At 39.3% G+C, this 72,089-nt stretch overlaps 1 protein-coding gene across 1 annotated transcript; it reads right to left on the bottom strand.

Annotated features, from left to right (window-relative positions):
* Window positions 1–12,312: 12,312 nt before the first annotated feature.
* On the bottom strand, window positions 12,313–66,674 carry LOC128648646 (survival of motor neuron protein). The gene is made up of 9 exons (XM_053701443.1): window positions 66,532–66,674; window positions 59,845–59,916; window positions 59,151–59,276; window positions 53,887–54,087; window positions 30,753–30,908; window positions 30,056–30,124; window positions 22,386–22,496; window positions 22,009–22,087; window positions 12,313–13,757 (listed from the first exon to the last, which is right to left on the bottom strand). Exons 1-8 carry the CDS (start codon window positions 66,583–66,585, stop codon window positions 22,031–22,033), a joined length of 846 nt encoding a protein of 281 aa, XP_053557418.1. The 5' UTR covers window positions 66,586–66,674; the 3' UTR covers window positions 12,313–13,757; window positions 22,009–22,030.
* Between the last annotated feature and the right edge of the window lie 5,415 nt (window positions 66,675–72,089).

Raw genomic sequence — 72,089 nt, 5'->3', positions numbered from 1 at the left:
ATTCCTTTCTCCTGTAGTGTAGTCAGTCCACGGGTCATCATTACTTATGGGATATTAACTCCTCCCCAACAGGAAGTGCAAGAGGATCACCCAAGCAGAGCTGCTATATAGCTCCTCCCCTCTACGTCACACCCAGTCATTCGACCGAGAACCAAACGAGAAAGGAGAAACTATAGGGTGCAGTGGTGACTGGAGTATAATTTAAAAATTTAGACCTGCCTTAAAAAACAGGGCGGGCCGTGGACTGACTACACTACAGGAGAAAGGAATTTATCAGGTAAGCATAAATTATGTTTTCTCCTGTTAAGTGTAGTCAGTCCACGGGTCATCATTACTTATGAGATACCAATACCAAAGCTAAGTACACGGATGACGGGAGGGACAGGCAGGATCTCTATACGGAAGGAATCACTGCCTGAAGAACCTTTCTCCCAAAAACAGCCTCCGAAGAAGCAAAAGTGTCAAATTTGTAAAATTTGGAAAAAATATGAAGAGAAGACCAAGTTGCAGCCTTGCAAATCTGTTCAACAGAGGCCTCGTTCTTAAAGGCCCAAGTGGAAGCCACAGCTCTAGTAGAATGAGCTGTAATCCTTTCAGGAGGTTGCTGTCCAGCAGTCTCATAGGCTAAGCATATTATGCTACGAAGCCAAAAGGATAGAGAGGTAGCAGATGCTTTTTGACCTCTCCTCTGTCCAGAATAAACGACAAACAGGGAAGAAGTTTGGCGAAAATCTTTAGTTGCCTGTAAATAAAATTTCAGGGCACGGACTACATCTAGATTGTGCAGAAGTTGTTCCTTCTTTGAAGAAGGGTTAGGACACAATGATGGAACAACAATCTCTTGATTGATATTCTTGTTAGTGACTACCTTAGGTAAGAACCCAGGTTTAGTACGCAGAACTACCTTATCTGAATGAAAAATCAGATACGGAGAATCACAATGTAAGGCTGATAACTCAGAGACTCTACGAGCCGAGGAAATAGCCATTAAAAACAGAACTTTCCAAGATAACAGCTTGATATCAATGGAATGAAGGGGTTCAAACGGAACACCCTGTAAAACATTAAGAACTAAGTTTAAGCTCCACGGTGGAGCTACAGTCTTAAACACAGGCTTAATTCTAGCCAAAGCCTGACAAAAAGCCTGAACGTCTGGAACTTCTGACAGACGTTTGTGTAGAAGGATGGACAGAGCTGAGATCTGTCCCTTTAAAGAACTTGCAGATAAACCCTTTTCTAAACCTTCTTGTAGAAAAGACAATATCCTAGGAATCCTAACCTTACTCCATGAGTAACCCTTGGATTCGCACCAGTGTAAGTATTTACGCCATATCTTATGGTAAATCTTCCTGGTAACAGGTTTCCTAGCCTGTATTAAGGTATCAATTACTGGCTCCGAAAATCCACGCTTTGATAAAATTAAGCGTTCAATTTCCATGCAGTCAGCTTAAGAGAAATTAGATTTTGATGTTTGAAAGGACCCTGAATTAGAAGGTCCTGTCTCAGAGGCAGAGACCAAGGTGGACAGGATGACATGTCCACTAGATCTGCATACCAGGTCCTGTGTGGCCACGCAGGCGCTATTAGAATCACTGATGCTTTCTCCTGTTTGATCCTGGCAATCAAACGAGGAAGCATCGGGAAGGGTGGAAACACATAAGCCATCCTGAAGGTCCAAGGTGCTGTCAAGGCATCTATCAGGACCGCTCCCGGGTCCCTGGACCTGGACCAGTAACGAGGAAGCTTGGCGTTCTGGCGAGACGCCATGAGATCCATATCTGGTTTGCCCCAACGTCGAAGTATTTGGGCAAAGACCTCCGGATGAAGTTCCCACTCCCCCGGATGAAAAGTCTGGCGACTTAGGAAATCCGCCTCCCAGTTCTCCACTCCTGGGATGTGGATCGCTGACAGGTGGCAAGAGTGAGACTCTGCCCAGCGAATTATCTTTGATACTTCCATCATCGCTAAGGAACTTCTTGTCCCCCCCTGATGGTTGATGTAAGCCACAGTCGTGATGTTGTCCGACTGAAACCTGATGAACCTCAGAGTTGCTAACTGAGGCCAAGCCAGAAGGGCATTGAGAACTGCTCTCAATTCCAGAATGTTTATTGGAAGGAGGCTCTCCTCTTGAGTCCATGATCCCTGAGCCTTCAGGGAATTCCAGACAGCGCCCCAACCTAGTAGGCTGGCGTCTGTAGTTACAATTGTCCAGTCTGGCCTGCTGAAGGGCATCCCCCTGGACAAATGTGGCCGAGAAAGCCACCATAGAAGAGAATCTCTGGTCTCTTGATCCAGATTCAGCGTAGGGGACAAATCTGAGTAATCCCCATTCCACTGACTTAGCATGCACAATTGCAGCGGTCTGAGGTGCAGGCGTGCAAAAGGAACTATGTCCATTGCCGCTACCATTAAGCCGATTACCTCCATGCATTGAGCCACTGACGGGTGTTGAATGGAATGAAGGGCACGGCAAGCATTTAGAAGCTTTGTTAACCTGTCCTCTGTCAGGTAAATTTTCATTTCTACAGAATCTATAAGAGTCCCCAAGAAGGGAACTCTTGTGAGTGGTAAGAGAGAACTCTTCTCCTCGTTTACTTTCCACCCATGCGACCTTAGAAATGCCAGTACTAACTCTGTATGAGACTTGGCAGTTTGAAAGCTTGACGCTTGTATCAGAATGTCGTCTAGGTACGGAGCTACCGAAATTCCTCGCGGTCTTAGTACCACCAGAAGAGAGCCCAGAACCTTTGTAAAGATTCTTGGAGCCGTAGCCAACCCGAAGGGAAGAGCTACAAACTGGTAATGCCTGTCTAGGAAGGCAAACCTTAGATACCGGTAATGCTCTCTGTGAATCGGTATGTGAAGGTAAGCATCCTTTAAATCCACTGTGGTCATGTACTGACCTCTTTGGATCATGGGTAAGATTGTCCGAATAGTTTCCATCTTGAATGATGGAACTCTTAGGAATTTGTTTAGGATCTTTAAATCTAATATTGGTCTGAAGGTTCCCTCTTTTTTGGGAACCACAAACAGATTTGAGTAAAACCCTTGTCCGTGTTCCGACCGCGGAACTGGGTGGATCACTCCCATTAGTAAAAGGTCTTGTACACAGCGTAGAAACGCCTCTTTCTTTATCTGGTTTGTTGACAACCTTGAAAGGTGAAATCTCCCTTGTGGAGGAGAAGCTTTGAAGTCCAGAAGATATCCCTGAGATATGATCTCCAACGCCCAGGGATCCTGGACATCTCTTGCCCAAGCCTGGGCGAAGAGAGAGAGTCTGCCCCCCACTAGATCCGTTTCCGGATCGGGGGCCCTCACTTCATGCTGTCTTAGGGGCAGCAGCAGGTTTTCTGGCCTGCTTGCCCTTGTTCCAGGCCTGGTTAGGTTTCCAGCCCTGTCTGTAGCGAGCAACAGCTCCTTCCTGTTTTGGAGCAGAGGAAGTTGAAGCTGCTCCTGCCTTGAAGTTACGAAAGGCACGAAAATTAGACTGTCTAGCCCTGGGTTTGGCTCTGTCTTGAGGCAGGGCATGGCCTTTACCTCCCGTAATATCAGCGATAATTTCTTTCAAACCGGGCCCGAATAAAGTCTGCCCCTTGAAAGGTATGTTAAGTAATTTTGATTTAGAAGTTACATCAGCTGACCAGGATTTTAGCCACAGCGCTCTGCGTGCCTGAATGGCGAATCCGGAATTCTTAGCCGTAAGTTTAGTTAAATGTACTACGGCATCAGAAATAAATGAATTAGCTAGCTTAAGGGTTTTAAGCTTGTGTGAAATCTCATCTAATGTCGCTGAGTCAAGGGTCTCTTCCAGAGACTCAAACCAAAATGCTGCCGCAGCCGTGACAGGCGCAATGCATGCAAGGGGTTGTAATATAAAACCTTGTTGAACAAACATTTTCTTAAGGTAACCCTCTAACTTTTTATCCATTGGATCTGAAAAGGCACAGCTATCCTCCACCGGGATAGTGGTACGCTTAGCTAAAGTAGAAACTGCTCCCTCCACCTTAGGGACCGTTTGCCATAAGTCCCGTGTGGTGGCGTCTATTGGAAACATTTTTCTGAATATAGGAGGGGGTGAGAAAGGCACACCGGGTCTATCCCACTCCTTAGTAATAATTTCAGTAAGTCTCTTAGGTATAGGAAAAACGTCAGTACTCGTCGGTACCGCAAAATATTTATCCAACCTACACATTTTCTCTGGGATTGCAACTGTGTTACAATCATTCAGAGCCGCTAACACCTCCCCTAACAATACACGGAGGTTTTCCAGCTTAAACTTAAAATTTGAAATGTCTGAATCCAGTTTATTTGGATCAGATCCGTCACCCGCAGAATGAAGCTCTCCGTCCTCATGCTCTGCCAATTGTGACGCAGTATCAGACATGGCCCTAGCATTATCAGTATACTCTGTTCTCATCCCAGAGTGATCTCGTTTACCTCTAAGTTCTGGCAATTTAGACAAAACTTCAGTCATAACATTAGCCATGTCTTGTAGAGTGATTTGTAATGGCCGCCCTGATGTACTTGGCGTTACAATATCACGCACCTCCTGAGCGGGAGATGCAGGTACTGACACGTGAGGCAAGTTAGTCGGCATAACTTCCCCCTCGTTGTCTGGTGAATGTTGCTTAACATGTACAGATTGACTTTTATTTAAAGTAGCATCAATGCAATTAGTACATAAATTTCTATTGGGCTCCACCTTGGCTTTTGAACATATAGCACAAAGAGATTCCTCTGTGTCAGACATGTTTAAACAAACTAGCAATTAGACTAGCAAGCTTGGAAATACTTTTCAACTAAATTTACAAGCAATATGTAAAAACGTTACTGTGCCTTTAAGAAGCACACAAAAACTCACAGTTGAATAACAATGAACCGGATTAGTTATAGAAACCAAATTTAGCAAGGATTGCACTCATTAGCAATGGATGATTAACCCTTAATATCAGAAAAAAACGTATAACAATTGAAAATATAAGCGTTTTTATCACAGTCAAGCACAGTCTCACAGGTCTGCTGTGAGTGATTACCTCCCTCAAAACTAGTTTTGAAGACCCCTGAGCTCTGTGGAGACGTCCTGGATCATGCAGGGAGAAAAAGACAGACTGTGACTGAATTTCTGATGCGTAGTAAAAGCGCCAAAATAGGCCCCTCCCACTCACACTACCACAGTGAGGGAAGCTCAGTAAACTGTTTTAATTTAAAACAAACGACAGCCATGTGGAAAATAAAGCCCAAAACAATTTTCACCAAGTACCTCAGATAATTAAACGATTTAACATGCCAGTAAACGTTTAAAATCTAATATATGAAATGTCATTAAAAAGCCTGCTGCTAGTCGCTCACACTGCAAGTTAGGCTAAAAATTATATGCATACAGTATTTTCCCAGTGAAGTGCCATTCCCCAGAAATACTTAAGTGTAAACATACATACATACATATCAGCCTGATACCAGTGCTACTACTGCATTTAAGGCTGTACTTACATTATATCGGTATTAGCAGTATTTTCTCAGTCAATTCCATTCCTTAGAAAATAATATACTGCAACATACCTCTTTGCAGGTGAACCTGCCCGCTGTCCCCTGATCTGAAGTTACCTTACTCCTCAGAATGGCCGAGAACAGCAAACGGATCTTAGTTACGTCCGCTAAGATCATATACAAAAACTCAGGTAGATTCTTCTTCAAATTCTGCCTGAGAAAGAAACAACACACTCCGGTGCCGTTTAAAATAACAAACTCTTGATTGAAGATATAAAAAACTAAGTTTAATCACCACAGTCCTCTCACACATCCTATCTATTAGTTGGGTGCAAGAGAATGACTGGGTGTGACGTAGAGGGGAGGAGCTATATAGCAGCTCTGCTTGGGTGATCCTCTTGCACTTCCTGTTGGGGAGGATTTAATATCCCATAAGTAATGATGACCCGTGGACTGACTACACTTAACAGGAGAAATATAATTTATGCTTACCTGATAAATTAATTTCTTTCATGGTGGTGAAACCCACGAGCCCCCTCAGAATTTTTTTCTATTGTGACTGTTTTTTTTCAGGTGGCTGTTTAAGTATCCACCTCTCTCTTTCCTATCGCTCTCAAGTTTTTTCCCCCTACTTTCTACTTTTCTAGCTTCTCTATATGCCAGACTAGTTTCCAGTACGGTGAGCGAGTTTTAAGGGCTTTGTGAGTTTGGGATCTTTGCCTGCCCCTAGTGGCCAGGAGTATAATTCCCAGGAGTAATGGTGTGATCACCACCATGAAATAAATTAATATATCAGGTAAGCATAAATTATATTTTTTGTTTCTTTTATAAATGTCATATTTCTGGAGAATTGCATTTGTATGTTGGGACTGCGTACTGATTTCAATGCCCTCGCTATAAATGACCTAGCAAAGTTAATCGTAATTTGGGAAAGTTTAATTCTTATTTTTCATTAATTATTTGGATTGAGGTTTAGCGCAGCCTGGGTTGGAAGTAATATAAATATGATCCATAAAGATCACAGTGTGGAGTCCGACTCTTGTTTTACCAACAGACATGTGCCATATGACCCCTCTCCACACTCTGTCCTTTTTTTATCCCACGTACAGGATGTTGTTATATTACCTATAATTCCACACAGATAGGATTGTCACCCAACCAGGTTTCACCTCGGTGGTTCCAGAATCTGAAGGTATGTCCTGGAGCATCCTCCCAATGTATGTGGCCTTTATAATTATGGCGCCGATATGATATTTAACTGGCTAGTGGAACCCTGTCCACACCAAATATGTGGTAACCGACAAAGGAACAACCTGTGCCTCCTTGACTATAACTACGGTAAGCTCCGGGTAAAGAAAGGGCTTTTTGCAGAGGCGGCTCCACAGTACAGAGGAGAAATAGTGCCGGTCCCCATCTTGGATGTTCGGTGACGCAGCAAAGACATCGGAGTGCTGGCTTTACCTTTCAGAGTGTGGAACTGCACACAATGACACCCTATGGCATTCTTTAGGGGGATCGGTTGTCACACAATATGGGCAGATTTGAGATCCATGCGGGCTATAGAAATGGAGGAGCCCAGTATCATCGAGAATGCTGCAGACGGAACAATCGTATCTCACAGGGTACTCAGAACATCACTACTGCAGACCAGCTATTCCTCTCATGTCAACACCAGTGACCAATTTATGGGGTCCTAAAGAGAAGCTTTTCACAACTAAGAGACGCAGTCTGCTAAAGTGTGGAATAGGCTGAAGGATATCAACATGGTGAGGATCCTAGCTTTGTTTAGAAGCATCGATTACAGAGACTGATAATATATTAACTCTCAAACCCAAGATAACAAGTTATATGTTTGCGTGATTTCCCTCCCCACATTTCAGTTATGTGTTTTTTCTGCTCCTTTTGGATCCAGGTCGCAAGGCTATGCAGTTCGTATTGAGAGCACTTTAGTCTTATTTGTGCTTTGTTCAGTTACTCCCTAAAAGAAATGGGCTACATTATATTTTTGCCCAGGACCTGCTTCCCTATTATATCTTATACAAGTAAATCTGCAGACTTCGTTGCTGACACATAATGTCAATTAAACTAGACTCTAGGAAGGTCATTAATGTTTTATGTTTAATAAGTACTTACATGTTTTATGTATTGATGTATAAACAGATACCAGTTTCATAGTCCAGTTGTGTATATGCAGATGTACTTCTGAGTTTCTTCCTACAATTTCCCACAACCTATTCAGCTATGTACCACTTGTATAAATGCACTCATTTTATATGTGATAGAATGCCAACAATATTCAACATGCTCCATATAGAGTTATGCAATCACAAAGGTGATTCTCACATTCAATGCCGAAATATCCTATAGTGTGTTTTGATAAATGGGATATTAGGCTACTCAGACTAAGAATTGCAGCAGATCTTCAGGCAATAGTATTTTATTCTACCTACACATACATTAGCATTAGTTCTTAATTTACATACAACATTCGCTCTACAGCACGGTATTAAATGTTCTGCTGTCAGCGGCCGAGACAGCGGGACTGAGTTTTACGAAGATAGTGGCTCTTAATGTCTAATTGCATAGATAGATAAGCATTTGTATTTGAATGCAGACATGCCTTATTACATACCTCAATGAACACACTCAAATCTTTAATATTGAATCATGTGTGCTAGGTACTATGTGTGCTAGGTATAACGTGTACTAGGCAAAGTGGGTACAATGTGTGCTAGGCAGGGCGGGTGCCGGGCGCAGCGTGTGCTAGGTACCATGTGTGCTAGGTGTCATGTGTGCTAGGTGTCATGTGTGCTAGGCATAATGCGGGCTAGGCATAATGCGGGCTAGGTTCAATGCGGGCTAGGTTCAATGCGGGCTAGGTTCAATGCAGGCTAGGTTCAATGCAGGCTAGGTTCAATGCAGGCTAGGTTCAATGCGGGCTAGGTTCAATGCGGGCTAGGTTCAATGCGGGCTAGGTTCAATGCGGGCTAGGTTCAATGCGGGCTAGGTTCAATGCGGGCTAGGTACAATGCGGGCTAGGTTTAATGTGCGCTAGGTACAGCGTGTGCTCAGCAAGGCGGGTGCTGGGTAAGGCGGGTGCTGGGTACGGCGTGTGCTAGGTACAGCGTGAGCTAGGTATAATGTGTGCCAGGTATGATTTGTGCTGAATACAGCATGTGCTAGGCACTGCATGTGATGGGTACAGTGTGTGCTAGATTCAGGGTGTGCTAGGCAAGGTGGGTGCTAGGTACGGCGTGTGCTAAGTATGAAGTGTGCTAGGTACTGTGGGAGCTAAGTATCGTGCGTGCCAGGTATAATGTGTGCTAAGCACAGCGTGTGCTAGGTACCATGCCTGCTAAGTTCCATGCCTGCTAGGTTTAATACGTGCTAGGTACAATGCATGCTAGGCACAATATGTGCTAGGTGCTCAGCAAGGCGGGTGCTGGGTACGGCGTGTGCTAGGTACAGCGTGTGCTAGGTATAATGTGTGCCAGGTATAATTTGTGCTAGGTGCAGTATGTGCTAGGTACTGCGTGTTTTGGGTAAAGTGGGTGCTAAATTTAGTGTGTAATAGGTATCGTGTGCTAGGTGCAATGTGAGCTTGGTACAGTGTGTGCTAGGTAAGGTGGGTGCTGGGTACGGCGTGTGCTGGATACAACGGGAGCTAGGTGTCATGTGTGCCAGGTATAATGTGCGTTAGTTACAGTGTGTGCTAAGCACTGCATGTGTTAGGTACATTGTGTGCTAGGTATAATGTGTGCTTGGTATCATGTGTACTAGGGACAGTATGTGTTGGGTATAATGTGTACTTGGCACAATGAGTGCTAGATACAATGTGAGCTGGGTACAATGAGTGCTAGACCCAGTGGGTGCTAGGTATGGTGGGTGCTAGATACAGTATGTGCTAGGTACAGAGTGTGCTGGGTACGGTGTGTGTTAGGTATAATGTGTGTTAAGTACAGTGTGCGCTAGATATAATGAACGTGCTGTGTGTGTGCTGGGCACGGCGTGGGTTAGGTACAATGAGTGTTAAGTGCAGCAAGGGTTAGGTATAAGGTGTGCTGAGTACGGTGTGTGCTAGGTGCAATGAGTGCTAGATATAGTGTGTGCTAGGTACAGTGGGTGTTACGTACAGTCTGTACTGGGTATTTTGTTGACTAGTATGTTGGCAGAACCTGCTCCTCAATTTATATGGTCAAACCCATTAACACATATTACAGCTATTTATCCTGACTAGCTCTTTGGAACATTAAATTTAATCTATAGGCACCCCCCCCCCCCATATTCAGAGCCCACGTCTGGGTTCAATCTTGGTGAACTATTTTCACCACAAATCCTTGCAATTTATTTATGATGTATCAATGTTTTGACAGCTATTGCAACCGGACCTGCGTGTCCGATCCTTTTGTTTGTGTATGTTTGAACAGGGGTCCTGTGTGTCCCCAAGTGTTACCTTTCATTCTAAAATCAAATAAAAATTAATTTAAAAAAAAATAAAAAAAATCAAAGTTGTTTAAAATTGCATGTTCTGAATCATTAAAAAAATGTGCGTTTCATATTCCTTTAAGGTTGCATGATTTAGCAACACATGTATGTGCAAAAGCAAAAAGAAACAGATTAATCCTGACAAAAGTAGCACTGACTTTAATTCGGGTTAACAGGAGCAACCCCTTGTGCCATGTTACAAAACACTGCATTCAAATTTATGCCACTGACACCCTTTACTTTGCGCTGCAGGCTTGGCCTGATATAACCCAGTGAGGATTACACAAATACATTTCAATAGCGCACCATGCAGACCATTTCTTACCGGGTCAACACGCTCATTTGCCAGACGTCAATCAGACTTGTTCCTTTAGCACAGCAGCCTCCGCATTTACTTTTTCTATCTATTGACGTTTACCCTCCTAACTAGACTATACCGCCATATCTATTGGGAGACTACTCACTCAACCATGCTTTTGATAGGCCAATTGTGTTGTCGTTCAAAATCTACATTGACTGATTGAAACTGATATCCCTCAAGATCCAATACTGTAGCACTTTTCGTGTCCGACCATCAGACTGTTTAATGACCTGCCCCTTCACACACTGCAGTAGATAAAGCGGTATCCCTAGCAACCATACTCTACTCATGCCCCAGTGTTAAGATCGCGTAACTTGACCACATCAGCCGCAATCTACCAACATCGCTTTCGGGATCTACTGGTAGATCCCAAGCTACCTATTGGGCAACCCTGATTTACAGGTTCAAGGAGCTCAAGATTTGTGCATGAAGATTTTAGTTCCTTCTGATAGGCTATTGAGAGACCAAGGTTCCCCAAAATCGCCCAATCTACAAGGCATCGAGAGCCAAGTTGAATTTGTTCAAGAGGGAGGTCTTGTGGATTGGTGAGAAGGTGAGGTAACCGAGGAAGAATAGTGATTAAAGGTCATGTCTAGAAAGGATGGGTACAACAGTTGGGCTGGAGTGATTATCAGGATTGATAGATATAAAAAAAGTCCTTGGAATCATAGAGAAAGGTGGAAATGCATAAGCTATGTGTTGAGCCCAAGTTTGGTAACATGAACAATCACTACTTTAATAAGAGTGAATTTCAGTGTTCAGTCTGGAAGCAAAAAGTCTAAAAACAGATCTCAGAGGGAGATCTGGTGCTTTGCCAAAAGGAAAGAGATCTGGTTCTCCTGTTCCAGGTCTTGATATGAGAAAGACAGCAGATTTCCTCTTTAGTTTCAGATGATATAGGTATAGTGTGATAATAGGAAAGAACTTGTAAATGAGAATTGTTGTTAAAGCTCCTGATAATGTAGAGGGGCAGAGAAAATAGCCTGAGTAGAGGATATTAACCCTACTCGAACAACGCACCTTTATCACCTGGATCGTGTGCAGGTACAAGCCTGGGCCTCATGAACTTTCTATAGTTAGAAAATGTAATAAAGGTATTGAAGATTGATCAATAAACACATGTAATAAACCTAAATGGCACTCCTGGGCTTAAAGTGGCACTTTGCAATGTAGAGCAATGATGTTTATGCTCAGGAATGGCAGAAGAAAACTTAAAGGACCACTCAATGCAGTAGAATTACATCATTAACAAGTACATAATAAAAAGACAATGATTTTACACCTACTCTGAATTTCAAATAAGCAGTAGATTTTTTTTTCTGACAAATTTATTTTTCTCTCATTTTCCGGCCCCTTGTATCATGTGACAGACATCAGCCAATCACAGACTGGTATACGTACACCCTGTGAGCTTGTGCACATGCTCAGTAGGATATTGTTACCCAGAAAGTGTGTTTATAAAAAGACTGTGCAACATTTGATAAGGAAAGTAAATTGGAAAGGGTCTTAAAACGGCATAAATGTTTATTTTCCCTTTAAGTTTCAAAAATGTTCCACTCATCACACTGGGGCCAGGGATACAGTGAGAAACTAAGTGATAATTTTTATAGAGAGAACTGGAAGTTTTATGACAAAGTTAGATAAGCTTCCTGCAGAGACCACAGCCGCTTTTCCTTGTAGGGCTGTCACAGGTAGCAATGGACATTGCACAAATGAAGTTTAAAAAAAATAAATAAAAAGGTAAATTCAATAGATGAACAATACATATTGCAATCGGTATAAGCCACTGCTTAGTGCTCTTTTATCACAACAATTTAACAGACTGTTTAATATCATTTTAAGTTCTAACATTTTAGCTAATTATACTAACGCATAGTTTTACAACTGTTATGAAATTATTGTTTTTAATACAGTATACAGTGTTGCTCTTTAACCAGAGTCACTAACTCTTGTTTCCATTAAATACATAAGACTTGGAGTTCTGAAGAAAATGCTAATTTTATTGTTCCTTATAAAAAAAGGCATACTAACAAACAAAATGAGAAACATGATGTTAACAATGTTGTAACATAACCTTTACGTTTGAAAGGTTATAATTGTGTAGGTTTTACCATTACTATTCCTTATCTAGAAAGTTCAAAACATGAGTCACACCAGAAAACATCAAAAATCCTATTTAAAAAAGAAAAAGAAAAAAAGAAGTCAGTTTTAGATGACTAGAAGCAAAAGTTACTAAAATCTTTTGGCCAAAACTAAAGAATAATACTTTGTTTCTAAAGTTATTTCACGCTGAAACAATTTTCTACATTTGCATGCAGAATGAATTGTTCCTGTTGCACAGTAATTGCTGTACAATATTTCCTTCATTCCCTTGTGAAATATACAACCATGCTATCCCCTCAGTGTAAGATCTATATGCTTAAAGAGACAGAGACATTCTAGTGCTAAAATAAAAATGTTACGTAAGTCCTGCAAACACAACACAGAACGTTGCAGCTCCTAAGCAGGACATAACTGGTGATTGGTGACTACATCCATATGCCACTCCTACTTTGTTTATCAACTGCATCCTGCATAGGAGCTGCAATGTATTGTGGCTCTTAATGAATTTAGCTGTGTGTTTAAACCTTTTGTCTAAGTTAAAAATATAGTTAGAAAGGGACAATAATACAAACAATTATGCTCTAACAAATTAAACCATTAATTTGCATTAAAATGTCCCTTCAACAGAAAAAAAACTACCACTATACCATAATAAGAGAGAAACCAGAATCTGGGAATTTGAAAGAAACCTACAAACCGATGACCATCCCTGTGGTACAATTACTATAGGTAGTCAATGTCTGAACTACACACTGCATTCACTTGATGCAAAGATTAGCAACTGTTTGGTGCTAGAAATGCCTCACAAACTGGCCAAATTTAGTTCTCCAGCATCACCAGTGCCTTTGTTAATCTATGCCGTCAAGTCAAGCAAGAGTGCAGTAAGGAGTGACTTTACCGAAACCAGGAATGGATGGAGATAGGACTTTTCATACATTTTGCTTGCTATGGTTTCTTGATTATGGGAGTGGTTTACACATCATATATATGGAGTACACAATAATAACTTTGCAAACCAGATATTTCAGTAGGACAAAGTAATGTGGCAGAGAGCTCAGATGTTGCTCCTTGAACAAAAAGATCACTTATCTTACAATAGTTGTCAGAGTACAGCATTTTAAATACATATTTTGTTTTATAGAGCAAACAATTCTATGATAGGAGTATCATAGTATTAAAGCTCAAAATATCAAAACTGATATATATTACTAAACAGTGACCAAATTCAAAACAGAATGGCAGACGAGGTTCAGAAGCTTTTAGTCTTCACTGTTCTGTGTTAACGGTCTGGAAAGACATGTCCTCTCCGTAGGAGAGATGCCTGTATAATGGGATAAAAAAAACACCCGATTAAATCATAAAAAAAATACTAAACACTCAAGTGAGCATCATCTTTATATAGATTCTAAAAGTGCATACAGAAAGCACACCCTACTGCTGTGTGTGGCTTTACAAACATACATCTTTTGGAAATTAATCAAAACTAAAATTTGAAGTTGCATCATACCATATGACAGTGGGAAATTCAGCTGCTACATTAATTTGGTGCAAATGGCCAGGAGTCAGGACCATATTTCTACACAATTACATGGTTTATGTCTTTGTGTAGCTTTCTTAAAGGGACACTGTACCCAATTTTTTTATTTTGTGATTCAGATAGAGCATGACATTTTAAGCAACTTTCTAATTTACTCCTATTAAATTTTCGTCATTCTCTTGGTATCTTTATTTGAAATGCAAGAAAGTTTAGATGCCGGCCCATTTTTGGTGATCAACCTGGGTTGTTCTTGCTGATTGGTGGATAAACTCATCCTCCAATAAAAAAGTGCTGTCCAGAGTTCTAAATAAAAAAAAAATCTTCTACTGGGAGTCTCTCTCCCACACCCTGAGAGAGACGACACACTCTACCCCGCCCGGCGCCCCGTAGGGAACAATGCCTCCGACCAGACCCCCCCCCCCTCCCCTCCCCTCTCCTCCCCCCCCTCCCCCCCCCCTCTTCTTTCACCTTTCCCCTCCCTCTTTCCCCTTCACTATACATTACTCTTATGTTACATAGGCAGGTAAGGCGATACTAAAGGACAGAAAGGCATTTGTTATTTGTTTATAACTGTTTACAACTGTTAATAACTGTTTACAGCCATGTACGTTGCAGCTGAAACGCACGGACTCACTTATCTTCCAATTGCGTTACATTCTTAACAAACTGGGAACTTGCCACAACTAAGAGGACTGTCATTGAATCCCCTCACTCAATATGCCCCAATGCAAGGACCACTTAGACTTTAAACCCCATGGACTCTTGCATAGAGTGAGGCCACAGGTACCCACCTACCAACTGTACAATTGTTTCTAGAATCTGCATTGTATTGTATCGCAATTATATTTCAATAAAAGTTTTATAAAACCAAAAAAAAAAAAAAAATCTTAGATGTCTTCTTTTTAAAATAAAGATAGCAAGAGAAAAATTGATAATAGGAATAAATTAGAAAGTGGCTTAAAATTACATGCTCTATCTGAATCATGAAAGAAATAATTTGGGTTCAGTGTCCTTTTAAGCTCCAAGAATGACATCTTGTTTTAAAATTAAGTTTTGTTGCTATAAGAAATGGTTATTTATTGAAGAGATCATTTAAGAAATTAAAAATTGTTTGGCAGACAAATCTTTCAATACACATGGAAACTTCTAAGAATCTGGTCTTATCTGCATTACTTTTATGAATGGACTTAAATGAATTTGTGAATGCTTTACCTATTTAAATAGAAATTGCAAAATGAAGCAAGTACTTTTAAACTTTAGATATATTAATAAAAAAAAACCTTGACTAACATTTAAAACATGTGTGATAGAAATGTGACCTTTTATTTATAAGTAAAGAAAATACTATTTACTACCAGGTATAGGTTTTAGTTAAGAATGCCTTTATGTTTAACATGAATTTCTGTATCCTTAAATTTATTACATTGCAGAATAAATATTTAAATTTTGCAGAAATGTAATATTTACATATAAAATGATGGTAAACTCTCCCCTTTATAAAAACAGATCCATAATGTTAGTGATAATTTAGATGGAGTTTAATTCATCAGTTGTAATGAAGTTGCGCTATAACTTACACACACACATATATATATATACACAACATAATTTATGTAAGAACTTACCTGATAAATTCATTTCTTTCATATTAGCAAGAGTCCATGAGCTAGTGACGTATGGGATATACAATCCTACCAGGAGGGGCAAAGTTTCCCAAACCTTAAAATGCCTATAAATACACCCCTCACCACACCCACAATTCAGTTTAACGAATAGCCAAGAAGTGGGGTGATAAGAAAAAAGTGCGAAAGCATATAAAATAAGGAATTGGAATAATTGTGCTTTATACAAAAAAATCAAAACCACCACAAAAAAGGGCGGGCCTCATGGACTCTTGCTAATATGAAAGAAATGAATTTATCAGGTAAGTTCTTACATAAATTATGTTTTCTTTCATGTAATTAGCAAGAGTCCATGAGCTAGTGACGTATGGGATAATGATTACCCAAGATGTGGATCTTTCCACACAAGAGTCACTAGAGAGGGAGGGATAAAATAAAGACAGCCAATTCCTGCTGAAAATAATCCACACCCAGAATAAAATTTTAATGAAAAAACATAAGCAGAAGATTCAAACTGAAACCACTGCCTGAAGTACGTTTCTACCAAAAACTGCTTCAGAAGAAGAAAACACATCAAAATGGTAGAATTTAGTAAAAGTATGCAAAGAGGACCAAGTTGCTGTTTTGCAAATCTGATCAACCGAAGCTTCATTCTTAAACGCCCAGGAAGTAGAAACTAACCTAGTAGAATGAGCTGTAATCCTTTGAGGCGGAGTGTTACCCGACTCAACATAGGCATGATGAAATAAAGATTTCAATCAAGATGCCAAAGAAATGGCAGAAGCTTTCTGGTCTTTTCTAGAACCGGAAAAGATGACAAATAGACTAGAAGTCTTTCGGAAAGACTTAATAGCTTCAACATAATATTACAAAGCTCTAACAGCATCCAAAGAATGCAATGATTTCTCCTTAGAATTCATAGGATTAGGACATAATGAAGAAACCACAATTTCTCTACTAATGTTGTTAGAATTCACAACCTTAGGTAAAAAATTCAAAAGAAGTTCGCAGCACCGCCTTATCCTGATGCAAAATCAGAAAAGGAGACTCACAAAAAAGAGTAGATAATTCAGAGACTCTTCTGGCAGAAGAGATGGCCAAAAGAAACAAAACTTTCCAAGAAAGTAATATATACCGACCAAAGAATGCATGGGTTCAAAAGGAGGAGCTTGAAGAGCCTCCAGAACCAAATTCAAACTCCAAGGAGGAGAAATTGACTTAATGACAGGTTTTATACGAACCAAAGCTTGTACAAAACAATGAATATCAGGAAGATTAGCAATCCTTCTGTGAAAAAGAACAGAAAAAGCAGAGATTTGTCTTTCAAGAAACTTGCGGACAAACCTTTATCTAAACCATCCTGAAGAAATATAAGTCTTCCAGACTCTATAATATATCTCTCTAGATACAGATTTACGAGCCCGTCACATAGTATCAATCACAGAGTCAGAGAAACCTCTTTGACCAAGAATCAAGCGTTCAAACTCCACACCTTAAAATTAAGGTTTTGAGATCCTGATGGAAAAAAGAACCTTGAGACAGAAAGACTGGTCTTAACGGAAGAGTCCACAGCTGGCAAGAGGCCATCCGGACAAGATCCGCATACCAAAACCTGTGAGGCCATGCTGGAGCTACCAGCAGGACAAACAAGCATTCCTTTAGAATATTGGAGAATACCCTTGGAAGAAGAACTAGAGGCGGAAAGATATAGGCAGGATGACACTTGTAAGGAAGAGATAATGCATCCACTGCCTCCGCCCGAGGATCCCTGGATCCGGACAGATACCAGGGAAGTTTCTTGTTTAGATGAGAAGCCATCAGATCTATTTCTGGGAGTTCCCACATTTGAACAATCTGAGGAAATACCTCTGGGTGAAGACCATTCGCCAAGGTGCAACGTTTGGCGACTGAGATAATCCGCTTTCCAATTGTCCATACCTGGGATATGAACCGCAGAGATTAGACAGGAGCTGGATTCCGCCCAAACCAAAATTCTAGATACTTCTTTCATAGCCAGAGGACTATGAGTCCCTCCTTGATGATTGATGTATGCCACAGTTGTGACATTGTCTATCTGAATACAAATGAACAACTCTCTGTTCAGAAGAGGCCAAGACTGAAGAGCTCTGAAATTGCACGGAGTTCCAAAATATTGATCGGAAATCTCACCTCCTGAGATTCCCAAAACCCCTTGTGCCGTCAGATACCCCCACACAGCTCCCCAACCTGTAAGACTTGCATCTGTAGAGATTATAGTCCAGGTCGGAAGAACAAAGAAGCCCCCTGAACTAAACGATGGTGATCTGTCCACCATGTCAGAGAGTGTCGTATAATCGGTTTAAAGATATTAATTGAGATATCTTTGAGTAATCCCTGCACCATTGGTTCAGCATACAGAGCTGAAGAGGTCGCATGTGAAAACGAGCAAAGGAGATCGCATCTGATGCGGCAGTCCTAAGACCTAAAATTTCCATGCATAAGGCTACCAAAGGGAATGATTGTGACTGAAGGTTTTGACAAGCTGATATCAATGTTAAACTTCTCTTGTCTGACAAGGACAGAGTCATAGACACTGAATCTATTCTAGAAACCTAAAAAGGTTACCCTTGTCTGAGGAATCAATGAACTGATTGGTAAATTGATCCTCCAACCATGAACTTGAAGAAACAACACAAGTCGATTCGTATGAGATTCTTCGAAAATGAAAAGACTGAGCAAGTACCCAGATATCGTCCAATAAGGAAATACCAAAACCCTGTTCTCTGATTACAGAAAGAAGGGCACCAAGAACCTTTGAAAAAAATTCTTGGAACTGAGGCTAGGCCAAACGGTAGAGCCACAAAACTGGTAATGCTTGTCTAAAAAGAGAATCTCAGACACTAAAAGTGATCTGGATGAATCGGAATATGCAGATACACATCCTGTAAATCTATTGTAGACATATAATGCCCTTGCTAAACAAAAGGCAGGACAGTCCTACAGTAACCATCTTGAATGTTGGTATCCTTACATAACGATTCAATATTGATAGATCCGGAACTGGTCTGAAGGAATTGACCTTCTTTGGTACAATGAAGAGATAAAATAAAACCCCAGCCCCTGTTCCAGAACTGGAACTGGCATAATTACTCCAGCCAACTCTAGATCTGAAACACATTTCAGAAATGCTGAGCCTTTGCTGTGTTAACTGGGACACGGGAAAGAAAAAAATCTCTTAGCAGGAGCCAATTCTGTACCTTTCTGAAACAATGTTCTGAAACCAGAAATTGAGAACGGAATTGATCAAAATTTCTTTGAAGAAAAAGTAATCTGCCCCATACCAGCTGAGCTGGAATAAGGTCCGCACCTCCATGGGTACTTAGGAGCTGGCTATAGGTTTTCTATAAGGCTTGGATATATTCCAAACTGGAAATAGTTTCCAAACTGATACCGCTCCTGAGGATGAAGGATCAGGCTTTTGTTCCTTATTGTGAGGAAAGGAACGAAAATGATTATTAGACCTAAATTTACCTTAGATTTTTTATCCTTTGGTAAAAAAGTTCCCTTCCTTCCAGAAACAGTTGAAATAATAATTTATTACCCTGGAAAGAAAGGGAAAGCAAAGTCGACTTAGAAGACATATCAGCATTCCAAGTTTAATCCATAAAGCTTTTCTAGCTAAAATAGCTAGCGACATATACCTGACATCAACTCTAACGATATCAAAAGATGGTATCACCAATAAAATTATTAGCATATTATTATTCTATAACAATGCTATAAAATTATGATCTGTTACTTGTTGCGCTAAAGCTTCTAACCAAAAAGTTGAAGCTGCAGCAACATCTGCTAAAAATATAGCAGGTCTAAGAAGATTACCTGAACATAAGTAAGCTTTTCTTAGAAAGGATTCAATTTTCCTATCTAAAGGATCCTTAAATGAATTACTATCTGCCGTAGGAATAGTAGCACATTTAGCAGGAGTAGAGACAGCCCCATAACCTTAGGGATTTTGTCCCAAAAAAACTCTAGTCTGTCAGATGGCACAGGATATAATTGCTTAAACGTTTAGAAGGAGTAAAAGAATTACCCAAATTATTCCATTCCCTGGAAATTACTTCAGAAATAGCATCAGGGAGATTAAACACTTCTGGAATAACTACAGGAGATTTAAAACCTTATTTAAACGTTTAGATTTAGTATCAAGAGGACCAGAATCCTCTATTTCTAATGCAATTAATACTTCTTTAAATAAAGAACGAATAAATTCCATCTTGAACAAATACAAAGATTTATCAGCATCAACCTCTGAGACAGAAACCTCTGAACCAGAAGAACCATTATCAGTATCAGAATGATGATGTTCATTTAAAAATTCATCTGAAAAAAGAGAAGTTTTAAAAGACTTTTATGTAAACTAGAAGGAGAAATAACAGACATAGCCTTCTTAATGGATTTAAAAAATAAAATCTCTTATGTTATCAGGAACACTCTGAAAATTAGATGTTGACGGAACAGCAACAGGTAATGTAACAGTACTAAAGGAAATTTTATCTGCATTAATAAGTTTGTCATGACATGCAATACAAACAACAGCTGGAGAAACAGATACCAAAAATTATAGCAGATACACTTAGCTTGGTAGCTCCAGCACTAGACAGCGATTTTCCTGTAGTATCTTCTGACTCAGATGCAACGTGAGACATCTTGCAATATGTAAGAGAAAAAACAACATATAAAGCAAAATTGATCAAATTCCTTAAATGACAGTTTCAGGAATGGGAAAAAATGCCAAAGAACAAGCTTCTAGCAACCAGAAGCAATGAAAAAATAAGACTTAAATAATGTGGAGACAAAAGCGACGCCCTTATTTTTTAGCGCCAAATAAGACGCCCACATTATTTGGCGCCTAAATGCTTTTGGCGCCAAAAATGACGCCACATCCGGAACGCCGACATCTTTGGCGCAAAATAACGTCAAAAAAATGACGCAACTTCCGGCGACACGTATGACGCCGGAAACGGAAAATAATTTTTGCGCCAAAAAAGTCCGCGCCAAGAATGACGCAATAAAATGAAGCATTTTCAGCCCCCGCGAGCCTAACAGCCCACAGGAAAAAAAGAATCAAATTTTTGAAGGTAAGAAAAAATGATTAATTCAAATGCATTATCCCAAATATGAAACTGACTGTCTGAAAAATAAGGAAAGTTGAACATTCTGAGTCAAGGCAAATAAATGTTTGAATACATATATTTAGAACTTTATAAATAAAGTGCCCAACCATAGCTTAGAGTGTCACAGAAAATAAGATTTACTTACCCCAGGACACTCATCTACATGTTTGTAGAAAGCCAAACCAGTACTGAAACGAGAATCAGCAGAGGTAATGGTATATATAAGAGTATATCGTCGATCTGAAAAGGGAGGTAAGAGATGAATCTCTACGACCGATAACAGAGAACCTATGAAATAGACCCCGTAGAAGGAGATCACTGCATTCAAATAGGCAATACTCTCCTCACATCCCTCTGACATTCACTGCACGCTGAGAGGAAAACCGGGCTCCAACTTGCTGCGGAGCGCATATCAACGTAGAATCTAGCACAAACTTACTTCACCACCTCCATCGGAGGCAAAGTTTGTAAAACTGAATTGTGGGTGTGGTGAGGGGTGTATTTATAGGCATTTTAAGGTTTGGGAAACTTTGCCCCTCCTGGTAGGAATGTATATCCCATACGTCACTAGCTCATGGATTCTTGCTAATTACATGAAAGAAATATATATATATATATATATATATATGTAAATTAATATATATATAAGTAAATTACCTTGTGTGCCGCCACCCAGTGAAAAAGTCAATTTTTCTGTAAGATACAGGTTTGATATGTTGTCCAATCAGGGATCTCCCCTTGTGGCACTTTTGTTGTAGCTACAGCACTGATTGGAGAACAGTTCAAACCATTAGCTCACAGGAAAACTGACTTTGAAGTGGGCAGCGGAGCGTGGGGTATTTGAATTTCATATCTATATTAAAAAAGTTACAGCACAACTTCATTACGACTGATGAATTATACTCCATTTAAAATATCACTAACATTCCAGATCTGTTTTTATAAAAGGAAAAGTTTAGTTTATCATCACTTTAAGCGAGTAGTTCCATCACAGTGTGTTTCAGTCATATGACTATTTCTCGCCTTCAGAAAATAGCTAACTGTATATCTGTGAAGAGAATATACTCTAAACCCAGCACATAATGGATACCACCAGCACACAAATCACAAGCATTTAAATATATGTAAATATAGGTTTGTGATATAAGTCAATGCCCAACCACATTTACAGCAATCAGCCCATGGGCACAAAGAAGGGACAGTGGAACTGTACATTATACAGTCTATGTGAGAATAATATAGATCTTCATTAATACTTACATGTTGATTATAATATGCTTAGTTACTTCGGATGAGGATATTTATTAAATGAAGCTTCAAGTCGACTCTGTTTTAAACCCTAAAAAATAACAAACAAGAAAACAATGCAAGAATTTATGTGAATTTGGGGATTATCAGAGAAAGTGTGATACAAAGAGATAGACTCTGTAGTCAAACAGGTATGATTAGTTAGTTCAATACATTACTCAGAAGAGATGATGAATTTTATCACTCATGTAGTAGGAATGGAGAGATTAGACAAGAACATCAGTTGCAGTTTACAGCATTTTTAAAGAGTGCACAAACAGGAAAAGGCAAACCCTCACCTCTAAAGAGATTTCATTCAGTATTTTTAATATGCACAAATTTCCACTTACCAAATAATAACCAGTATGGTAGCCACTCATGTACCAGGCAATTAACATACTTCCCAAAGCATCATCATCTTCACACGTATCTGGGCCCATTGGAGGGGGAGGAGGAATCAGCTAAGAGAGAAACGAAATACAATTAAAGGAACACTAAATACAAAATTTAAACTTCCAAGATCCAAATACAGCATGCAGTTTTAAAAGACTTTCCATATTTACTTCCATAATCATGTGTGCAGTCTTCTATGCACACTTTCTGAGGCACCAGCTACTGAGCATGTGCAAGAGTTCACAGAGTATACTTATACGAGTCTGTGATTGGCTGATGACTGTCACATGGCTGACAAATTTAAGTCAATTTTGAAATTTGTCAGAACATTTTTTTTTACGGTTTTAGAGCAAGTGCTGTTGTAAAGTTTTTTTTATCATACACTTGTTGATTTCGCAATTCTACCTTAATTCTACCTTAGTCAGTGCTCTAGATTGCCACTCCCATTAAAAAAAGTGAATACAAATAAACGCTTATTAAGCCACAATAAAATGTTGCCTTACTTGGAGGCTTAAAATGATCTCAGTGTAGACACACTAAATATGTTAAAGGGACAGTAAAGTCAAAATTAAACTTAAAGGGACATAATACTCATATGCTAAATCACTTGAAACTGATGCAGTATAACTGTAAAAAGCTGACCGGAAAATATCACCTGAGCATCTCTATGTAAAAAAGGAAGATATTTTACCTTACAATTTCCTCAGCTCAGCAGAGTCAGTGCTGTGTAAAAAGTTATACTCAGCTGCAGGTAAAAAAATTAAGAAATGAACAGCAGCCAATCAGCATCAGCAGTGCTGAGGTCATGAACTCTTCCTGTGATCTCATGAGATTTGACTTAACTCTCATGAGATTTCATAGTAAGCTTCCTTTACCTGATTGGTGAAATAATATGAGAGTGCACGATGCTAGTCCCTTCAGATGTCCCAGGACAAACACACTAAAATGCTGCTTAGAAATCCTTTACAATGGGAGGTGGCTACTGAGGAACTTTTGAGGTAAAATATCTTTCTTTTTTACATAGAGATGTTCAGGTGATATTTTCTAATCAGCTTTTTACAGCTATGCTGCATCACTTTCAAGTGTTTAAACATTTGGGTATTATGGCCCTTTAAATGGATTGGATAGAGCACGGCATTTTAAACAACTTTGTAATGTACTTCTATTTATCAATTTTGCTTTGTTCAATTGGTATCATTTCTTAAAAAGTAATATTAAGTGAGCTCAGATGTGAACAAGTGTCAAGCCATCAGGTAGTAGTGTTTGTAACAATGTTTATAGCAATATTATACATTATTGCAAATACTTCTGCCACTGACTTATAAAGCACTCCCCGTCTCAAAAATTCTGCAACAGCTTGGGTGCTCATACCAAAAGGTATCTTATAACATTGTCACACAGTAGGCACTCACAGGTCTTCCAAATAGCAAATCTTTCTCCCAACATTTATTAGAAGATTCTCAATCCAAAAGTATTAAGTTGATGTTTTAGCTGAACGTGTGAGCTTTTATCAAGATAAATAATTCACCAACTGTGTATATATAATGACATGTTTGTCTTGATAAAGGCTCATGTGTTGGGACGAAACGTCGACTTAAAGGGTCAATAAACACAAGTTATTGAAAATGATAAATTTATAGTTTTATCATTAAAAAGAAAATTTATGCTTACCTGATAAATTTGTTTCTTTTTAGACACGATGAGTCCACGGATTTCATCCTTACTTGTGGGATTACGCCTCCTGGTCAGCAGGCCACAGCAGAGCTGTATATATAGCTCCTCCCTTCCCTCCCACTCCAGTCATTCGACCGAAGTTAGGAAGAGAAAGGAAAAGCCAAGGTGCAGAGGTGTCTGAAGTTTACAAAAATTAATAACCTGTCTCATAGAACAGGGCGGGCCGTGGACTCATCGTGTCTAAAAAGAAACAAATTTATCAGGTAACCATAAATTTTCTTTTCTTTTTAAAGACACGATGAGTCCACGGATTTCATCCTTACTTGTGGGATACAATACCAAAGCTAGAGTACACAGATGAAAAGGGAGGGACAAGACAGGGAACCTAAACGGAAGGCACCACTGCTTGAAGAACCCATCTCCCAAAAAAACAGCCTCAGCTGAAACAAAAGAATCAAATTTAGAAAATTTAGAAAGTGTGAAGAGAGGACCAAGTTGCAGCCTTGCAAATCTGTTCAACAGAAGCATCATTTTTGAATGCCCATGAGGAAGCAACAGTCCTGGTGGAATGAGCCGTAAGTCTGTCAGGAGGCTGCTGTCCAGCAGTCTCATATGCAAAACGGATGATACTCTTCAGTCAAAAAGAAAGTGGTAGCCGTAGCTTTCTGACCCTTATGTTTTCCAGAAAAAATGACAAATAGAGAAGACTATTGACGAAGTCATTAGTCGCTTGTAAGTAAAATTATAAAGCACAGAATACGTCCAAATTGTGCAAAAGATGTTCCTTCTGTGAAGGATTAAGACACAAGAAAGGAACAACAATTTCACCCATGAGATCACGGGAAGGAAAACACCATGTCCTTGAAAAATCTTACTTGCTATAAGGATGGCGCCTGGACTAGGATGTCGTCCAGATAGGGTACCACTGCAATGTCCCGAACCGAAGCACCGCCAAAAGAAAGACAAACCTTATAACTTGAGATGATTCTCGAGAATGGCACATGAAAGTACGCGTCCTTTAAATCCACTGATGTCATTAATTGATCAAGGAAAGAATGAAACGAATAGTTTCCATCTTGAGACGGTCGACTGAAAATTTTTAGTAGACTAAAAAGTGGTCTGAAGGTTCCCTCCTCCTTTAGGACTACAACCCGTTTTGGATAAGAAACCCAGAAACTATACCTATATTGGAACTGGAACAATCACTCCTAGATGTGAGAGGTCTCCTACGCAGTGTAAGAACGCCTCTCCTTTTGTCTGATATGCAGATAATCTTGAAAACAGAAAACTGCCTTTGGGAGGAAAACTTTTGAACTCAAATTTGTATCCCTGGGACACTATTTGCTATTGCTCAGGGATACTGAATATCTCAAACCCAAGCCTGAGCGAAGACAGAAAGTTTGCCCCTACAAGGTCCGATCCCGGATCGGGGGCATGTCCTTCATGCTGTCTTTGATTCAACAGCTGGCTATTTGGATCTTTTTTTTTCTTAACACTTTAAAATTTCAAAAAAGAATATTCCATCCAGCCAGGTCCCAACAGAGACTTCTCCTTGTAAGGAATCACTAAAAGCTTAGCCATAGAGCATATGTTCGTAGAACAAAGCTCTAACCATAAAACCTAGAGAGCTGGAACAGAGCAAATTATGCTCCCAGTTTGAGAAGGTGAAGAATTTGAAATAAAGGAATTAGCCATCTTGAAAGTTTTTAATCCTGTCCTGGGTTTATATCCAGGGAAGCTTCTGACTTAATAGCATCAGACAACGAATCAAACCAACCACCGTAGCACTAGTGACGATATACAAGTACACACCAGGTTGCCATTGGAAGCCCTGGAGTACCTCCCACTTGTAATCTTTGTCCAAAGCACCTATCCTCTAAGTGTATAACAGTTCACCTAGCTAAGCTGGTGGAGCAGTGACCAAGTGCGCAAGAAGCGCGTATGCTACCTGCATACCATTCTGGATATTTTATGTGTATGTACACATACCCTTGATTTTACCTTACGAGGATTTGGAATAAAGTTTATATTTTTTTACACTCCGGATTTCATGTGCGCTTTCTCTCCTAAATTTTAGATTTGTATTAAGCTGAAACTACTCCGTCCCCCCTAGGAAATGTGTTTCCAGCCTCCTTATGCTGAGTCGGCGATGGGAAACAGATTTGTGAAATGTATGTACATATGTGGTACTTGCCAAGTGTGGCAAATCACCCGTAACCGTAAGGGTCTCAATGCGCTGCTCATTTTATCAACCTTGGAAAGATGAAAAGCTGAGTGTTGCAACCCTTAGGATGCCACCGAGCTCAGCCACAGTGCCTTAGCATGCTGAGCTATCTGTCCAGTAATTCACTGGACACACTAGTATAGGTACACCGGAAATGTCTTTACTGGACGTACTATGTTGGGGTCGCCCAGGCTAGATAAAAAAAAACTCAATCTGAGTCTGAGAATTCTCTCACAGATAATCCAAAAGTATCTTCCCCTCTTCAGTAACATGGAAGAACCATTAGGAAAAAAACAACTACTGAAAAATTTCCTCTAGCAATGTTTTCTACCTCGTGAGAAAACCATATAATACATCATAACTCCGAGTGGAGTGTAAAAGGAAGCACAGGGCATTGTATGTGGGCCAAAAAATGTAGTGGGACACTATCGGAGAATTTTGTGGCATAAAAAATGTTAGTCACTTTAATCGTAAAAGTAACTTATGGTTGTGTGTCTTTATGCCCTCCTAAGATACAAAGGAGGAATGAATAGACAGCTGAAAATTCTTTAATAAAATTTACACATAAAAGACGTTACTGTCTCTTTAAATCTTAAAAGTAACTCTGTATTTTTGTGTGCTTTTATTCCATCCAAAGTCACAAAGGATGAAGTAACCAATAAACAACTGCAATTTTGTAATAGAATTCACACATAAAAAACGTTACTCTCTCTTTAAATCTTAAAGTAACTCTTTATTTTTGTGTGCTTTTGTGCCATACAAATCACAACGGATGAAATAAAGAAAAAACTGAAACTCCTTTAATAAAATTAACAGCTAAACAAACGTTACTGTTACTTTAAATTTTAAACTGCAACTCATTATTTGCAAGTGCAGAAAAAAACTAGAATAGTACGTAAGAATCACGTACATCTCAGATAAACCTTGCTGAGGTGAGCATCAGAACATCATGCTTAAATGTAACCTCACATAATTTACAAGCAGATCCAGTCACCTAATGACAGCACTAAGTATTGTGCTAGGAGAGAAAAAACGCCAACCCTCCGATGAACGGAAGGAGAATAGAGAGTGCAGTCTCAGTCGGACATAACTCCTCCCTTGTGGGCGTGAAACACACAATCCCTTAATTTGCAGAGAGATAGAAAATTGCGCTCCAAAAACGGCGCCAAACATAACCCCGCCCGTCGTGGGCGTTCCACACATCTTTCCCGGTAGCCATTACTATTTTCAGAATTAGTACTCCGGGAGGTCTGAAGCTTACATTTAAAGCCTGGGGGCAAAGTACATTACCGTACACAAAACAATCACACTCCCTTAGGCCTCTTGTAGTCAGCTCGGTAGTCAGCTTGGTCAATAAAATTAACACATTAACAGAGTAATGTTAAGTCTGCTGCGTGATTAAATCTATACAAAACCCCAGAGAAGCCACCTTCCAATCTCCTCAGCCCCAGTGCCTGTGAAGAAAATGCTGTCATAGAATCCTCCCTTTAGATATATGTAGGAGTTTTTATGTCCCAAAAAAGTGCTACTTCCTCTGTCCTGAATCTTCAGATTCTTTTTTCAGACCCAGAATAAAAAAGTCAGCACTTACCTTTGTATTCTGCCTGACAGCAGGGCAGCTCAGCAGGTTTAGGAGGTCCTCTTCCTCCCATAGCCCTGTGTAAAACCATAAAGCCTGAGTTAATTTTGTTTAGGCTGTTAGGAGAAGGGCAGCATCAATGTATAGGAGGCACAGTGAGAATTATGTCCCACCAGTTCCTATTGCTCTAAAGCCACCAAAAGCTCTACTGAAGAGACTGATATGGACTACGGCTACACCATAGAACAAAAATAATAAAACACCTCACTTTACCTCTTCCTATCAGTAACGTAGGCAAAGAGAATGACTGGAGTGGGAGGGAAGGGAGGAGCTATATATACAGCTCTGCTGTGGTGCTCTTTACCTCCTCCTGCTGACCAGGAGGCATAATCCCACAAGGAAGGATGAAATCCGTGGACTCATCGTGTCTTTAAAAAGAAAATAAATTTGTATATGGTGTGGCCCAATGTTTCCCAACCGCGGTCCTCAAGTACCCCCAACAGTCCTGGTTTTCATTATAGCTGAACCAGTGCACAGGTGAAAAATTCAGCTGATCAGTAAACAGCCTGCTCTTATCCATCAGATGATCTGTGCTCTAGTTCAGCTATAATGAAAACCAGGACTGTTGGGGGTACTTGAGGACCGCAGTTGGGAAACACTAGGACTGTCAATGACGAGTGTGATATAGACAATATGTATTAAAATATTTTTCCGGTCGCATATTTGTAACTCCGCCCTCTGACTTTCACGCCCCCTGACCAGGCTACTAAGTACACTCTTGAAACTTATTAGAAAGCCTTCAGAGCGGATGCCAAATGCTGCTAGATTCACAGCTGAGGGAAAGAGCAAAAAGGACGCATGCGCAGACAAGCAATCAATAAGTAGTTAGCGGGTTTGCAGACACAGCATTTCAATATTTACTTCAGTGACAGCTGAGGGAAAAAGCAAAAAAGTGTGCATGCGTAGACTTAGGGAAAACAGCTGAGTATAATGGAACACGCTCAATATAGACATCAATGGCACGATCGGTACCCCACTGATAGGCACAAAAGGTATAAGGTAAAAATCATAAAATAGTAGGGAGAAGCGGTGGGTGGGCTGCATTATTAGAAAGAAAAAAAAAATAATGAGGGTCAATTAAATGTTTATTTAAAAACTTTATGAAATCAGACAAAATGTTAATTTAATATTACTAAAGCTGGTGTTTATTTTTAAAGTATAAAAATTATGAAGTTTACTGTCCCTTTAATACATGTGGATTGAGAATCTTCTTATAAACATTGACAGAAAGTTTTCCTTCTTGAAAGACCTGTGAGTGCCTACTGTGTGACAATTTATGAAATACTCTTTGCTATGAGCACCCAGGCGGTTGTGCAATTTGGAGACAGGGAGTGCATGAGACTGCAGTTTCTCATCTATCTAGGTAGCCCTTGCTTTCACAATAGCGCCTGTTTTAGTGATCATGTAACCATTAGAGGAAGTTGTTACACAGGCTCTTAGCTGAAAATAAATGGATTTAAAGAAAAGTTTTTCCACCTGCATTTATATTAAAGCACTGCAATACTGTATAAAACACATGAGAGTGGTTTGCCATCCTTAAAGGGCTAGTACAATGAACAGAAAAAAAAATTGCTATCATGCATATAAAAAGATCAGTAACATCTTAAGAATATTTTTTAATGCTGGTCTTTTTTCATATTGAAGTTAACAGGAAGTCTGTGTGCATGTTAAAAAACAAAAGTCAATTTTATATGCAGCAAAAAATTAAAATGCATTGCCCACTGGTTGAATAACAGAACTCCTCACTGCCTTATTAATGGACAGCAACATCTATCGCAAGTATATAAACAATTCTTTTATATTGCTGTTTTTACATTTATAGCTTTAATTTCAGGGCTTTAATACATACACACATATACATACAATATACTGTAATATTATTGCATGTGTTTTTAGCGTTTATGTGTTCAATGTTTATTGTTCCTATTTTATTAAGGTTTTGCCTAACAATAGTATGTTCGCACATATTATGGTACGGAAATATGAACATATCCATTTGCCACGGCACAAATTCCCGTTTTACTCCAAACTCTTTATTTTCCATTTGTCTCAGACACATACGATGACAATTCAAAATTAAATTTACTTACAGGAGGTCCTGGAGGAAATGAAGGAGGCCAACCAAACAGGGACGGTGGAGCATCATTTGACTTATCCTGCTGTGAAAATAAGTTTAAAAGAATTTTTTTTTTTTTTTTTTTTTAACATTTATTGCCATGCACACATAACCCCCCAAAAAAAAGAAAAAGCCAAAGTACAGAAACACTAATGAGCCTAATGACAAAAAGGTTGAAGAAAAAACAAGAGAGCTCCTTAACCCTGGAAGGCGGACAGATAAAATGTACCTGCTCATATAATATACTACCATTCATTCTCTGCTTCTATAGCTTCTAACATTTGAAATTAATTTCTCCTGCTATTGTATCACAACTAAACAGCAAAAAGTGCAGACAATATACATAATACTGTATTTGTTCTAATCTGTAATCTACATGAGATTCACAAATGCCAGTTCATCAAATACATAATTTAATTATTCTACTATGTAAAGTGTAGTATACTCTGATGTCACATTATACAAACAAATATTTACATACAATCAATAAAGTCTTCATGTCTAATTTGCTAAAATCTTTTTGCAATGTGGGACAGACACCAAGTAAAACACCACCCTCAGGACAGAAGGACAACAAAAACTGATTGCCCTGGGAAAAATTGGACAGCTGTCAGGTAAGTTTGTGCTTCAATTAGCATGCTATTCATACAAACTGAGAGTAAAGATCTTACCCTGCCCATGTCAGGCATAAATGGAGGTGGTACTGGAGGGAAGTGAGAGTTCCAATTAGAGGACTTTGGTGTGGTTCTGTTATGAGGAACCTTGTTTTCAGATGATCTACAGGACATATCACTTTCATCTGTCGATCTTGTATCTCCATTCATATCCTAGAAAGAAACAAAATAAATTAAGGAGAAAGCTCAAAAAGTGTAAGTGTGCCTTTAAAACAAGCTCCACTATCTATCAGTCTCACAAAGTGGTGTTGGCTGCTCCAGGCCATTGAAATAAATGCACAGAATATAGTTATCCAGCTTTCTTGTTGTTTAGATAAAGTAACTGTTTGTGAAACAAAGAGTAGAGCTGTAAACTGGCTGTGTTGCAAATAATACAAGATCCCTAAACGCTCTAGACAAGAGCATGTTTTTGATGAGAACCAAGATTCTGTAGCGTTTAAAGAGGATCAGTTTGTGTGGTCTAAAATATGGGCATTTAATGAATATTTCATGATCTCTGTAAACATGTGGATGAAAAACAACCTCAGATAAACCTTTATACTTTATATATTTATAGAAAAGGGTTTGGGTTATCGTGCATTTATTGGTTTAGTCAATTATATCTTGTGGGACATGGAATAAATTACAAAATAAAAAAATAAGACAAATATAAAAAATATGAAGGAGCAAAAACATAAAATTACACATTTCACATCTTTTAAACATCGATCTGCAATGGATGTAAGGGGTACATTTTGTATAAGTTAAGAAAAGTATATGAACAATAACCATAGCTGTTATATCTGCAAGCGACAACCAAAGCTGTTATATGCGCGTGCGCCAACCTTAGCTGTCATATCTGCAAGCGACAACCAAAGCTGTTATATGCGCGTGCGCCAACCTTAGCTGTCATATCTGCAAGCGACAACCAAAGCTGTTATATGCGCGTGTGCCAACCTTAGCTGGGATACACAAAGGATTATCATAGCTTCATCTTTAGTATAATAGTGACCAGTGTACAACCAAAGCATTATTAGTGTATACATGCTCATGGCCTCAAAGATTAAACAATTCATAACACACGAGAGTAAGCAATGGCCACCCTTTATTGAAATGTATAGGCACCAATAGTCATTTCATAAGTAACTTTTTGTATTTGTGTTATGTGCAATTATGAAAATGGTTACCAGTTTTTATGTGCATACCAAATCAGTTTTTATTGAGGGTATATAGACAACAATATGTTAAAATGTAATCAGAGACATAAGCATATGTCTGAGTAGTAGCGTCTAAAGGATACAAAATGTCACCACTACACAAATTATACATTATAAATAAACATATCATCCTAGAATGCAAACATAATCCTTGGCAGGTAATTAACCTATGTACTCTCAATCAAACCTCTTTATGTATATTCGGTTGCCGTGTTTAAAGCAATGTAAACTTATCATTTTCCCCTAATACAAAGCGTAAAAATAAACTAGAACACATTATACCTCATGTAGGAGGTGGCGGTCTCTCTTAGACCGCTGATGCTATTATATAGTGATTTGAGGATATGTAATGGAAGATATGTAATAAATAAAAAGGCATATAGGGTCGCTTTTGGACCCTTAGTAGTATGATACAAGATTGTGACACTAAAATGTGAAACAGCCAAGTAACAGAAAAGTAGCCTGTCACATAAGATTGCTCTTGTAAGTATCAAAATATGTGTATCAATATATCCTATATAATAAATGGCCAAGTATGTTTGTCAGATGCAGTCATGCGCAGTAGAGACTGCACGTGACAAACATACCTGACCGTTTGGATCCTGACACTCAGGACAGAGCACGGCTGAAGCGGAGTGTCAGGGAGCGTGGCCGACGGGAGCGTTGTGATGGGGGTGTGGCCAGAGAGGCAAAGGTTTTCAATGAAGACAGAGCCAGAGAGGGAGCAGGAGAGGGGGAGAGTGTCAAAGGGGGGGGGGGGAGAGCCAAAGGGGGGAGAGAGAGGGCCAAAGAGGAAAGAGAGCCAAAGGGGGGGGAGAGCCAAAGGGGGGGGAGAGAGGGCCAAAGAGGAAAGAGGGCCAAAGAGGAAAGAGAGCCAAAGAGGAGAGAGAGAGAGAGAGCCAAAGGGGGGGGGGGGGAGAGCCAAAGAGGGGGGGGGGAGAGAGGGGAGAGAGCCAAAGGGGGAGAGAGCCAGAGAGGAAAGAGAGCCAAAGGAGGGGGGGAGAGAGCCAGCCAAAGGGGAGAGAGAGCAAAAGAGGGGAGAGAGCCAAAGAGGGGGGGGGGGGGGGAGAGAGCCAAAGAGGGGGGGGGGAGAGAGAGCCAAAGAGGGGGGGGGGAGAGAGAGCCAAAGAGTGGGGGGGGGGAGGAGAAGAGAGAGCCAAAGAGGGGGGGGGGGGGGGGGAAGAGAGAGCCAAAGAGGGGGGGGGGAGAAGAGAGAGCCAAAGGAGGGGGGAGAGAGCCAAAGGAGGGGGGAGAGAGCCAAAAGGAGGGGGGAGAGAGCCAAAAGGAGGGGGGAGAGAGCCAAAGAGGGGGGGGAGAAAGAGCCAAAGAGGGGGGGGAGAAAGAGCCAAAGAGGGGGGGAGAAAGAGCCAAAGAGGGGGGGAGAAAGAGCCAAAGAGGGGGGGAGAAAGAGCCAAAGAGGGGGGGAGAAAGAGCCAAAGAGGGGGGGAGAAAGAGCCAAAGAGGGGGGGGGGGAGAGAGAGCCAAAGAGGGGGGGGGGGAGAGAGCCAAAGAGGGGGGGGGGGGGGGAGAGAGAGCCAAAGAGGGGGGGGGAGAGAGCCAAAGAGGGGGGGGAGAGAGAGCCAAAGAGGGGGGGGAGAGAGAGCCAAAGAGGGGAGAGAGAGAGCAATAGAGGGGAGAGAGAGAGCAAAAGAGAGGAGAGAGAAAGCAAAAGAGAGGGGGGAGAGAAAGCAAAAGAGAGGGGGAAGAGAGAACAAAAGAGAGGGGGAAGAGAGAACAAAAGAGAGGGGGGAGAGAGCAAGGGGTGGGACCGCTGTACTGCAAAAAATGGCCCATGTACACGGGCTTTAGTACTAGTTTAATAATAAAAGGAAAAGGTTCTATAGGGTGCATTTCCCTTTGCTTATGGTGTGAGGGGGGGTCCGGGGATATTTGATATTTGAATAAATTAGTTAAGACTAAAGGAGCCATGTATCTGGAGTTCCTACGTACAAGAATTCAATGAAACATTATTGTCTCCTGTATCTAAGTAAGGAAGCAGTCGCTATATTCTCTGGACATATTTACTAATTATAAGAGACAGAGCTTGTAAGAAACTAATAACTGTAGAGGAAGGATAAACTTTTAAAGCTTGGTTGTTGCAGGGTGCATATAACATTGCAAGGATAAGAGCTATGCATGAAGTTTTAACCACATAAGGTATTCAGTTAGATATAACACTCCTCTCGGGTTTCATCACCACTAAACCAATATGTAGAAGAGATGGTACCTCCCCTCAGGATTTGCTGTCACCACTGGACCAAGACGGAAAAGGGGTATTGGATATGACCCACTCTGACCTGCAGAGTGGGAAAGGGTGAGGGGAGATACCTTCCCCCTCTGTTTTTCGTTTAATATAATTTCCCTACTCACAATTGTTTCTAGATGCTGCGTTTCCCCAGGTGATGGCCCAGCACTCAGCTGCAGCAGCTTCTTGTAGGAATACTGTATATCCAAGGGACATTTTTGACACTTTGCTAAATGCTTCTTCATCCTTGTTGCATTATTTGCGTATGTCTGACCACAGTATTTACACTGCCCTATTAGTTTTCCCCCTTCAGTGCATTCACTGTAGTGTTGCCATACGCAGCTCTTCTTTAGATTTGGCATTAGCAAGACTAAACAAGAAACGTACCAGATAACCGCTTTAATTCTAGTCTTAATGGCTAATAGAAAGAAATGTGACAAACTGCTAAGTGTAGCTATGGTTTCACTTCCATCTCTGATGTAACAGCTTTAGCTGGTCTCTTACTTGCTGTCATTTTTAGAAACTGAAAATGTTCCACACATCAGCACATTACTAGTAAATTCCCCAAAGAACTTTCCATAAATGGCAGCGGAAAAACAAAACCTTTTCTTTCCTCTCTCTCTGGTGGAGGACCGTATGCTTCTGGGCTCACATATCACAGAGAAGTACTGGTCACTTTTAGTTAACAAAACATGATTATTAAACATGGTCATGACAAGCCACAAAAAAGAAAAGCTATTTACAATTAAAGGGACAGTTTATCCAAAAAATGTCTCTCCTTTAATTTGTTTATAATGATCCACTTTACTTGCTGGAGTGTTTTAAATTGTTTGCAAGTTGCTCGCTTACTCTTATTTCGGTATTTGAAATAGTCGATTTAGCCTGTGGTATCCCCATCTATAATGTAAACACAGCTAGCAGAAGAAATTACACTCCTGGTGGGGTGTAGAAGAGACAACTAATACAATTATACATTTTCCATTGTTCTCTGTAAGTATTGGGTTTTGGTTTAGAAACAGATATAAGATAAGGAAGCAAGTTTGTATACACAAAGTGATAACATAAAGAGATCTTATTGTATTTGCAAGATCAAGCCATTTCAATAGGCTGTGGTTTCAAAGCACAAAACCAGCAATTTCCTATACAAAAATAAATCTGAAAATGCAATTTCTCACACATTCTATACTCTGCAGCTGGTATAACAAGTTTTTGGAAATACATTAAGGGAACAACTATTTTACAGTATCCTGTTCCTTTAGTGTTTATTGATGCTGGAGACCTAATACCTGTTCAGTATGTACCTATATTTTCAGCGTGTACAGTGATAAAGGGGAAACACAGGCATCAAGAAAGAATGTCACTGCTTCTGAGTCACCCCGTAAGATGTTTTTTTAACCCTTTAATGCAGAGCTATTTTTACACTACTGTTTAGCTGTTTAACAGTCTTTGCATCTACAAATAAAGTTCAATATTTCTTTCTATAAAAAAGGTACACACAAAATTATACCTAATTCTTTGAACACCAAGCATTTTTAGAAAATAACTAGTTCACAATAATAACATGGGAGAGAGCTAGCATAAAAATAAAATTGTGTCATTTTCTTTGGCATACAGGGTCATTATTTCCTAAATATCTCACACACATATTTTATGGTGTCACATTTAGCATTAGGTCACCTTCCCAAGACACCAGGAATTACTATTTTATTTTTATGTCATTTAACAATTACGATTTGAAAATTAAAACAGAAAATGTAATATTTTTGTCACTTTACACCATCTTGTAGTTTATGCAGAAAATGAGTAGATCTAAACATATCCATGCCCAAACATAACCATTGTAGCAAAAATAAAATATTTTAAAATAAAAACTTAAAATAGTTGCACTAAAAACCAAAGCTGTGAGGATATTTCTGATGGTTATGACAATCAAAATAATTCTGCACTGCATGGCCACTTGCCCCCAATCTGTCCATCCGGTATCGCACATGAAATCAAGGTACAAACAAAGAAGCTTCACGTCATGCTTAAAGGGATAGTCAAGTCCAAAAAAAAAAAAAAACAGTCATGATTTAAATAGGGCATGTAATTTTAAACAACTTTCCAATTTACTTTTATCACCAATTTTGCTTTGTTCTCTTGGTATTCTTAGTTGAAAGCTAAACCTAGGAGGTTAATATGCTAATTTCTAAGGCCACCTCTAATCTGAAAGTATTTTGACAGTTTTTCACCACTAAAGGGTGTAAATTCAAAAAAGTCTGTCAAAAAAAATGAAATAAGGGGGCAGTTTGCAGAGGCATAGATACAAGGTAATTACAGAGGTAAAAAGTGTATTATTATAACTGTGTTGGTTATGCAAAACTGGGGAATGGGTAATAAAGGGATTATCTACTTTTTAAAAAAAAGAAAAATGCTGGTGTTGACTGTCCCTTTAAGCCTTTCACTGCAGAGCTATTTTTTTTACACCCCTGTGCTAGAGCTGTTTTTAGTTGCTTGGCCCTCATTGAATTTATACATAAAATTTCACCTTTTATATGTGAGGCACCCACACAAATAATAACTTTTTTTTTTATAGGAGACCTAGTATAACTTTAGTTTGCAGAAGTAAAATATAGGAAATTGCCACCATATGAAATAAAAAAAGCAAACACATAATAAATAGTTATATGAGAGTAATTTTTCACTAATTATTTCCATCCCAAACTTTGTTATCCCACATTCAGCATTAGCAGTGATCTGCACAGAATTTTTTGCCAGGTGGGTGGGATGCGTGAAATACGTTCCAATATAAGAACATATTCTGCTAGCCATAGTACAAATTAATTGCATAATTTAACATGAATTTATTTAATTATGGTTTGTGCAGTTATCATTAAAAGGGATACTAAACCCATTTTTTTCTTTTGTGATTCAGATAGAGCATGCAATTTTTAAGCAACTTTCTAATTTACTCCTATTATACATTTTTCTTCGTTCTCTTGCTATCTTTATTTTAAAAAGGCACCTAAGCTAAGAAGTCAGCCAATGTTTGGTTCAGAACCCTGGACAGCATTTAGCCACAAATCAGCAAGCACAACCCAGGTTGTGAACCAAAAATGGGCCGGCTTCTAAACTTACATTCTTGCTTTTCAAATAAAGATAGCAAGAGAATCAAGAAAAATTGATAATAGGAGTAAAATTAGAAAGTTGCTTAAAATTGCATGCTCTATCTGAATAATCAAAAAAAAAAATAAAATGTGGGTTCAGTGTCCCTTTAAACATTTCTAATATTAGCTATTTTAGCTTAATATTGGTTTAAATTTTAACAGGGTGGTCAGTAAAATCAACCAAGTGGTGTGCCCTTTCGATAAATCCTGGGGAGAACACTGCATCAGTTTACCTTCCCAAGACACCAGATTTAGGATTTGATGTCTATACATTTTATTATTTTTGCACTATGGACAATTTTTTAAATTTATACAGAAAATGAGTAGGTATAAAATATCTTACCATACAAACATTAGATTCATTTTTGAAATTACCCAATATTCCGATTTCAAATAGTGGTGGCTTAACCCATATTGATAATTTATCAAGCACCTACCTCTGTCCAAACTAACTCAGCAAAGCCAAAATATTAAAAAAAAAAAATAATAAAAAAATAATAGAACAGAAACAAAACTGAGTTGTACCAAAAGTCATCCTATATAGAATTTCACAAACTATCACACTTTTACATTCTCGCTAGCAGTTACTGCCAGGTTATAAATCGGCTAGATTACGAGTTTTGCGGTAAGGTAAAAAAGCAGCGTTAACAGGTCCTAACGCTGCTTTTTTATGCACGCTGCTATTACGAGTCTTGCTGGTATAGGTGTACCGCACACTTTTTTGGCCTTATCGCAAACCTACTTACGTAAATTGCGTATAGTCTTTTTTCTATGGGACTTCCATAGCACTGGTATTACGAGTTTGTCCTGGGGAGGCCAAAAAAGTGAGCGGTACACCCTATACCGTCAAGATTCGTAGCGCATTTAAAAGTCAGTAGTTATGAGTTTTACACTACAACGTTGTAGCATAAAACTCATAACTAAAGAGCTACAAAGTACACTAACACCCATAAACTACCTATTAACCCCTAAACCGAGGCCCTCTCGCATCGCAAACACTATAATACAATTTTTAACCCCTAATCTGCCGCTCCGGACATCGCCGCCACTATAATAAACATATTAACCCCTAAACCGTCGCACTCCCGCCTCGCAAACACTAGTTAAATATTATTAACCCCTAATCTGCTGCCCCCAACATCACCGCCACCTACATTATACTTATTAACCCCTAATCTTCCGCTCCGGACATCGCCGCCGCCACCTACCTACATTTATTAACCCCTAATCTGCCGTCCCCAATGTCGCCGCCACTATTCTAAATTTATTAACCCTTTAAACCTAAGTCTAACCCTAACACTCCCTAACTTAAATATAATTTAAATAAATCTAAATACAAATTCCTATCATTCCCTAAATTATTCCTATTTAAAACTAAATACTTACCTATAAAATAAACCCTAAGCTAGCTACAATATAACTAATAGTTACATTGTATCTAGCTTAGAGTTTATTTTTATTTTACAGGCAAGTTTGTATTTATTTTAACTATGTAGAATAGTTATTAAAAAAAATTTCCATCATAAAACAATTGAGCAAACAGAAAGCTGTGTCCTTAAAGGGTTAATAACTACCTAGCTAAAATAAATACAAATTTACCTGTAAAATAAAACCTAACCTAAGTTACACCAACACCTAACACTACAATTAAATACATTCCCTACATTAAATACAATTAACTAAATTCAATAAAATTAGCTAAATAACCAAAAAAACAAACACTAAATTACAGAAAATAAAAAACAAATTACAAGATATTTAAACTAATTACACCTAATCCAAAAGCCCTATCAAAATAAAAAAGCCCCCCCCCAAAATAACAAAACCCCCTAGCCAAAACAAAAACTATCAATAGCCCTTAAAAGGGCCTTTTAAGGGGCATTGCCCCAAAGAAATCCGCTCTTTTACCTGTAAAAAAAAAAAAAAAAAAAAAATACAAATACCCCCCCAACAGTAAAACCCACCACCCACACAACCAACCCCCCAAATAAAAGCCTAACTAAAAAAAACTAAACTCCCCATTGCCCTGAAAGGGGCATTTGGATGGGCATTGCCCGAAAAAGGGCATTTAGCTCTATTGCTGCCCAAAGCCCTAACCTAAAAATAAAACCCACCCAATACACCCTTAAAAAATCCTAACACTAAACCCCGAAGATTCACTTACCGGGAGAAGTCTTCATCCAAGAGGCAAGATGTCCTCAACGAAGCCGGCAGAAGTGGTCCTCCAGACGGGCAGAAGTCTTCATCCAGACATCTTCTATCTTCATCCTTCCGACGTGGAGCTGTTCTATCTTCAAGACATCCGGCGCGGAGCATCCTCTTCAATCGACGGCTTCTTCGGAATGAATGTTTCTTTAAGTGACGTCATCCAAGATGGTGTCCCCTAGATTCCGATTGGCTGATAGAATTCTATCAGCCAATCGGAATTAAGGTAGAAAAAAATCCTATTGGCTGATGCAATCAGCCAATAGGATTGAGTTGGCATTCTATTGGCTGTTCCAATCAGCCAATAGAATGCAAGCTCAATCCTATTGGCTAAGGGACACCATCTTGGATGACGTCACTTAAAGAAACATTCATTCCGAAGAAGCCGTCGATTGAAAAGGATGCTCCGCGCCGGATGTCTTGAAGATGGAGCCGCTCCACGTCGGAAGGATGAAGACTTCTGCCTGTCTGAGGACCACTTCTGCCGGCTTTGTTGAGGACATCTTGCCGCTTGGATGAAGACTTCTCCCGGTAAGTGGATCTTCGGGGGTTAGTGTTAGGATTTTTTTTTGGGTGGGTTTTATTTTTAGGTTAGGGCAGCAATAGAGCTAAATGCCCTTTTTAAGGGCAATGCCCATCCAAATGCCCTTTTCAGGGCAATAGGGAGCTTAGGTTTTTTTAGTTAGGCTATTATTTGGGGGGTTGGTTGTGTGGGTGGTGGGTTTCACTGTTGGGGGGTATTTGTATTTTTTATTTACAGGTAAAAGAGCCGATTTCTTTGGGGCAATGCCCCACAAAAGGCCCTTTTTTAAGGGCTATTGAAAGTTTACTTTAGGCTAGGGCAGGGCTCGACAAACCCAGGAGCCTGGGAGCCACTGGCTCCTAGAATTTTACCCCTGGCTCCTAAGTTTTTGGGTTATTATCAATATAACTATATACAAATCCAACTGTCTGGCTCCTAAAAATATACCTGGCTCCTAAATTTTGAACAGATTTGTCAACCACTGGGCTAGGGGGTTTTATTATTTTTTTGGGGGGGGGCTTTTTTTATTTTGATAGGGCTCTTAGATTAGGTGTAATTAGTATAAATATTTTGTTTTTTATTTTCTGTAATTTAGTGTTTGTTTTTTGTAATTTAGCTAATTGTATTTAATTTAGGTAAGTTATTTAATTGTAGTGTAGTGTTAGTGTAACTTAGGTTAGGTTTTATTTTACAGGTAAATTTGTATTTATTTTAGCTAGGTAGTTAGTAAATAGTTAATAACTATTTAGTAACTATTCTACCTAGTTAAAATAAATACAAACTTGCCTGTGAAATAAAAATAAACCCTAAGCTAGATACAATGTAACTATTGGTTATATTGTAGCTATCTTAGGGTTTATTTTATAGGTAAGTATTTAGTTTTAAATAGGAATAATTTAGTTAATGATGGGAATTTTATTTAAATTTATTTAAAGGGACAGTAAACACCAGATTTTTTAAAAAGGTAGATAATCCCTTTATTACCCATTCCCCAATTTTGCATAACCAACACAGTTATAATAATATACTTTTTACCTCTGTGATTACCTCTGCAAAACTGCCCCTTTATTTCAGTTCTTTTGATAGACATGCATTTTTAGCCAATCAGTCCTTGCTCTTGGGAGCTTCGCGGAGCTCAATGTTATCTATATGAAACACATGAACTAACGCCCTCTAGTGGTGAAAAACTATCAAAATGCTTTCCGATTAGAGGCAGTCTTCAAGGTCTAAGAAATTAGCACATGAACCTCCTAGATTTAGCTTTCAACTAAGAATACCAAGAGAACAAAGCAAATTGGTAATGAAAGTAAATTAGAAAGTTGTTTAAAATTGCATGCCCTATTTAAATCATGAAAGATTTTTTTTGTGACTTTACTGTCCCTTTAAATTATATTTAAGTTAGGGGGTGTTAGGGTTAGACGTAGGTTTAGGGTTAATACATTTAGAATAGTGGCGGTAATGTTGGGGGCAGCAGATTAGGGGTTAATAAATGTAGGTAGGTTGTGGCGATGTTGGGGGCAGCAGATTAGGGGTTAATAAATATAATGTAGGTGGCAGCGATGTCCGGAGCGGCAGATTAGGGGTTAATAAGTGTAAGATTAGGGGTGTTTAGACTTGGGATTCATGTTAGGGTGTTAGGTGTAAAGATAGAATGTGTTTCCCCATAGGAATCAATGGGGCTGCGTTACTGAGATTTATGCTGTTTTTTGGCAGGTGTTAGACTTTTTCTCAGCCGGCTCTCCCCATTGATGTCTATGGGGAAATCATGCACATATAACCAGCTCACCGCTGACTTAAGCAGCGCTGGTATTGTAGTGCGGTATGGAGCTCAATTATGCTCTATGCTTGTCTTTTAACGCCGGGTTTGTAAATACCTGTAATACCAGTGCTGCAGGTAAGTGAGCGGTGAGAAAAAAAATGCACGTTAGCACCGCACCCCTTATAAACGCAAGACTCGTAATCTAGCCGATTATTACTATGACAAATTACTTGATAGCTATATGGACCTAAAACCAATTGTTTGAATCAAGGGACCTCAGCCTTTCAAACAAAGCGTCTTACAATATATTTATTTGGTGAGAGTGTATTACATACAAGCCTCTGAAAAAATTGCCCGAACCTCCAAAATAATAAATACTGTGAGATATTTATCATTGTTACGAAGATCAGCTGGCAGCATTAGACACAGGAACACTAATTTGAAAGAGAAGGATTTCTAATTTCAAAAAAGGGGGTCTCAAGTGTGTCTCTGTATTGGTGGGGCAATTTAGGACATACCCCACATCCTTGATGAAGTTCCATATGTCTATAGTTCTGTCAGGTGATCACTGATGCCAAAAGGAGATAGCCACCTGGGCATGTAACCCCTCCTTTTTCAAGATGGGTCACTTGTCCCACTGAAGTGCTTATACTTGCGATAGGTGATAATCTGAATTTTAGAGAGGGGCTGTGTGCCATATTCATGGTTTTGCAAACGCTCTCTCTGTTCTGGTCAAGTAGTTCCTTAAAGGGAAACTAAACCCAATTTTTTTTCTTTCATGGTTCAGATAGAGCATGCGATTTTAAGCAACTTTCTAATTTACTCCTATTATGATTTTTTCTTCGTTCTCTTGCTATCTTTATTTAAAAAGCAGGAATGTGATGCATAGGAGCCGGACCATTTTTGGTTGAGAACCTGGGTTATATGCTTGCTTATTGGTGGGTAAATGTAATCCACCAATAAGCATGCACTATCTATGGTGCTGAACCTAAAATGGGCTGGCTGCTAAGATTTTACATTCCTGCTTTTAAAATAAAGATAGCAAAAGAACGAAGTAAAATTGATAATAGGAGTAAATTAGAAAGTTGCGTAAAATGTCATGCTCTATCTGAATCACGAAAGAAAAAAATTGGGTTCAGTGTCCCTTTAACCCTTCAAATGCTGAGCCATTTCCACCCTGTGCTGAACTGTTGTGTAATTTTAAAATGTTGCTCATATTTAGGCCCAAGCCGCTTTTTAGTTTGATATAAATAAAGGTTACATTATTATGCAAGTCCAGAGAGTGCCTATCTTTCTTCTGTGTGTATATATATATATATCTATCTATATCTATATATATATCTATATATATATATATCTATATATCTATATATCTATATCTATATATCTATCTATCTATCTATCTATCTATCTATCTATCTATCTATCTATCTATATATATATATATATATATATATATATATATATATATATATATATATATATATATATATATATATATATATATATATATTTTTATTTTTTTCAGGAGACCCTACAGATTCAAACTATACCATTATTTTATGTCTATATCATAACGTGTAAGAAACCTGCAAAATTAAAAAAATAAATTAAAAAAAGAGTGAAAAAATGTATTTAATAAAAAAGTTTAATAAACAATAGTGTGTGTGTCCTAAAAACTTTATAGTAAACAGAAGGCGCTATCCTCATAAATAAGGGGCTTTCAGTACAGAAAAGTAATATTGATCTGCAAATAAATGCATATCTATTGATGCCAGATGATCACTATTAACACAGTGATCACCTGGCTATTAAAACATAAAGGGGCTTTATTTTTAAGAGGTTCTTAGGGGGTTAAAAAAAAAGGGGTCTTGGTGATCTCTGGGCTATTTTGATGGCCCGTTAGAAGGGTATTTATATGTTTGTGCATTAAAACAAGTGTTTTTTTTATTTTTAAACACTGCTTAAACCTAAACACACAAGACGCACCATTTGAGAGAGCATGATATTACCTTTCAAACATAGGTCTTTAGGGCTTAGGGGAGCAAAATACCAACCCCTTCATCCAGCTCTCAAAGGGACACTGAACCCAATTTTTTTCATTTGTGATTCAGATAGAGCATGAAATTTTAAGGAACTTTCTAATTTACTCCTATTATCAAATTTTCTTTGTTCTCTTGATATCTTCATTTGAAAAGCAAGAATGTAATTTTAGATGCAAGTGTTCAGTCGAGAACTCCAATTTGTCAAAAACTCCAATCTGACGTCACTTGCGGTGACTCTTATTTTAATATCTGTTTTGCCTCTGTCTGGGGGGCCACCGCAGACCCTTTGGCATACACCCCAAGTAAACCTTGGGGAATGAGGTTTACAATGGGGGCTTTGCCCCCCTTGAACCCCCCAGGCGGAGGCAAAATAGATAGTGAAGATAGGCGATTACTGATTGGTTGTGAATCATGTCACTCACTGGACACGGACCAATCAGATGTATGGAAATACCGGAAGTGACGTCAGATTGGAGTTTTCGATGTATTGGGAGTTCTCGACAGAACACCGGCCCATTTTTTGGTAAACAACCTGGGTTGTTCTTGTTGATTGGTGGATTAATTCACTCACCAATAAACAAGTGCTTTCCAGAGTCTGAACCAAAAATTGGCTGGCTCCTTAGCTTAGATGCCTTCTTTATCAAATAAAGATAGCAAGAGAATGAAGAAAAAACAGAATTTATGCTTACCTGATAAATTTCTCTCTCGTGATGTATCGAGTCCACGGATTCATCCATACTTGTGGGATATTCTCCTTCCTAACAGGAAGTGGCAAAGAGAGCACCCACAGCAGAGCTGTCTATATAGCTCCTCCCTTAGCTCCGCCCCTCCAGTCATTCGACCGAAGGCTAGGAAGAAAAAGGAGAAACTATAGGGTGCAGAGGTGACTGAAGCTTTTAAAAATAAAAATATACTACCTGTGTTAAACAGACAGGGCGGGCCGTGGACTCGATACATCACAAGAGAAAGAAATTTATCAGGTAAGCATAAATTCTGTTTTCTTGTGTAAGATGTATCGAGTCCACGGATTCATCCATACTTGTGGGATACCAATACCAAAGCTTTAGGACACGGATGAAGGGAGGGACAAGACAGGTACCTTAAACGGAAGGCACCACTGCTTGTAGAACCTTTCTCCCAAAAATAGCCTCAGAAGAAGCAAAAGTATCGAATTTGTAAAATTTGGAAAAAATATGAAGCGAAGTCGCCGCCTTACAAATCTGTTCAACAGAAGCCTCATTTTTAAAAGCTCATGTGGAAGCCATTGCTCTAATAGAATGAGCAGTAATTCTTTCAGGATGCTGCTGGCCAGCAGTCTCATAAGCCAAACAGAAGATGCTTTTCAGCCAAAGGAAAGAGGTAGCCGTAGCCTTTTGACCTCTCCGTTTACCAGAATAGACAAACAATGAAGATGTTTGGCGGAAATTTTTAGTTGCTTGTAAGTAGAACTTTAAGCACGAACCACATCAAGATTGTGCAACAGATGTTCCTTCTTTGATGAAGGATTAGGGCACAGTGAAGGAACAACAATCTCCTGATTGATATTCCTATTAGAAACAACCTTAGGAAGAAACCCTGGTTTGGTACGCAAAACCACCTTATCTGCATGGAAAACAAGGTAAGGCGAGTCACACTGTAAAGCAGATAACTCAGAAACTCTTCAAGCCGAAGAGATAGCTACTAAAAACAAAACTTTCCAAGATAGAAGCTTAATATCTATGGAATGCATAGGTTCAAACGGAACCCCTTGAAGAACTTTAAGAACTAAGTTTAGGCTCCATGGCGGAGCAACAGGTTTAAATACAGGCTTGATCCTGACCAAACGCTTGAACGTCTGGGACATCTGCCAGACGTTTGTGTAAAAGAATAGACAAAGCAGATATTTGTCCTTTTAAGGAACTACCTGATAATCCCTTCTCCAATCCTTCTTGGAGAAAGGACAATATTCTAGGAATCCTAATCTTACTCCATGAGTAACCCTTGGATTCACACCAATAAAAATATTTGCGCCAAATCTTATGATAGATCTTCCTGGTGACAGGCTTTCTAGCTTGAATCAGGGTATCAATGACCGACTCAGAAAAACCACGCTTTGATAGAATCAGGCGTTCAATATCCAAGCAGTCAGACGCAGAGAAATTAGATTTGGATGCGTGAATGGACCTTGGATTAGAAGGTCCTGCCTCATTGGCAGAGTCCACGGTGGAACCGATGACATGTCCACTAGGTCTGCATACCAAGTGCTGCGTGGCCACGCAGGTGCTATCAGAATCACCAAAGCTCTCTCCTGCTTGATTCTGGCAACCAGACGTGGGAGGAGAGGAAACGGTGGAAATACATAGGCCAGATTGAAGGACCAGGGCACTGCTAGAGCATCTATCAGTACCACCTGGGGATCCATAACGAGGAAGTTTGGCATTCTGACGGGACGCCATCAGATCCAATTCTGGTGTGCCCCATAGCTGGGTCAGCTGGGCAAATACCTCCGGATGGAGCTCTCACTCCCCGGATGAAAAAAGTCTGACGACTTAGGAAATCCGCCTCCCAGTTCTCCACCCCTGGGATATGGATTGCTGAGAGATGGCAAGAGTGATCCTCTGCCCATCGGATTATTTTGGTTACCTCCATCATCGCTAGAGAACTCTGTGTCCCTCCTTGATGATTGATATAAGCTACAGTCGTGATGTTGTCCGACTGAAATCTGATGAATTTGGCCGCAGCTGGCTGAGGCCACGCCTGAAGCGCATTGAATATCGCTCTCAGTTCTAGAATGTTTATCGGGAGTAAAGTTTCCTCCCGAGACTATAAGCCCTGTGGTTTCAGGGAGTTCCAGACAGCACCCCAGCCTAGCAGGCTGGCATCTGTCGCTACTATGAGCCACTCTGGCCTGCGGAAACACATTCCCTGAGACAGGTGGTCCTGAGACAACCACCAGAGAAGAGAATCTCTGGTCTCCTGGTCCAGATGTATTTGCGGAGATAAATCTGCATAATCCCCATTCCACTGTTTGAGCATGCATAGTTACAGTGATCTGAGGTGTAGGCAGGCAAAAGGAACTATGTCCATTGCCGCTACCATGAGTCCAGTTACCTCCATATACTGAGCCACTGATGGCTGAGGAATGGAATGAAGAGCTCGGCAAGTGGTTAAGAGTTTTGATTTTCTTACCTCCGTCAGAAAGATTTTAATTTCTACCGAGTCTATCAGAGTCCCTAGGAAAGAAACTCTTGTGAGAGGGAAGAGAGAACTCTTTTTTTATGTTCACCTTCCACCCGTGAGATCTCAGAAAAGCCAACACGATGTCCGTGTGAGACTTGGCTAGCTGGAAAGTCGACGCCTGAATCAAGATGTCGTCTAGATAAGGCGCCACTGCTATGCCCCGCGGTCTTAGAACCGCCAAAAGGGACCCTAGCACCTTTGTGAAAATTCTGGGAGCCGTGGCCAACCCGAAGGGAAGGGCAACGAACTGGTAATGCCTGTCCAGAAAGGCGAATCTGAGGAATTGATGATGATCTCTGTGAATAGGGATGTGTAGATACGCATCCTTTAAGTCCACGGTAGTCATATATTGACCCTCCTGGATCAGAGGTAGAATAGTCCGAATAGTCTCCATCTTGAATGATGGTACTCTGAGGAACTTGTTTAGAATTTTGAGATCCAAGATTGGTCTGAAAGTTCCCTCTTTTTTGGGAACCACAAACAGGTTTGAGTAAAAACCTAGCCCTTGTTCCGCTTTTGGAACTGGGCGGATCACTCCCATGGTATGTAGGTCTTCTACACAGTGTAAGAATGCCTCTATCTTTGTCTGGTTTGCAGACAATTGAGAAACGTGAAATCTCCCCCTTGGGGGGAGTCTTTGAAGTCCAGAAGATATCCCTGGGACACAATTTCTAAATCCCAGGAATCGTGAACATCTCTTGCCCAAGCCTGAGCGAAGAGATAGAGTCTGCCCACTACTAGATCCGGTCCCGGATCGGGGGCTACCCCTTCATGCTGTCTTGGAGGCAGCAGCAGGCTTCTTGGCCTGTTTACCTTTGTTCCAAGCCTGGTTAGGTCTCCAGACTGACTTGGATTGGGTAAAATTCCCCTCTTGCTTTGCAGCATGGGAAGCTGAAGCGGGACCACCCTTGAAGTTCCAAAGATATTTTGTTTGGTCCTCATTTTATTTGTTTTATCCTGAGGGAGGGCGTGGCCTTTCCCTCCAGTGATGTCTGAAATAATCTCTTTCAGTTCAGGCCCAAATAGGGTCTTTCCTTTGAAAGGGATGTTCAAAAATTTAGATTTTGATGACACATCAGCAGACCAGGACTTAAGCCATAACGCCCTGCGTGCTAAAATGGCAAAACCTGAATTCTTTGCCGTTAATTTAGCCAGTTGGAAAGCGGCATCTGTAATGAAAGAATTAGCCAACTTAAGGGCCTTAATGCTGTCCATAATACCCTCTAATGGAGTCTCCGTCTGAAGAGCCTCGAACCAGAAAGCAGCTGCAGTAGTTACAGGAACAATGCACGCAATAGGTTGGAGAAGAAAACCTTGATGAACAAAAATTTTCTTCAGGAGACCCTCTAATTTTTTATCCATAGGATCTTTGAAAGCACAACTGTCTTCGATAGGTATAGTTGTAAGCTTAGCCAGAGTAGAAATAGCTCCCTCATCCTTAGGAACTGTCTGCCATGAGTCCCGCATGGTGTCAGATATGGGAAACATTTTCTTAAAAACAGGAGGGTGAGCGAACGGAATACCTGGTCTATCCCACTCCTTAGTAACAATATTCACAATCCTCTTAGGGACTGGAAAAATATCAGTGTAAACAGGAACCTCTAAGTATTTGTCCATTTTACACAATTTCTCTGGGACCACTATAGGGTCACAATCATCTAGAGTCGCTAATACCTCCCTGAGCAATAAGCGGAGGTGTTCAAGCTTAAATTTAAAGGCCGTCATATCAGAATCTGTCTGAGGGAGCGTCTTGCCTGAATCAGAAATTTCTCCCTCAGATAACAAATCCCTTACCCCTACTTCAGAACATTGTGAGGGTACATCGGATACGGCTACTAAAGCGTCAGACGGCTCAGCATTTGTTCTTAACCCAGAGCTGTCACGCTTTTCTTGTAAACCAGGCAGTTTAGAGAAAACCTCTATGAGGGTTTTATTCATAACTGTGGCCATGTCATGTAAAGTAAATGAATTTGACGCACTAGAGGTACTTGGCGTCACTTGTGCGGGAGTTACTGGTTGTGACACTTGGGGAGAGCTAGATGTTAAACCCTCATTTCCTTCTGTCTGAGAATCATCTATTGCAATATTTCTAAGTGCTAAAATATTCTCTTTATAATTTATAGACATATCAGTGCAAGTGGGACACATTCTAAGAGGGGGTTCCACAATGGCTTCTAAACACATTGAACAAGGATTTTCCTTGGTGTCAGACATGTTAAACAGGCTAGTAATTTAACAAGCAAGCTTGGAAAACACTTTAATCAAAGTAAATAATACTTAGAAAAAAACGGTACTGTGCCTTTAAGAGAAAAAAAAGCTGCACAAACTCTGCAGAACAGTGTAAAAAATCAGTAAACTCAACTAAATTTTTACAGTAGCATCATAAAGCCTTAGTAACATTGCACAACTATGCAAATAAACAATTAACCCCTTATTGTAAAAACCGGATTGACAAAACCTGTAAAAAAACGTTCAGCACCTTGCCACAGCTCTGCTGTGGCGCCTACCTGCCCTTTAGGAACGATTTGTGGGGGAAAAAACACAGTAGAAACCTCTGGAGAAGTAGCTGGATGTTTCTGAGGAAAAGAAACTGCGCAACTGAGGCGTGAAAATAGGCCCCTCCCACCTCACTCGATGTTATGGGGCCTAAAAGAAACACAACAGAGTGTTTCTTAAACTAGCCATGTGGGTTAATAACCCTTAAACAAGCCACAAAGACCCCTTAAAGTCCCTCAAAAAACGTTATATTTGCAATAAAACCAAAAACGTTTTTTCCTATCAGTGCCACCAGTAACTAATGAGCCCTTTATGCAAGCTGGGATTCCTACTAAGTGTCTGAATACAGCTTACCCTTCCCTCATGGGGATATTGCCAGCCTTTTCTAGAAATAACACAGTCTGTCAAGAAAAAAATAGACTGAACATACCTCAATGCAGTTTAGCCTGCAAACCGTTCCCCCAACTGATGTTTTCCTGTACTCTTCAGCCCTTGTGAGAACAGCAGTGGATCTTAGTTACAAAGTGCTAAGATCATCATCCTCCTTGCAGAAATCTTCATCCCTTTTCTGCCAGAGAGTAAATAGTACACACCGGTACCATTTAAAATAAACTTTTGCTTGAGAAAATAAAAACTAACATTTTTGTCACCACACTCACTTTACCCTTCCTAGCAGTTAAGCACGCAAAGCGAATGACTGGGGGGGCGGAGCTAAGGGAGGAGCTATATAGACAGCTCTGCTGTGGGTGCTCTCTTTGCCACTTCCTGTTAGGAAGGAGAATATCCCACAAGTATGGATGAATCCGTGGACTCGATACATCTTACAAGAGAAATTGATAATAGGAGTAAATTAGAAAGTTGCATGCTCTATCTGAATCACGGAAGAAAAATTTGGGTTCAGTGTCCCTTTAAGCCCTCATCCTTCCTGGCGCTTCCGGGTTTCCGTCCGGGACTTGGTTACCTCATAACGCACATGTGTGGTGATGTCCCTGGCATGCCTGGTTTTCCCAAGCAAAGCCAGAGCTCTAGACATCCAAGGAAGTGGTGTAAATGCAGGGATTAAGATTTAACAGGCTATAAATCTAGAATGCAGCATTATATCTTAGCTTGCTCAGGAAGAGAATAAAATGATTTAGGGCTCCATATATTAAAAAGGGAGTCTACTACATCTTTCTGAACCAAAAAGTGTGTGTTTAAATATTTTACCTTTGGAAGTTATTAAAGTGGTATACTAGTCTGAGATTACCTCTTAGGTTAGAATTATTCTGCAATATTACCCCTATGAACTATAAAGATTTAGTAGGACCCCAAATTAGTTTCAGCATTATTAAATTAGCTTATTGGGGCATTATTGGGATCCTGGACAAACTCAATCTTCTATAAGCACATCATGTAGCAAGATTAGGGGGTTTGAAAAATACCAGATCATAAATACAGAAAAACTAATTAAAACAATATAAAATACTAGTTGAACAGAGGGTGTGGGGAGAGTGGATCAATCTTACACATTTGGTGGTATTGCCCTTGTCTATTGTCCTTTTGGTTGGGCGTTTTGAAAAAGATGGGGGAAACCCTAAACCTTGATATCCCAAATACACCTAATATTTTGCTATTTCTCTCCCTCCCTAAGACACAGAGCATTGCACATCTCTCCCTCTTGCTAATAATGATTATTAGTGCAAAAAAACTAATTCCAAAGAAATGGAAGTCTCAAAGCCCCCCCCCCCCACTTTAGAGGATTGGCACGCTCAGGTGGCGGACGTTCTGCTTTTGGAAAGGTATTACCTGAAAAACCATAACCTTGAGCTGTATGAATTGGTGTTGGCATTATGGCATGGCACGATCTAAGTCACACACGTTCATTTCCATCCAGACTGGTCTACCGCTGAGTTTTTGTTCTCTCTCTCTTTCTCCTTCCTCCTCCTTCAATCTCTTTTTTCCAACTATGGGCCTCTCCCTTCCCTCACCTCTTATACCTCTACTACGATGATAGGACTTAAGTTTGAAAAATGTACCTACATCTACAACTGCTCATCCTGAGGGTACGCCCGGTGGTTTGGGCACGGTATATTATGAAGTGAAAACATTTTGTATCTCTTTTTTTTTATATATATATATATATATATATATATATATATATATATATATATATATATATATATATATATATATATATATATATATATATATATATATATATATACCACAGCTGTTAAGAATATTTTGTCTGTTTATCTACTGTATAATCTCGCAGCTATGTTATTTTTGTATTTATTCATTTCAATAAAGCCTTTTGAAAGAAAAAAAAAACTACTAGTTGAACATGATAATGAAAGATGTTCTCAGAACATTAGAAATAAACAGTACTTATAAAACTATTAAACATGCAGTAAACTAAAATTTGTAGTGATAAGTTTTCCTCTCTAAGGAAAAAGTGACCCTAACAAAGATTCAGCCAATACCCTGCTTGTAGCCATCTTTACCGGGAGATGGCAAGTAGAAAGTCTCTGAAAGCTCACGTGTCTAGTCCCATGAACAACTGAACGAGTCTGCCAAGCTTTTTAGGGCCAGACCAGATTACTGTCCCCAAAATGTCCTCAGACATGGTCATAAGTATTCTGTAGGTTCATATTCCCTTGCAAAACCTCAGATCTGTGCAGCCCCTGGGAGTTTCCCTATCTTGTCTTAGCTCTGATCTCCTAATCTCCCCCCTCATATCTAACCCAGCACAGGGTCCTGTCCTACTTGTTCTGCTCCTCTTCTGATATATCCAGCACTGACCTCTCTCTCTCCAGCAGTGAATATGCACTCTTCGCTTAAGGCTGTGTTTAGTACCATCAAAGATGGATCCCCTTCCTGGGAGCCCAACACAGTTGTGCTCGCCACAAATCATCGCTGGAGATGCTTGGTTAGTTGTAGAAAATACTCTATTAGTGAGCTTAGTGTTGCTTCAAGTCTATGAGCAGAAGCTGCCATTTTGTTTGTAACAGATCAACTGTAGGGCAAAAATGTAGAAATTGTTGCAACTCTTTTGAGAGATACATGCAATAATTAAGAATATAAAGCTTATTTTAGCTTCTCCCATTAATATGGGGGGGAAACGGCAGCCTAGGCTCCAAAGTTAGCTGAGTTTTATCAAAAAGATTACTGTGGCTTCAGCAATGGCGTATAATACCAGCCTCCTCGTGGCCAATCTGGATAACATAGGTCAGGAACGAAGTCATAGCAGGGCCTCTCAATTTCATTAATATATCCCTGGACAAGTTTGTCATAGGTAGTCCCAATAGATAGTTGTAGAAACTGAGAAATATATAATTAAATCTCTTTAGGTCAAAAATATTGGAAGAGCTCCTGTAATGCACGTCCTCCCGCTCCAGCGATTAGCTCCGCCTCCAAAATTGTTTATTTTATATAAACCAGTCCAAAAATGCACGTACCAGAAATATTTGGGCATCATGTATATTTTTATATTTTACACCGACAATCACTGTGTTATAAATCAATGCTACATAACACACCCACCAGTAATTTAAGCTCTTGATTGCCAGCTTCTGTGGGTCATGTAAGGGGAATTGTTTTTAAAGCACGGCCCTCTAGTACCCCCAACAGGCCAGGTTTTCATTATAGCTAAACAAGTGCACAGGTGAAATAATCATGGGTGAGAGCAGGTTAGTAACCATGGTTTTAATCCTCAGCTGATTACTTCACCTGTGCACTGGTTCAGCTATAATGAAAATATTTAGACAGAAAGTGCTACCCTATGCTTACAATCTTGCTTTTACAAATAAAGTTGCCAAGAGAATGAAGAAAAAAAAATGATAATAGGAGTAAACTAGAAAGTTGCTTAAAATGGCATGCTCTGTCTGAATCATGAAAGTTTAATTTTAACTAGACTATTCCTTTACAAATCAATTAGACTAGATTTGCTGCCCTGGCATTAAAACACAAATATTGTGCATCGGCTGAATAAACTGATTCTTTCCACTCATATATTAGACTATGGAAAAATAAACTACCTGAGCCATTATCTGCTGAACAAGTGCAATTAATTACTAAAAAAGGTTAAGGCATCCGACTTGTTCATTCACCAATTCTTAATAGAAATTATACAAAAGTATAAACTAGGTGGTATTTACACCTGCTAGGATTTATTACATCTGAAAATATATATTTTAAAAAAAAAGGGATCTAAGGGCCTAAGAAACTATTATTTTGAGCATTTTATAGAGGTATAGGAACATGTACCCTTTTTCTTGTTCAGGATACCTATTTTTCACTATTTATCCATTCCTCTTACCTGTTCTCGATCCTTTTGATCACTTTCTGCTTCAGAGGTATCCGGGAACCGTAGCTCAGCCAAATTCTGTTCTTCGCTGTTGCCGTAACCAGTGTAAACAACCACGCAAGTTCCCTTTTTTGCATCAATGGAAGAGATAGTGGCAGGATAAACATTGCCGTCCTCTGACCATATTGCATTACATGATTCCCCAACTCTCCACTGCAAGATAAAGAAAAAGTAACTGTAGTTATTTGTAACCTGGATACCTGGTAAAATTGTTCAGTTATGGGTGGAACTATTTAAACTTGCTAGGGAACTGGCGGCAATAAAACCAGTAAACAGACCAATTAATAAGAACTGCAGTAAACAATATTGTGACTGCACATGTAGTATTCAGTAGCTGGTACAGCAATGTGACTGAACAGTCTATGAGAAAAATAAAAAGGCATAAGCAGAAGTAGACATTTCAAATAATATTCTAGTTAATATTTCAACCAGCAATTAAAATCTATAAGAAACACTACTCTTTTCATGTAATACCCTTTGTAAAAGGAAAGTTACCCTGACCAATGGATTTGATGGCCTTTACTTGTATTTGAAACAACTATAAGGGCTCGATTTATCAAGCCCTTCTCCTCCCTATGACTGCAGTGTTTCTCACAAGAGAACCTGCAGTCACGATTTATCAAGCAGCGGTCATCAGACCGCTGCTTCTCTACCCTCTTCTCCACCTCTCCGACAGGGGAGATTGACAGCTCCTGCCTGTGCATGATTGGCTGTACGCGGGCAGGATTGCATGCATACAGCCAATCACGCGAGTGTGCAATGTTAAATTCCGGCAACGGATTGCTGCCTACCAGAGGAGAGCTGTCTGCCCTTGATTGATAAATCGCTCCCTATATGTTCTTTAATTATGGCTAGATAGACAGACAACAGAATATAAGTAATTTTATTTATTTAAAAACAGTGGCAGATGTACTTGAGCACTAGTGCAAAATTTGTTTAACAACCCCGCCCCATAAAACATGTTGAGATCTGTGCATATCCTAAAAGGGCTAATTAAGTAAAAATGGTTGGAATAAAAAAAAAAAAAAAAAAAAAAAAATACTTACACATAGCCATGCTTTCTGGAGCAGTCAGCTCCACACCCCTTATCAGTGTTTAGACACAGGCATTGTATTTAAACTGAGTTCACAGTTTCTAGGCATGCTCCAGCAGATAATCACTGTGCACTTTTGCATTATTATTATTATTAATTATTTATAAAGCGCCAACAGGTTCCGCAGCGCTGCCCATGGGTACAAGGATAACAGTACAATGGAGAAACAATACGATAAAAGACAACATTTTACTGACAAATACAGGGGGAATTGAGGGCCCTATTCCCGTGGGAACTTAATGGATATAGATACAGTTATAAAAGGAAATGTGTGGGGGGAGTTCGAGCTGTACAATTCGTAAACCTAAAAGAAAGGATCAATGGCCATGCAATGCAGTATAAATTTGCAGGTAAAGTAATTAAAAGTACATATTATATTTTGACTCTATCCCAACTTGTATTATGTCCCTTTAATAAGAAAAAGTAATGATACACATGCTTTTCTGTTTAATGATTTTGAGTATATGCACACACTGAAAATGAGCACATTGCACTTAAAGGGACAGTCTACACCAGAATTTTTATTGTTTTAAAAGATAGATAATTCCTTTATTACCCATTTCCCAGTTTTGCATAACCAACACAGTTATAATAATATACTTTTAACCTCTGTGATTCTCTTGTATCTAAGCCTCTGCAATCTGCCCCTTTTTTCAGTTCTTTTGACAGACTTGCAGTCTAGCCAATCAATGCCTGGTCCCAGATAACACTGTGCTCGTGCACGAGAAGTTATCTATATGAAATACGTGAACTAACACCCTCTAGTGGTGAAAAACTGTTAAAATGCAATCTGAAAGAGGTGGGCTTCAAGGTCTAAGAAATTAGCATATGAACCTCCTAGGTAAAGCTTTCAACTAAGAATACCAAGAGAACAAAGCAAAATTGGTGATAAAAGTAAATTGGAAAATTGTTTAAAATTACATGCTCTATCTGAATCATGAAAGTTTATTTTGGCCTAGACTGTCCCTTTAATGATACTTAGTATTTATAGCGTGTCAGTGAGCACACTGTGCTATTTCTATACACTATACCCTGATGGGCATGCTGCTCTGTATAAATGGAATGTGTATTTATACTCTGATGAATATGCTGCACTTTATAATGGCACAATTCTATATACTAACAGTAAACACAATGCACTGTATAATGATGTATCTATAAACAGATGAGTATGCTGCTCTGTATAAATGTGATGCGTATTTATACTGTGATAATTAAGCTGTACCTTTATAATGGCACAATTCTATATACTAAACAGTGAACACAATGCACTGTATCATGATGTATCTATACACAGATGAATATGCTGCGCAGTTTAATTATGATTAGTGACTATACACAGACAGACTGCTGTTATGGCCCCCTTTAGCACTTGGTAGTCAAAATGTAGTTCTGCCCATGTTTATACATTAATCAACAAAAAACAAATGTCATCTAAAGGGTGAAAAAAAATAATCACTGAATAGATTGGGGGCCATAAAAGTTTTAAAAGAAAATGTTCTAACTTGTTAAGAGCATTTTATTATTGCTTGCAAATAACTGTTTGCAAAGTGGTTACAAACAGTAAAAGTCAGAGATAGAGCAGAAATGCACTACTGGGACTGAACTGAACACATCTGGTGTGACAAGAGGCAATGTGTGTGAAACCACCAGTTACCAGCTAGCTCCCAGCAGAGATATACACCCACACACACACACATATACATGTGAAACTCGAAAAATTAGAATATCGTGCAAAAGTTAATTTATTTCACTAATGCAACTTAAAAGGTGAAACTAATATATGCGGTAGACTCATTACATGCAAAGCAAGATAGTTCAAGCCGTGATTTGTCATAATTGTGATGATTATGGCTTACAGCTCATGAAAACCCCAAATCCACAATCTCAGAAAATTAGAATATTGTGAAAAGGTGCAATATTCTAGGCTCAAAGTGTCCCACTCTAATCAGCTAATTAAGCCATAACACCTGCAAAGGGTTCCTGAGCCTTTAAATGGTCTTTCAGTCTGGTTCAGTAGGCATCACAATCATGGGAAAGACTGCTGACCTGACAGTTGTGCAGAAAACCATCATTGACACCGTCCATAAGGAGGGAAAGCCTCAAAAGGTAATTGCAAAAGAAGTTGGGTGTTAGAAAGTTATGTGGAAGGGAAAAGTGTGGAAGAAAAAAGGTGCACAAGTAGCATGGATGACCACAGCCTGGAGAGGATTGTCAGGAAAAGGCCATTCAAAAGTGTTGGGGACTTCACAAGGAGTGGACTGAGGCTGGAGTCAGTGCATCAAGAGCCACCACACACAGACAGATCCTGGACATGGGCTTCAAAATGTCGTATTCCTCGTCAAGCCACTCCTGAACAACAAACAACGTCAGAAGCGTCTTACCTGGGCTAAAGAAAAACAGACCTGGTCTGTTGCTCAGTGGTCCAAAGTCCTCTTTTCTGATGAGAGCAAATTTTGCATCTCATTTGGAAACCAAGGACCCAGAGTATGGAGGAAGAATGGAGAGGCACACACTGCAAGATGCTTGAAGTCCAGTGTGAAGTTTTCACAGTCTGTGTTGATTTGGGGAGCCATGTCATCTGCTGGTGGTGTTCCACTGTGCTTCATTAAGTCCAGGGTCAACGCAGCCGTCTACCAGGAGATTTTGGAGCACTTCATGCTTCCTTCCGCAGACGAGCTCTATGGGGATGCTGACTTCATTTTCCAGCAGGACTTGGCACCTGCCCACACTGCCAAAAGCACCAAAACCTGGTTCAATAACCGTGGGATTACTGTGCTTGATTGGCCAGCAAACTCGCCTGACCTGAACCCCATAGAGAATCTATGGGGCACTGCCAAGAGAAAGATGAGAGACATGAGACCGAACAATGCAGAAGAGCTGAAGGCCGCCATTGAAGCATCCTGGTCTTCCATAACACCTCAGCAGCGCCACAGGCTGATAGCTTCCATGCCACGCCGCATTGAGGCAATTGCTGCAAAATGGGCCCAAACCAAGTACTGAGTACATACAGTATGCATGCTTATACTTTTCAGAGGTCCGATATTGTTCTATGTACAATCCTTGTTTTATTGATTGCATGTAATATTCTAATTTTCTGAGATTGTGGATTTGGGGTTTTCATGAGCTGTAAGCCATAATCAGCACAATTATGACAAATCACGGCTTGAACTATCTTGCTTTGCATGTAATGAGTCTCTCTCATATATTAGTTTCACCTTTTAAGTTGCATTAGTGAAATAAATTAACTTTTGCACGATATTCTAATTTTTCGAGTTTCACCTGTATATGAGATATTTTCAGTTCAGATGCGTGTGCATATACTAAACTAAAAATATCTGTGGGTGGAACAGAGCATCATCATTTTACTTGCCTCGTGGTTTGTTATCATGGGCATAAGCCAGCTAGTTTTCAGTAAGGTCATTGTTCTGCAATTTGTATCTAACCTGTATGCTGCCTGCTGCTACATATTCACCAGAATAAAGTAAAATTTTGTAAAATGATTTTTGCGAGAATAAGAAGTGAGCTTTGGTGTAACTGTGTATATTTTACCTGTACATGTATATCTTTAAATTAGCATCTAATATTGATCAATGTGCTTTAGTGAACAGTTAAAATGATATGAGAGAAAGAGAGAAAGAGAGAAAGAGAGAAAGAGAGAAAGAGAGAAAGAGAGAAAAAGAGAGAAAGAGAGAAAAAGAGAGAAAGAGAGAAAAAGAGAGAAAGAGAGAGAAAGAGAGAAAGAGAGAGAAAGAGAGAAAGCGAGCGAAAGAGAGAAAGAGAGAAAGCGAGCGAAAGAGAGAAAGCGAGCGAAAGAGAGAGCGAGCGAAAGAGAGAGCGAGCGAAAGAGAGAGCGAGCGAAAGAGAGAGCGAGCGAAAGAGAGAGCGAGCGAAAGAGAGAGCGAGCGAAAGAGCGAGCGAGCGAAAGAGAGAGCGAAAGAGAGAGCGAAAGAGAGAGCGAAAGAGAGAGCGAAAGAGAGAGCGAAAGAGAGAGCGAAAGAGAGAGCGAAAGAGAGAGCGAGCAGAGAGGAGAGATCGAGATCTGAAGAAGAAAAAAGTACAGCAAAATAAATATTTTAACATAGAATAGAAAGTTACACGTTTTCAATAGACATTAAATCACCTTTTTCAAGGGTGCTGCATTAGCCTTCTTTCTGCTTTTGTTCTTTTTATTATTTTTTCTTTTAGTTCTGGCATTCTTTTCAGGTATTTCTGGCCCAACTGTTGTGTCTCCATTCTTCAGAGCTTTCTGAGAGAACAAAACAGTGTTAAACACATAAATTGTATAATAATAATGAAATGTGCAATCGGTTACTGCTGTTATACTGTACTTATCAGGCTATAAGTAAAACTGCTTGTGAAGACTGATTGTTTATACCAAAATGAAAGGGACATAAACTCATGTTTTCTTTCATGACTAAGAGCATACAATTTTCAAATGTATTTCTATTACAAAATTTTCTTGGTTTTGAAAAGCAGGAAGGCAAGATCAGGAGTGTGCACGTGTCTGCAGTATAATGGTAGTTTTGCCTCAATGTTATACATTAGCAAGAACACTAGATAGCAGCACTGTTTCCTGTTATGTTGTGCTCCAGACATGTGCATGCTACCTATCTAGATATCTCTTCTACAGAGAACAAGAGAATGAAGCAAATTTGATAATAAAAGTAAATTGGAAACTTTTTTCAAAAATGTATTCTCTAAGTCATGAAAGAAAAATTGGGTTTCATGTCCCTTTAAGCATTTTTAAATCTAACTGTTGACTTGTATAATAAGGAAAACAAAGGAATATGATTGAATAAAATAAACCTAATTACCTTAAATGATGAAACGGCTTTGTCATATGCTTTAATCAACGCGGTATCATCCCAGATATCAGAATCACTACTCTGTGGAAACATTTCAATTAATCATAATAGCCTGTGTCAACAAACACAAGTCACTGAAGATGCTGCAACATTATAGTTTGTAGTAAGATGTCTGCTCATATCTCTAATTATTTGCCTCTGAAGAGGACCTAAAATTAATCGTTAAAGAAAAAGAAATCTCACCTACAGGGGGAACCTCATAATAATAATAAAATAAAAAAAATTATATATAATTTTAAAACGTTCTTATTGAAGTTTTGCATAATAAACACTAATAGTAGACATGCAAAGATTCCCATGTTATGTGACAAAAGATTCATATTAAAGGATAACGGACATATAGCATATTTTTAATTCTAACATAACTGGCAACAAATTTGTATTGGGGGGGGGGATATATATATATTTTTTTTAATTATATACATACATACATACACACACACATGGTTTAATCAATTTGATCTCAAAACAAGTATTCAAATTATATTTTTTAAACTGATTTATTTATTTATTTTTTTAAAGAAAAATCCCCCTATATTTGCAGGATTTTGCAGGATACTACTTTGAATAAAAAAAAAATAAAAAAAAGTCACAGTGGCAGGATTGTGAGGGTCAAGTGAAAGTAACTAAGCTGATAGAAAGGTGAAAGAAAATCCAAAAAATTATTTTACATTTGCACATCACCACCAAACCTACTGCTCTACTTACGGTACTCTAAGTTTTAGGCCAACCTGTTGTGAGTTTCAGCCTAGTTACGGGGACAAGGGTCTTATATAAATACATAGTAAATAAGGTTGAAAGAAGACATCTATCGAGTTCAACCTATATAGATCCTACTTAATTTACAATTAATGAGCTCTAATTGAGTTTAAATTCATTCCATTAAAAAGGTGACCCATTTAACACAAGTAGTATATCCCTGAATTGTGTTTCTAGTCAGAAAAAAAAAGCCAATTGCCTTGGAATAAATAGAGCTTCTGTCAACACTGCATATGTGCCTTGAACAGGGTTGATAATAATCAATGATTTAAAAAAAAAAAAAAAATAGAGATTTTTTTATTTAAATCTGATTTTTTTTTTTTTATAAATAAAATGCTTTTTGCCAGGTGTCCAGTATTCAACTGGACAGTCTAGTATTTTAGCAGTATTTTTTTTTTAAAGTCCCTGTGTGTTAGCTAAATAAAAAAAAAGGCATCAACAAAAATATGGATCAGAAAAAAGTGAGGGCAGTGAAGGGGTCAAATCTGTTCTATTTATGTATGTTTCTGGAAGCCAAAGAGGTAAAATTATTGACTTGTATATTACTGGAAGCCAAGGGGTAAAATGACTGCTCAGTTATGAAAAATATACATGGTGTGTTCAGGAGTGGGGCTAAGATAGCGCTTTTTGGGGCGGTACTGTGCAATTCCTCCTACTATTGTGCAGAGTAACCAACAGACTGTCCAGTATGTTCATGGATGAAAGCTGGCAACCCTTAGTGCATTGCTGCTCCTTTAACAAAGGATGCTAAGAGAATGCAGAAAATCGGATAACAGAAGTAAATACGAAAGGTTAAGATTGCATGCTCTATCTAAATATTTTGGATTCCATGTCTGGTAAAAGTGGAGTAGAGCGTGCCAAATTCTAGTGCACGGTTGGAAGGTATCACATTGAGCCGTGGGGGCGACCATGGATAGGTTCCCAGCGGTTTGCGGTGCACAGGAACAATATTGGAACAAAGCGTTGTGGTGCCCGGGAACAATATTGGAACCGCTCCAGCTTCCGTACCGCAGGAAAATGCGATGTCGCAGGGTAATGACATCATCATCAATAGCCGTCCATACACGCCACCCCAGAGAAAATGCAATATGCAAAGCCAAAAGGAGCAAGAACCAACCGCTCAATGAAACATGAACAAAACAAAAGGCTGCACAACAGATCCGAAAATTAAAACACAGGTTTATTGAGGTAATAAAACTTTGACAGACATGGACAGGTAGGTAGTCTGACGTGTTTCCCGCCATCTAGTGGCGCTTAATCAGACTCAGTTTACAGTGCAGAACATTCATCTTTAAATAGGGCCATAATTGCCCTCACATTTGCCAATACAAACAATCCAATTTAAAAACAAAAAATACACGTAATTAATAGTTGTTCTATGCCAGATGATCATATGACCTGAAGTTAAAATTATATATATATATATATATATATATGAGATAATATACTACGTTTGTAATTAACAGACTGATGTTGTGCATACTGTGATATACCTTAATCCTATTAACATAGCATTAGAGCAGACCCGAACTCAAATCCTAATTGCGTCTGCAGTCAACCTAGCTATAACTGAGTTACATATTGTGACTTTCAATATTTGACTATCTTACACCAGACATTATGTTTGAGAGGGTGATGAAAGAATGGCTTATAAGACTAAATTAAGCCTCCTACCATGTTGCTCTATTTTATACCATGTGTGTGATCTGCACACCGTATATTTCAACAAAGGGAAACACACAAAAAAAAAGTTTTAGTCTATCATTAGTCTCATTATAATACTTCAATAAAAGTTATAAAAGTTCAGAAAAATATTGACAGATAATACAGTTGGCTGATAGAACTAGTGAGAAAAACTCAAAGAAATATGCCTCAAACTTAACCCCTTCAGAGAGGTTGGCGTTGGATCTCTTGTAAGATAATAACGATATTGTAATTAGGAACTCCGACAAGGGAGGTAATATCGTAGTGATGAATAAAACTGATTATTTTGCAGAGGCACAACGCCAATTACAGGATGTAAATGTTTACCAACGCTTGGTAGGGAATCCCATTACTACTTTTAAGAAAGAGTTGATGAGTTTGTTGGATGATGGGGTGGGATTTGGTGTATTTAGTGAGGAAGATGCACGACTTTTGGTCCCTGATCACACAGTTGTGCCCCTTTTCCATTATTTACCCAAGATCCACAAGGATCCTGTGAATTCCCCAGGGAGGTCAATCATTGCGGGCATTGGCTCCCTTTTGGAGCCAATGTCTGAATGGATGATATTCTGCAGCCATTGTTTAAAAGCTTATACTCCTATCTGAGGGATTCACATCATCTGTTGGAATGTCTTGATAATATAAAGTGGCAGGAGGGGTACACTTGGGTGGTAGCTGATGTGTCTCTCTACACGATTATTCCACATACTTTAGGCATTTCAGCGGTTAGGTACTTTCTTACTAAGTTTACCAGTTACTCTACTGACATTATTTCTTTTATATGTTTAGTATTGGAATTCCTCCTCACGCATAATTTTTCCCTATTTGACGATTCATTCTTTTTGCAGTGCTGCGGCACTGCTATGGGGGCGAAATATGCTCCATCTTTTGCAAATTTATACGTAGGTTTTTGGGAACTTAATTATATTTTTGACACCCGCAATCCCTTTTCGGGTGACACACTTCTCTACAGGAGGTTTACTGACGACATAATTTTGATCATCAGTGGGCCTCTTGGGGATGAGGGGTTTGAGAAATTTGTAACATATGTCAATAACAATGACATGAAACCTAAATTTGTGGGAATTTTTAGCAATCTGGGGGTTGACTTTCTGGATGTGGCATTGGAGGGTGACGTGGAGAACAATGTGATAATATCACACATTTCGGAAACCTAGTGCTGGTAATACGATATTACATGCCAAGTCATGTCATCCACGTCACCATATCCGTGCCATACCCAGAGGACAATTCATTAGGCTGAGGAGGAACACCAAAAATACTGATGTTTACATGTAGCAATCCCTTGAACTTTGCAGAAGGTTAGAAGCAAGGGGGTACGACTCAAAGTATTACATTCTGCAAGACCATAGATTTGTCAGTCATATGAGTTAAAGTATTCCGCTGACCCCAAGAGTAAAGGGGTACAACAGGGGGATATACTGTTTTCTACTGAGTATACTAAACAGTTCCCTGAAATTGTACAGATATTGTAAAAATAACTTGTCTATATTATCTGGCAATGATATATTAAAAGATAGCATAGGGTTGTGCAAGTTTGTCTCCAAAAAAACCTGTCACCTTAGCAACCAAATTGGCACCATGTTTAGTGCTAAAATCAGGGGGGAAAAAGGAGGACCTGGTTGAACGCAAAGGCAATTTTAAACGTGGAGGCAGGGGATGCTAGATATTAGTGGAGAATTTAAATCATCAGTGATTGCAGAACCACTTTCATGGTGTACCTGCTGGAGTGTTTGATTTTCCACTGCCAATATGTTGGTAAAACGACTAGGCAAATGGGTGCAAGAGCATGTGAAAATTATAATGATGTCAAGAATTATAACAAAGACTCCACTGTGGCTCAACACTTAAACAGTGTACATTTCACTAACATGGGCATAGATTTGGCCAGGATGCCAATCAGAGGGGGTAACAAGTTCAAGATTTTAGATAAAAAAAGAACTGTTTGGGATCTTTAAATTAAAAACAAGGGTTCCACTAGGCCTTAATAGGGAATGGGACATTAGTTACTTTGTATAGAAATAATATTTTCATCAATCATGGTGATGTGAATTTGAAATATAGGCTTTAACTTAAAACATTATTATTTACTTGTTAGGGGTATGTGTGTTCACACTAACTTTTATTATAATGATAGACTAAAACTTTTTTTCTTTTTTTGTGTTTCCCTTTGTTGCAATATACGGTGTGTAGATCACACACATGGTATAAAATAGAGCAACATGGTAGGAGGCTTAATTTAGTCTTATAAGCCAATCTATCATCACCCTCTCAAACAATGTCTGATGTAAGATAGTCAAATATTGAAAGTCACAATTAATATGTAACTCAGTTATAGCTGAGTTGACTGCAGAGGCAATTAGGATTTGAGTTTGGGTCTGCTCTAAAGCTATGTTAATAGGATTAAGGTATATCAAGGTATGCACAACATCAGTCTACGTTAATTACAAACGTAGTATATTATCTCCAATATATATATATATATTTTAACTTCAGGTCATATGATCATCTGGCATAGAACAACTTAATTATGTGTATTATTTTTTGTTTTTAAATTGGATTGTTTGAATTGGCAAATGTGAGGGCAATTATGGCCCTATTTAAAGATGAATGTTCTGCACTGTAAACTGAAACGCTTCAGACTACCTAACTGTCCATGTCTGTCAAGGTTTTATTACCTTAAAGGGACACTGTACTCAAAAATTTTCTTTCGTGATTCACATAGAGCATGCATTTTTAAGCAACTTTCTAATTTACTCCTATTATCAAATGTTCTTCATTATCTTGGTATGTTTATTTGAAAAGCAAAAATGTAAGTTTAGATGCCGGCCCATTTTTGGTGAACAACCTGGGTTGTCCTTGCTGATTGGTCAGCACCAATAAACAAGTGCTGTCCATGGTCCTGAAGCAAACATTTGCTGGCTCCTTAGCCGAGATGCCTTTTGTTTCAAATAAAGATAGCAAGAGAACGAATTAAAATTGATAATAGAAGTAAATTAGAAAGTTGCTTAAAATTGCATGCTCTATCTGAATCATGAAAGAAAAAATTTGGGTTCAGTGTCCCTTTAATAAACCTTTGTTTTCATTTTCGGACCTGTTGCGCAGCCTTTTGTTTACAATCTGTTCCAGTACCTGCCCCGGGCTCCGCAACCGCCTCTGGGAACCTATCCATGGTCCCCCATCCCCTCATGTTACTTTTTCGAAGTAATTCCCACGGTAAAGTGTAAGTTTCTGAAGTAATTCCCATGGTAAAGTGTATGTTTCTGAAGTAATTCCCATGGTAAAACTATAACACGTTTAGGTAAATATGGAGTTGATCGCTCTTTTCTAATATCGTTCCCAGGAGCCGCAACGCACTGTTCTAATATCGTTCCCGGGTGCCACAATCGCCGCTGAGAACTAATCCATGGCGCACCCCCACTGCACAGCGGGATGTTGTACCTTCCAAACGTGCGCTGGAATTTGGGACGCTAAACTCCACCCCATGTCCATCTAAATATGCATGTATGTGGATTTCTGTATAAACTTATACGGTAGGTTCCTCTAGATCTCACTAAATACCTTCTAAGCACACTCAAATAAAACGTTATCCCCTCAAAAAACGTTCAAGATATCTAAAAATAAAACTACTGGAGTATAGAGTTGCGCCCTAAAAAAGTATTTTAGGGCGCAACTCTATACTCCAGTAGTTTTATGTGGATTTCTGTGGGGTGGGTGAAGCTAAAGGGCCACTACCTTAAATTCTGCATTTATACCTTTAGGTTTGTAGCTGCAAGAATAATTTAAAAAGTTATTTTGTATCCAAAAAGTCAAGTACATGATACAGACACATACGTTTGCCAGTGAAAGGCAGACCCATTTAAAAAAATAAACTTTTGACACACAAAAAAATATCATGTGAAAAGCTTATAAAATTATATTATTTAAATATTTAGTTATTTTATAATAGAACATATTGCACTGCAACTACTCTGACTTTTCAACAATAAATAGTTATATATTAAGCAACTTGGACAGAATTCACTGGTCCATGCTATGAAGTTTGCCTATGGCCTTCGATCACAGTCAGTAGAGCACAACGCTTATCTTAAATAAGATACTTTATAAAGAACGCGGAGCATATGCGGGTTTGCCCTTGGCGACTCTCCGTACCTGTCCAGCTCCGCGTCTGAATATTACTTCTCCACCTTCTTCTAACCCTGCCATAGACACGCGTTTTCCGCCAGGGTAGCTTCCTGCAAACTATAATTGAGCCACCAAGGCTTCCGTTGTACGTCATTCACCCTAGGGTTCAGTGAAAGGCGCCTGTGTAACACATCACGCGAACGTCACCAGACTTCTGTAGTTCTCAGCAAATAATTGTAGAGGACAGTTGTACGTAATGCTATAGACAGAATCGTTGAGACCATCTTGAACGTGGGCAAAATATCTATATTACGAACTAATACATAGATATGTAGACTAATTCCTAAAGCTTTGTGCTTTGGTTAGAATATAATAAAATACTGTCGTTTTCATGGCACCAAAAACAAAGAGTCATGTTTTTAAGAGCTTGTCCTTAGTGGTAAAAATACACAGCAACGTTCACACAATCAGACTGACATTATTTGTCATCTGTTCTTCCATTTAAAAACAAAAAATAATACACGTAATTAATAGTTGTTAAAATTAAAATTTGTGGATTTGTAAATATGGGTCCACATATTGTTTTTGCATTTTACTCAGGGATTTACTTCAGTTGTTTTAGAACAAATATACTGGGCTCTATTTAAAGGGACATTAAACCCAATTTACTTCTATTATCTAATTTGCTTCATTCTTTAGATATCCTTTGTTAAAGAAATAGCAATGCACATGGGTGAGCCAATCACATAAGGCAAATATGTGCCGCCACCAATCAGAAGCTACTGAACCTATTTCAGGAAGGGATGTCAAGAGAATGAAGCAAATTAGATAACAGAAGTAAATTAGAAAGTTGTTTAAAATGGTATTCTCTATCTGAATCATGAAAGAAAAAATTTGGGTTTAATGTCCCTTTAACCCCTTAATGACCACAGCACTTTTCCATTTTCTGTCCGTTTGGGACCACGGCTATTTTTACATTTTTGCAGTGTTTGTGTTTAGCTGTAATTTTCCTCTTACTCATTTACTGTACCCACACATATTATATATCGTTTTTCTCGCCATTAAATGGACTTTCTAAAGATATAATTATTTTCATCATATCTTATAATTTACTATAAAAAAATTATAAAATATGAGGAAAAAATCGAAAAAAACACACTTTTTCTAACTTTGACCCCCAAAATCTGTTACACATCTACAACCACCAAAAAACACCCATGCTAAATAGTTTCAAAATTTTATTCTGAGTTTAGAAATACCCAATGTTTACATGTTCTTTGCTTTTTTTGTAACTTATAGGGCCATAAATACAAGTAGCACTTTGCTATTTAAAAACCATTTTTTTTCAAAATTAGCGCTAGTTACATTGGAACACTAATATCTTTCAGGAATCTCTGAATATCCATTGACATGTATATATTTTTTTTAGAAGACATCCCAAAGTATTGATCTAGGACAATTTTGGTATATTTCATGCCACCATTTTACCGCCAAATGCGATCAAATACAAAAAATCGTTCACTTTTTCACAAATTTTTTCACAAACTTTTGGTTTCTCACTGAAATTATTTACAAACCGCTTGTGCAATTATGGCATAAATGGTTGTAAATTCTTCTCTGGGATCCCCTTTGTTCAGAAATAGCAGACATATATGGCTTTGGCGTTGCTTTTTGGTAATTAGAAGGCCGCTAAATACCACTGCGCACCACACGTGTATTATGCCCAGCAGTGAAGGGGTTAATTAGGGAGCATGTAGGGAGCATTTTGGGGTAATTTTAGCTTTAGTGTAGTGTAGTAGACAACCCCAACTATTGATCTAGGCCCATTTTGGTATATTTCATGCCACCATTTCACCGCCAAATGCAATCAAATTAAAAAAAACGTTAACTTTTTCACAATTTTAGGTTTCTCACTGAAATCATTTACAAACAGCTTATGCAATTATGGCACAAATGGTTGTAAATGCTTCTCTGGGATCCCCTTTGTTCAGAAATAGCAGACATATATGGCTTTGGCATTGCTTTTTGGTAATTAGAAGGCCGCTAAATGCCGCTGCGCACCACACGTGTATTATGCCCAGCAGTGCAGGGGTTAATTAGGGAGCTTGTAGGGTTAATTTTAGCTTTAGTGTAGTGTAGTAGACAACCCAAAGTATTGATCTAGGCCCATTTTGGTATATTTCATGCCACCATTTCACCGCCAAATGCGATCAATTTAAAAAAAACGTTCCCTTTTTCACAAACTTTTTTACAAACTTTAGGTTTCTCACTGAAATTATTTACAAACAGCTTGTGCAATTATGGCACAAATGGTTGTAAATGCTTCTCTGGGATCCCCTTTGTTCAGAAATAGCAGACATATATGGCTTTGGCGATGCTTTTTGGTAATTAGAAGGCCGCTAAATGCTGCTGCGCATCAAGCGTGTATTATGGCTAGCAGTGAAGGGGTTAATTATGTAGCTTGTAGGGAACTTGCAGGGTTAATTTTAGCTTTAGTGTAGAGCTCAGCCTCCCACCTGAAACATCAGACCCCCTGATGCCTCCCAAATAGCTCTCTTCCCTCCCCCACCCCACAATTGTCCCCGCCATCTTAAGTACTGGCAGAAACTCTGCCAGTACTAAAATAAAAGGTATATTTGGGCTTTTTTTAGTTTTTTTTTAAGCATATTTACATATGCTGCTGTGTAGGATCCCCCCTTAGCCCCCAACCTCACAGATCCCCCACCAAACAGCTCTCTAACCCTCCCCCTCTGCCTTAATGGGCGCCATCTTGGGTACTGGCAGCTGTCTGCCAGTACCCAGTTTAGAAAAAAATGTGCTTTTTTTAAGAAAAAATCCCTTTTTCTGTAGTGTAGCTCCCCCCCCACCCAAGACCAACCCCCCACCCCTCCAAGATCCCTTTGACTGCTGTTTATTTTTTTTTAATTTTGCCCTTTTCCCCCACATAGTTACATTCATTTTCTGTAGTATAGCGGTTCCCACCCGCTCCCGCCCCGTGCACGCGCCCGCCCGCCGCCCTATGTGCACGCGCGCGCGCCCCCGTCAGCTACGCCCCCGATCCCGCCCCCCTCCACCTTACACGGCCCATCGATGGCCGCCCACCCGCCTCCCAAGTCAGCTCCCACCCACCAACGATACCGGCCATCGATGTCCGGTGCAGAGAGGGCCACAGAGTGGCTCTCTCTGCATCGGATGGCCATGCAGGGTTATTGCAGGATGCCTCCATATCGAGGCATCACTGCAATAACCGGAAAGCAGCTGGAAGCGAGCAGGATCGCTTCCAGCTGCTTTCCACACCGAGGACGTGCAGGGTACGTCCTCAGGCATTAACTGCCTTTTTTTTGAGGACGTACCCTGCACGTCCTTGGTCGTTAAGGGGTTAACAAGCTTGATGGCCCCTGTTTATGGCGAGTCTTCAGACACGCCAGAAACAGCAGTTATGAAGTAGCGGTCACAAAGACCGCTGCTCCATAACCTGTCCGCCTGCTCTGAGCAGGCGGACACACATCGCCACAATGCAACCCGATCGAGTACGATCAGGTTGACACCCCCCTGCAGGCGGCCCATTGGCCGCAAGTCTGCAGGGGGCGGCGTTGGACCAGCAGCTCTTGTGAGCTGCTGGTGCAATGCTGAATACGGCGAGCGTATTGCTCGCCGTATTCAGCGAGGTCTGGCGGACCTGATCCGCAGTGTCGGATCAGGTCCGCCAGACCTTGATAAATATGCCCCACTGTATCTATTAGAATAGCCAACACACCATACAAAGGTAGTCAATGATAACAATGTGTATCTTCAAATCAAGATGTCAGTGTCTAATGGAAATGTTCATAATATCCAAAGAGGTCTATTTATGAAATGTCTATCGGACCTGATCCGACAGTGCAGATCAGGTCCGACAGACATCGCTGAATGCGGAGAGCAATACGCTCTCCGTATTTAGCATTGCACCAGCAGTTCTTGTGAGCTGCTGGTGCAACGCCGCCCCCTGCAGACTCACGGCCAATGGGCTGCAAGCAGGGGGGTGTCAATCAACCCGATCGTACTCGATCGGGTTGAATTCCGGCGATTCCTATCCGCCTCATCAGAGCAGGCGGACAGGGTTATGGAGCAGCGGTCTAAAACAAACAAAATCGCCTCCAAAGTGAAAAATCATATTGTTAAACTCTCTTTCTGAAGCTATGAAGTCTTCAACAACAGCCACTACAGTTATCCCAACACCTAAAATATTATCAAAATACTTAAAGGAGCAATAGGATTGAACTGGCATTCTATTGGCTGATTGGAACAGCCAATAAAATGCCAGCTCAATCCTATTGGCTGATTGTATCAGCCAATAGGATTGAACTTAAATCCTATTGGCTGATTGCATTAGCCAATAGGATGTTTTCTACCTTAATTCCGATTGGCTGATAGAATTCTATCAGCCAATCGAAATTGAAGGGACGCAATCTTGGATGACGTCATTTAAAGGAACCTTCATTCAGTCGTCGGACGAAGAAAGAAGAGGATGCTCTGCGTCGGATGTCTTGAAGATGGACCCGCTCTGCGCCGGATGGATGAAGATAGAATATGCCGTCTGGAGGACCTCTTCTGCCCGGCTTGAATGAAGACTTCTGCCCGTCTGGAGGACCACTTCTGCCCGGTTGGGTGAAGACGTCTCCCGGTAAGGTGATCTTCAAGGGGTTAGTATTATTTTTTTTAAGGGGGGATTGGGTGGGTTTTAGAGTAGGGTTGGTTGTGTGGGTGGTGGGTTTTAATGTTGGGGGGGTATTTGTACTTTTTTTTTCAGGTAAAAGAGATTACTTTGGGGCAATGCCCCGCAAAAGGCCCTTTTAAGGGCTATTTGTAATTTAGTGTAGGGTAGGGCTTTTTTTATTTTGGGGGGCTTTTTTATTTTGTTAGGGGGATTAGAGTAGGTGTAATTAGTTTAAAAATCTTGTAATTATTTTATTATTTTCTGTAATTTAGTGGGTTTTTTTTTCGTACTTTAGATAATTTTATTTAATTGTAATTAAAGGGACACTGAACCCAAATTTTTTCTTTTGTGATTCAGAAAGAGCATGCAATTTTAAGCAACTTTCTATTACTCCTATTATCAATTTTTCTTTGTTCTCTTGCTATCATTATTTGAAAAAGAAGGCATCTAAGCTTTTTTTTGGTTTCAGTACTCTGGACAGCACTTTTTTATTGGTGGATTAATTTATCCACCAATCAGCAAGGACAACCCAGGATGTTCACAAAAATGGGCCGGCATCTAAACTTACATTCTTGCATTTCAAATAAAGATACCAAGAGAATGAAGAAAATTTGATAATAGGAGTAAATTAGAAAGTTGCTTAAAATTTCATGCTCTATCTGAATCACGAAAGAACATTTTTGGGTACAGTGTCCCTTTAATTGTATTCAGTTTAGCAAATTAATTTAATTATAGTGTAATTGTAACTTAGGTTAGGTTTTATTTTACAGGTACATTTGTCTTTATTTTAACTAGGAAGTTATTAAATAGTTAATAACTATTAAATAACTATTGTACCTAGTTAAAATAAATACAAAGTTGCCTGTAAAATAAAAATAAACCCTAAGAT

This window comes from Bombina bombina, chromosome 2 (genome assembly GCF_027579735.1).
Source record: "Bombina bombina isolate aBomBom1 chromosome 2, aBomBom1.pri, whole genome shotgun sequence".
Classification (NCBI taxonomy): Eukaryota; Metazoa; Chordata; class Amphibia; order Anura; family Bombinatoridae; genus Bombina; species Bombina bombina.
Note: the sequence above shows the minus strand (reverse complement) of the source record. Positions and strands in the feature narration are given on the sequence as shown.

What these genes read in the sequence shown, in the direction of transcription:
- LOC128648646 (XM_053701443.1), bottom strand. Translation starts at nt 66,585, where the DNA reads ATGGCAGGGTTAGAAGAAGGTGGAGAAGTAATATTCAGACGCGGAGCT. An exon ending in TTATGCCTGACATGGGCAGG is followed by an intron (nt 30,125 to 30,752) that starts GTAAGATCTTTA and finishes TTATTTTCACAG; the next exon opens with CAGGATAAGTCAAATGATGC. An exon ending in CATTTCCTCCAGGACCTCCT is followed by an intron (nt 22,497 to 30,055) that starts GTAAGTAAATTT and finishes TTTCTCTCTTAG; the next exon opens with CTGATTCCTCCTCCCCCTCC.